The sequence below is a fragment of the Hyalella azteca genome, unplaced genomic scaffold (genome assembly GCF_000764305.2).
Source record: "Hyalella azteca isolate HAZT.00-mixed unplaced genomic scaffold, Hazt_2.0.2 contig3573, whole genome shotgun sequence".
Classification (NCBI taxonomy): Eukaryota; Metazoa; Arthropoda; class Malacostraca; order Amphipoda; family Hyalellidae; genus Hyalella; species Hyalella azteca.
This window is the reverse complement of record NW_025933818.1, coordinates 374,038-430,636: the sequence shown is the minus strand read 5'-3', so window position 1 is coordinate 430,636 and position 56,599 is coordinate 374,038. Positions and strand designations below refer to the sequence as shown.

At 36.4% G+C, this 56,599-nt stretch overlaps 1 protein-coding gene across 1 annotated transcript; it reads left to right on the top strand.

Annotated features, from left to right (window-relative positions):
- The first annotated feature begins 7,475 nt into the window (after window positions 1-7,475).
- On the top strand, window positions 7,476-39,727 carry LOC108667419 (lachesin). Its single transcript, XM_047879665.1, has 9 exons — window positions 7,476-7,521; window positions 34,687-34,860; window positions 34,993-35,172; window positions 35,480-35,667; window positions 36,006-36,146; window positions 36,436-36,682; window positions 37,489-37,631; window positions 38,952-39,153; window positions 39,579-39,727. Exons 1-9 carry the CDS (start codon window positions 7,476-7,478, stop codon window positions 39,725-39,727), a joined length of 1,470 nt encoding a protein of 489 aa, XP_047735621.1.
- Window positions 39,728-56,599: the final 16,872 nt, after the last annotated feature.

Here is a 56,599-nt window from a genome sequence, read left to right as displayed (position 1 = left end):
CGGTAAAAGGCTGTTTAGTACTTTATTGTTATCAGAGGAGCTGTTAGGTGATCTGTAAATGACCCCTATGAGAAGGCTATCTTTGCCTTTTAGAGTAAGTTCACACCACACTGATTCTCTAACTGATTGATGCTCTGCAGATAACTTTATAATGCGTATATTACTGAAGTTTGACGCATGTCTAATGATTTTTAGGTATTAACTTGCTGGGCCCCATAAGAGGTTCTAACCCACAGAGCTACACCTCTACTGCACTGCTCTTCATTTAAGTTATGAAAACAATCAAAACCTGGCAGCTGAAATTCAACAGGTACAATTTTCCCCCCGTGATTTTTAGGAAGTGTTTCTGTAATACAAATAATGTCTATACACTCGTTTGCGATCACAGATAACAGTTCACTTTTTTTGTTCAAAACGGAATCCGAGTTCGTGTAAAAACATTTTAAAACTTTTTGTGCACTTTCACTTTGAAGTATGCAGTTACTCCCTACATTATTTACAGGCCTTAATCTACGGTTGAGAACATAAATTCTAATATTGGTTGAGAACATAAAAAATTTTATGTACACAGGTATTTTAATTTATAAAAAGAGGTATGATAATTTTAAATAATTAAAGGCAGTTTTTTCAAACATTGAACGACATGATACGTCCCAGTTCGACTTGGAAAAGAGAGTAAAATAATGAATAAAAAATCAAATCACTGTCTGAATCCACTTATTCTTGACTGAGCATAAACTTCTGGTGCCGTCAAAGCAAATCTGGCCATTAGTTTAGAGTGGCCTTTAACTTTAACAAACCCGGATAAATAGAGAGATCACATGCACAGTGCATTTCTCATCTATAAAACGAATTTATTAGATAAGCTGTCATAGATACTTGCTTGGTTAAATTTAAACAAAAGAGTTAACTAACTACATGTACGAAAGAAAGCTATAAATATATATTTTTTCATGTTTCCATTTAGTTAAAGTGTGACCTCATTCAAACATAATCTTTACTATCAAGAAAGCATTGTAGAAGTAACATATTGTAACTATTAATAAATGTAAAAAAATAGAATTTATTCATATAAAGTTTATGTTGTGAACGCAACATTTGCTTTAGAATAGTAGTTTAATTCCGTGGTCTTGCAAAACATTTTCGCTCGTTCGTCATCTGTCGGCTGCGGAGTACAGACCGAACTTTAATCAGGAACGAATTTTGGTGAGCTTAGTTCTTGTTTGAATATTTATTTGCTGTTAAGAAAGCCTTTGTAATTTACTATAATGTCAAGGACTACTACACACAGGACATGCATAGCCTATGTCCAGCCTCTGCTAGCAGAGGCGATCGCCTACACTATGAAAATGCTGTTGTTTTAGTGGCATCAACAAATGATATGCCCATAATTGTTTCATACAATAGTATTACAATGTGTGTAGTAGTCCTTGGTCAGAACCATAGACTTTCAAAACTGGCAAAAAGTCTATGGTTCTGACCAAGGACTACTACACACATTGTAATACTATTGTATGAAACAATTATGGGCATATCATTTGTTGATGCCACTAAAACACCAGCATTTTCATAGTGTAGGCGATCGCCTCTGCTAGCAGAGGCTGGACATAGGCTATGCATGTCCTGTGTGTAGTAGTCCTTGTATAATGTTTAATATTTTCGAATATTGTTTATAAATTCAGTAATATTTTTTTAATAAATTTTGTATTTGTACCGGTTTCTTTGCAGAAACCGTGTCATCTAAGATTATGAAGGAAAAGAATGAAACCTGATGCACGCGTATTCAATTAATCCTGCCTTAGATAACAGTTGCGCTGAAAAGCAATAAATAGTCCGCAACAGTTTATCTGAAAAGACTAGATTCAGTATAAAATGTCACAAAATGAATCAGATACAGATAAAATCATATGGATTGAAACTTCATATGCAAGAGAAGTTAACGCGAGTTCTTCTGCCAAATCATACTTACGATTTTCTGTGTAGGCAAGTAATCCGGTAAACGAGACCTCTAAAGTCGAGTAGTTGTTATAATGATGTTCGTTCACATGTTACTTGATGCGCCGTAGCTGTTATCCATTCACACGTTTCTATGGATTCTGTTACTGTTACTGTTACTGTTACTGTTGTCCGCTTAAATGGCTATATGTGTTAATAGTTCAGAAAAAATAAAACTCAGTAACGGATACAGAATTCCAGGTCAATTGATTCATAGGATTTTCACAGCCGAGGAACATGCCCGAGAGAAAAAAAAAAGTTTCTATGTTGCTTGATGAACGAATTACTTGGCAAATATTGGCATGGAATGGGGTAGATATTAATAGATAATGGAATGGGATAGATATTAATAGTTAATGGAATGAGATAGATATAATGCACACCTGACCCGCAACTTTTTTTGCGAGACCAGTTTACACACGAAAGAAGGGATCGATTATTTTTTAATAGCACCACTATTGATTGGAGAGAGAAAATGAAATAATGGTTATTTTTTAACGATTATTCAAGTCCCAAAAAGAGAGATTATAATAAAAAATTTCGAGCGTCTGTACCCTGTAATCGCTATATTAACTGATGTTAAAAAAACTTTCCCGAAAAAGAAAAAGAACCGAGCTTTAGCGAATATTATTCGCAAGTTTCGCCCTTCAGTTTCCGTATCCCCAAAGTCCTAAGGAATTCAGCCGCCAGATTTGTAGAAATAAATTTCTATAAATAATAGAAATAATTTAACTATTCGAAAGTTGAGCATCAAAACATTACCGGACCTTTACCAGGTCGACAATGAAAAAAAAAAATGGTATCAATTCTGATCTCTTGATACGGAAGTAATTTTCAGAACTCGGCTATTTTCGAATCAATTTCTTTCATACTTTTGTCCATTTCGAATATTAAAAAATAATTTTTCGTTGGGATAGTTAAAAAAATAATTTAAGCCGCTTTGTTTTCTTTTTTATCCGGCAAGTTTCATTATGGACCTCATTGCTGCTCTGTATGACCTACAGCCACGACTCAATCTGAAAGCTTGGCTGAAAAAAATTGGATTCATGAACCTAAAGAGCTTATATGTCATTACGAAATGTTTAACAGCGCTCTAATTGTAAAGCCGGAAACTTCCTGTGTCATAGGTACTTGGCTATCCGCGTGTTTGTTCATGTTAAAAGACTTCAAAGAGCATCGCAGAAGAGTGTAAAAATCGCTGAATGAAACTCCAGCTTCGGTCAAAGATTCACACTGCTTGGCGACGGACATAGAGGCGGCATGTAATACAATCTGTAATTACTGAACTAGTAAATTATGTGATTATTTTTCAGAATTTTTAGGGATATTTATATCTCATAAGATAGATTAACTATTGAGACGACACTGATTTAGGTTTGATAAACGTGTCAAAGTCTTAGGCAAAAACTATCGAATTGTTAAACATTGGTATATACGGTAACTATTCTGATCTTTTTCAAAAGAGTTATCAAACCTAAATGAAAAATAAAGAAATTTAGCCGTTATTCATCCCTAGCCTTACATAGGAATTTAAAAATATTTGTCTACTTAAAATCGCTTCAAAAAATTATTTATTTGCCCAAAAATTCAAATTTAAATTCCCTTAATTAAAATCGTATTATTTTGTTGGCTTCATGATTCGTGGTCATTCCAATCATCCCAGAAGTCATCAGTGCTTCAATTGGTTTATTTTTACTTCCCATTTCACTGTCGTGAACAAGAATTTCCACTCAAATTTGTTTTTATACGGTGCACTAATTACACCGCGGAATATTGTACTGTATTGTTCCAAGATGTTATTTTAGGTCATATTTGTGAAGGCTTAATTGTTATGTTGACCGACTGTCAGCGTTCTGAATCTCCTTTTTATTTACAAGCACACAATTCTTGACTTTGGACTGGCAACATTAATTCGATTATCACCAGTTCTGACAGTATTTTCCCATTCTAATACGATCCTGCTCATACGATAAATTTAACTTCTTCAATGAATCGGTTTTCCACCAATTTTAAGTTCTGCAAAGTTCCTAATTTGTCCGCTGGTTCGAGTTCAGCAATGGTACCGAAGTCGACCAGAATCATTGATTCTATGAAGATTTTGTGGTCGACGATCGTTGCATGAGCAGCGAAATCGAAATATCTTCAGCACAATGCGGGCTTGTGACGTGTTGTTTGGTGCAGGCTTATTGCGTGTTGTTTGGTGACAGGCTTATTGCGTGTTATTGGTCACAGGCTTATTGCGTGTTGTTTGGTGGCAGGCTTATTAATTGCGTGTTGTTTGGTGCAGGCTTATTGCGTGTTGTTTGGTGCAGGCTTATTGCGTGTTGTTTGGTGCAGGCTTATTGCGTGTTGTTGGTCACAGGCTTATTGCGTGTTGTTGGTCGCAGGCTTATTGCGTGTTGTTGGTCACAGGCTTATTGCGTGTTGTTGGTCACAGGCTTATTGCGTGTTTTTGGGCACAGGCTTTTTTGAGTGTAGTTTCGCGAAGTGTTGAGTGTAGTTTTAAAGCGTTTTCTTTTTTGTGCAGGCTAATAGCATTGCGTTTGGTACAAGCGAATATCCAAATGGTAAAATTTTGACATGCAAATGATGGCAAAATTGCCCATATCAGTTGTGTTGTCTCTTACGAGGCTAGCAAGCTCATGATTTTATAAGAAATAGATGCTATTGCCAATACCTGGCATCAAACCGTATAGGATGAAACATTTTGTTCACGAAAAGTCTCAACTGCTTGGTGTACAGGTGTAGACCCTATGTGAACAGGTGAACAGTGCTACTTCTGTTTGAAATGTTTGGTGTAGCTTTGTTGTGAACAGTGCAGCCTCTGTTTAAAATGTTTGGTGTAGGCTTCTTGTGAAAAGTGCAGCCTTGATGTAAATCATCAGTCAAAATCATTCACACAAATGTTTTTTTAACCTGCTAATACGACAAAGAATGATCATGAAACCATATTTTTTATGCGGACTACCAGCTAATAACAGCTTCATAGTAGCATCATTGATACTGAATATGCTTGGAGAATTCCAGCATTCGACTGTTGATGCATTGACAGTCCAGTTGCGGCGTCACCGCCGTTTAGAGTGGTTGGCGTCGGTCTCTTTTTAAGCGATCCATTGAGAGGAGTTAGCGAGCAGTTTTAGCTAATAATTCTGGTTCGAATTCTGTTCTACATGAATGACCTCCAGTGTACTTGTGATTTTAGGAACCTAAAAATTTCGTTATTTGATCTTAAGAATACTGATCCTTATATGTGATATTTTCTTTCAAAATCAAATTTTATCTTACGGACACTCGGATCTAATATCATTAATATATACTTGATATAACTACCACCAATTACTCTTTTAACAATTCAGTGTCAAGCATTAAGTTTATCTTGCAATTATACTGCATTTAGGTTTATTATGAACTAGATATATTTTCACAGTGTATCAACACGGTTCATGTGTTATAGAAGAAAATGAAAATTTCTTTCAATCACCATGTCACCGGCACCATGGAAATAAGTGCTAGAAAATACGTTTCTATAGGTTCCCGTTTAAATGACTGCTAGAAAATAGGTTGCCCGTTAAAATATATTAGGGGAACCTTATTTCTAGCATTTATTTCCCAGGGAACCTTGGGGAACCCATTTCTTTCATCTGCACATTCAACGAATTTAAATACATTCACCAGCATATAACGTCTGTTGCAGAAGAAAGCAATCTTCGGAATTCGCAATAAAAACTCGTGCTTCTCATTAAAACGACGCATCACTCAGGAAAATTAATGAGTCATGTTGTCCAACTAGCACCAAGCTTTCTGCATATAGCACATGGTACTCGTACTTCCTTTTGCCGCGCAAAACTGGGTCAAGTTGACCCACACATCGATATTCAATAGGGTCTCTCGATTTTGCTGAGTGCTGTTGGAGTAAAGATGTTTAGAAATCCTGCTAGTGTTGCTTATGGCGGCTGGCACCATAGGTTTATGAAATTCATCAATATATGTAACTATAGGAAGCCATGGTCATGGTGCATTCAAAACGATCGTGTCAATGTAATTGGAAAGGATAAGGTAATATGCTATTTCAGGTTGCGTAAGAAATCTTCGTTACAAAATTCACTATTAAAAAGGAAAAAAAATACAACTAAAATACAAAGAGAGCAGAAAAAGGCAATGAAAATTAAAAAAAAATTAGTTTAATTATTTAAACGCAATTTTTTTTGCCCTTTTTCTCAGCAGTGATGTCGGCCAAAAAATACGCGTTCCACAACAGATCATGAAAGATAGGTTTACAAAATTTAGTAACCTTGTCGTCATGAACGTCGAAATTTAAGGGAACCTTTCTAAACTGCGGCCAGTTAAGCAGAAAATAAGGCAATGAAATATGAACTACTCTGGGGAGACAAGTGAATGACGAGGGGTCCTGCTACAAGATGTTGTATTCATAGTACTGGTTCTTAAAATTTCAATTCCAAAAGCTCGTTTGTTGATGTATTATCTGGATCTTGAATTTATTCTCAGTGGCCTATTTAAATTTACACGCAAGTATAGAAAACTAGTGACATTTTATTTCCCGAAGGGTACTTTTAAGTTTTATCGCTAGTGTGGTTTTGAACGGCTGTTTCATCCGCTTCAAATTTTTTTCACTTTATTCGGATTGACCAATTTTTAGAGTCCTGAGCAAAACTTATTTTACTGCTTTATTTCGTTTACTAAATAATATGGGCTTATTTTATACCTCATAAAAAATAACCAACATAACTAAGCGAACTCGTAAGTTGATGTAACGTGAGAATAAAGAAATCGTGTGCATTTACGATGGAAATTTCACGATTATTAGTACAGACATATGACAGAAGTCTATTCGGTACGCATTCAAAGCCCCGACATTTGTTAGAATGATAATTACCGAACTAGAAAACTCCACTTGTAAGTAAGAAAACACATCTTTTTAACAAGATTTGGTATTTTTAATCGATTGTTTTATCGTAAATTGATATCTTTATACTATGCATGGTCAGGCAGAATCAATAACAGTGTTGAACGACCGGTAGGGATTGCTTCTTCTTAGGGCCGTGGAAAGCCTTCCATCAGGCGATGTGTGGCCACCAATTATTTATTATTCTATTCCATCATGCATGCTTCTTTTTATGCACACAAATTTTATTTAGTCTCATGATGAAGTTCATACAGTAGGAACTAATGTGGAATTTCCTTTAGAAAATAATCTCAGTAAAGGGAATTCATATCAGGAAATTGAAATATCAGTAAATTGTTCACGAAAGTTTCAACTGCTTGGTGTATACCTTTTGTTAACAGTGCTGCTTCTGTTTGAAATGTTTGGTAGAAGTAACTTAAAAAATTGTTAAAATCAAATAAGATATGCTTTGATCGTTTGTATTTATCAATACTTTTTTGTCAGGTGAAACATATAAATCTTTAAAAAATACGATTTTTAATAATTTAATCTCAAAACGAGGAGGTGGAAGGTGGAGATGCCGTCCGTTTGTGCAGCAATCGTCGCATTTTCTTTGACTATTGGTGAGTTCTCGAGCAAAATTAAAAATCAATGAAATATCTTAGAGTTTGTATATTTTAAAGTGTCGACAAAATCCGTATTCGTTCCAAAATTTTTTAAAAAATAATTCATGAGCAGCTTGGCATTATTTCAGGGATCATTCAATGTTTTTTAAACAATGTTCCCCGATTCATTTATAAATTAAGAATCTGGAGGACGACTTTTCAGAGAATTTGTTAACCGGACACTTCCCATAGGTTGGTGACGCGTCAATTTTTTTTAGTCTCAATGAATAGACAGAAAATCAAGTTTTTTCATGATCTAGTGAACGGTATTCACGCAGCGAGCTCATATGCTTTAGTGCCAATTTTTTATTGATATTTCAACCGAAGTCGGGGATTTCTTTAAAATATGAGCATGACGGTCAGTTGCGCACGATCGTCATGCCATCCTTCCCATTTCAAGCTTCCCCTTCACGTGTGGATAAAAACCACGGATTTCTTTCACGATTTCTTGCTCGACCTCCGATCCAGGTGTTGCTTCCCAAGCAAACTTAATATTCCATTCTGGATCGCCCCGGGCTCTATTGACTCGACTTAGAGGTGAATCAGGTGCAAATCCGCCACCTAATTCGTTCGCGTGCTAATTAGGAATTTATTGCCGGAGTCCATTGCCATATGGGCCGAATCTGCGTTATGTAACTAAATAAGAGCAGCTGGTCACGCTGTCTCATGTCAGACGCTGGTATATGATCGAACCATGCTCATCTCCCGCTCATGGTATTGCATCGATTTATATGCACCGGTAAGTTTGTTAATTCTTACAATGAAACGAGGTGAGAATTGACATTACCGATTTTTGCGCTAACTTGGTAGTTAGATATTAATTTAATTAATTATGTTACAAAATATCTTAATTTATTTTGCTGTGTACATTAACCACAAGCTGTTTGATGGCTTGGAAACATCATTTAGGGGTGCAAGAGGAGAAAGATACTTAATAAGTGCGTGGCAGTAAACAAATTAATGCTTGAAGCTCGAAAGATCAATTCAATCCTCATCATGACATAAATAACTAACATGTAAGCTGTTAATTGGCAGACCCATCAACACATGATCGTTCGGTTATGCATTAAGGGGCTAAACGTATTTTATTGCCCTTTCAGGCCACAATGATTTGGGATTGCACTGTTTGATATTGTGGAGACAGTGCATTGCATGATGACAAACATTAAACAAAGTACCTTCGGTGATACAAACAAAATCCACAACATTTGAATATTATCAGGTGAGATTCACAAAATTGTGAACCGCATAATTGTATCATATTGTGGTGTGGTTCACAAAATTCCTTTAGCGAATTAAGATCGTTTTATTTAATGGAGCTTACTGGGCATTACTCATGATCGCCCCAAGCTCGCTCGGTGCATGAGCTGATTAAGCTTAACACAAAGTTGCTCTCTGTATCTCTCTTCCTCTTTCGGGGAATTTAATTAATTCATTAGTCAGGGTTCGGCCGTAGTGGTTTCAATGGCACTTGAGGTTCTATATTTGGTAATAATGAATTATTTCAGTAGGGAAATGACACATCGAAAGATTCAACGCTAGTTATATTATGAAAATCAAACGCAGACCTAAGTATAGAAATTGGACAGAGTTATTGTCAATAGCCAAGTATAACACCGAGACCGACTGGCCGCTCACTGCTATATTACCCGCCCTACGAAAATAAAAGAACTGTCTAACTCAAGTACCCCAACTGATACATCATCGGGTTTTGGACACAGACACCCGAACACTGAGTCTGTCGAAAAGTCGAACACGAACACTGGTCGACTCTTCCGGAACTTGATTCCTCCTTAGTTATTGTTAATGAACGGCCTCGCAGGATCTTCGTGACACCGTGGCTTGGCGCCTCCTAGCTCGATAGTTTCTCTTGTTAAGTTGTTAGTATCTATCTGTGCTGATCTCTCTGCGCTGGTATAGGCTCCCGACCTATAGCACATCAACACAGCAAATCAGTTGACTCGGGATTTCATCCTGACGCACTCCCAGCTACTTAAATACCCCGCAACCCGCAACGGAGCGTCGCTTTGATTTTACCCAAACAATCCCAGAGTTTTTCCCCCACGAACAAGAACAACCACATCACACTATATCTTGCTATTTGCATTCGCCCCCACCAAATTACGCCATATCAAAATTCGTAATTCCTACTCTTTAATCAGACCGGATTTTATTCGGACGCTTATCTCGCTCGTAAGAGCGTGAAGCGTTCATAGAGCCGCTAATTTATGCGCCGGGTGAGCTAAAAAGCGTTTTTAATTCAGAAGCTAACTACTCCCCAAAAGTTTCGATGGGATTCATGGCCGAGGAAACACTGCCATCACGCGGATATTTGGCCGCCGACTATTCGCCTATTACATCAATTAATTCTCCTCCATATGTTATTTATCACAGGGCACTTTTATTCTGAAACTTCCATTCCAATTAATTATAAGTGCGTAAAAGTGTCATTTTCAAATAACTTTTGCTTTGTTTTTTGGACCTTCCGAGGCGATTTAAATGAAAACGGATCTACTGTCGTGATGAGCAAACGAGGCTTTTAAAAAAGGGTCCTACGTAAATAATTCCAGTGGAGGATGACTATGCGAATCATTGTGTTTCTGTTTTAAAATAAAATCATCCCTTTTCGTGATTTGTTTATTTAAAATCCAAATTTTAAATTTTTTAATCTGAAATTCCAGGAATTTCTCGTTAAGATGAATCCCATGGATTGAAATCGATTAAGCTTCTTCTGAAGTAAATTTATGGTGTAAATTATGATTAAAGGAGTGTGTAATATTCATGTTTATACATTATAACGGCAAATTTCGCTGCAATTTATTCTCAGCTCTCGCCGACTGGAAACGCTACATAAAATTATGTCGTAATTTGTGTCATTAATCTTTTAGAATGTCACTTTGATGGCTTGAATATACTGTAATTTGCATTTTCTGGATTGGTTAGGCGATATTTTGTCAATACAGCGAAATCATTTTAAACGTTTGGTTATTTTCATTTATACTACTGTAAGTCTGACGAGTTAGCGGCTTGTAACAACAGGTCTCAATACTTTCTTTGGAACATTGTTAACTCATTTTAGATTTTGTATAAAATAAATCTATTTATGCAAGACTTTTCCAGGAGAGATGCAACATAACTTTCCAGGAGAGACTTTATATTTATGCGAGAATTTTCCAGGAGAGATGCAACATAACCTAACTCAACTTCTACTTCATAATCCACGAATACCATGTTATCGTTTCAGAAAATAATTCAATAGGAATGAAGCAAATCGGAATTCAATAATATTATTAATATTTATCTTCGTTGATTGTATGGAATGTCCTCTTGCTTCAGAGGAGGTGGGCGTTGAAGGCACAAGACAGCCTGTAGATCAAAGAAGCTCTGAGTTTTAAAATACAGTACAGTAGTTTAGCACAGTAGTTTCAGATTTGCAGTGTCGGCTACACACTCGTATATTATAGGATTGGGTAAAAGATGTCGCCTAAATACTTCAGTCATCGCCATTATTTCCATTCATACACTGCTACTAGATATTTGCTAATCTTGAGATACTAATTGCTGATTGGTAATTCATAGATTATATTACTGTTGCGCAAATTACTGTTTCTTTGTGCTGATAAGTTTCCTCTTCAAGCTGATACGTTTTCTCTTCTAACCGAGTAATACGGGCACATTGAAGAAGATATTCCGGAGAGCAGCCGAACAAAAACGATTTAATTAAAAGCTCGACAACCCATGAGCTTTATCCCGGACTCTGTCACAGGTCACTTGCCTTGAACAATCCGCGATTAACGATTGTGTTATAGGCAAGATTATCTATTTACAAATTTATGTGCACAAACAGCAACAGAAGAATAAATCATGAACGTCGAATTATTCAATAACATTTATAAGCCAACTCGATGTCAATCCTTCAATCTGACAATGGATGTCAAACCTTCTTCTATTTGCTACGCTTACGAGCTGGTTCCTTGTTGGCATCTAACACTGAAATAGCCGTGTTTCAACGGAATCAACTTACAATCAACGCTGTTTCAACGACATGCGCCTGGAGGGTTCATCCAACGATGGTTATGCCACTAAAATTTTCACTTAAATGTTTGCAGTCATGACTCGAGAAAAAATTAAAGTTTTGAGCAAATGATTGCTTCGATTATTCATGCATGAATACTGCGGCCAGAAAAGTCCATGCACCAATAATTATTGTTGATTGGCAATTCAATGTGTTTACTGTGGCTTGAAGGCCTAGAGAGACGATCAAAAGCGCTTCCAAAAAGAAGAAAAATTTTTATAAATGTTGAATTTGGGTGCAGCCAGGAGCAGAAGTTGCGCAAGTTAATTCTAAAAATAAAAAATCCACGTTTTTTACGATTCTTGTCAACGTGGTGTCCAGGATAACATTAACAAATATGCGAATAAAGAGATGTTATTAGGTGATTCGGATAACTTTTATCTCGGCTAAAAAAATAACTATTCCAACGTTAATGACACCTAACAATAAATTCGCAATTAAAATGCAGGTTTTTCTTGCCTGCCTCCAGTATGTAGAGAAAATTCCGCTAATGGCATCGCTGTGTAAGAATGCGTCATTATTGCATTTAAAAATCGCTTCCCCAATTGATCCGTATAACTGGCAGAAGCATTCGTCTCATTGAAAATGATGCCAAAGCTTGGATGTATTCGGGAAGGTAGCAGAGAAGGGCCATACTTTGGGGTGTTATTATCGACGGGTATTTGTGATAGTAGCGAGATAGGGTCATACATTGAGGTGCTATTATAGACGGGTATGTGTGATGGTAGCGAGATAGGGTCATACTTAGAGGTGCTATTATCGACGGGTATGTGTGATGGTAGCGAGATAGGGTCATACTTTGAGGTGCTATTATAGACGGGTATGTGTGATGGTAGCAGAGATGGGGCTTAACTCTGGGGCGCTAGGGTAGATGTGCTGGATGTGAAAGTGACGTTCATACATTTAGAATGATGGAAGGGGTGGCGATGAGTGTTTTGTGCACGATATTAAAGTGAAATTAAATTTTGAGCACTTGATGGTGGAATAAGAGGCGTATGAGAGAGAAAACTAGTAACGATGCAGGCTATTCATAACATGGTAAGTGGGTGAGAGTATATGGGTGAGCTTAAAGGAACAGGCGAAGAGTGGATAGCATTTGTCAGTAGAAGCGACTGTTGCTGTGATTGAGGAAATATGATCTTATGCGAGAATATTTAGGATCTTATGAGTACTTTCATATAAAAAATAGGGACTCGCCTAATCAAGTGCCTAATCTTTAGGTTTTTGTTTTAGGACAAGCATCAGTCTATTAAATTTTAATGCAGCATGATCAATTGAGCTGTTGAAAACACAACAAATCTTTCGACGATATACGATAATAAATAGCATTATATCTATAGTATTTATTGATGAACTAACGCATTATGCGAGGCGTGAGACTGTTTTATGTTATTACTCTTGCAGTATGTGGGGCGTGCTGATGCGGATGTATTTTCTTTAATTTATGACTGACTACTTGACTTTTTTTTAGTTTCGAGACTGGCCAATGCAATGGTTAGGCCTGCCTTTGCTTTGATCTGCTTTGCATCACTTCCAGTGACTGGCCGATACGAGGGCCTGAAGACTAAAGTATCGACGCTCTGAATTCGAGTTCAAGAAATAGGAATTGATGCACCTATCCTGTCCTAGCCCAATCTAACCTAGTCTAATCAAACCTGATATTCTCATGCATTATTCATGTGGGTGGCAAGACAGTGAAAATGGAAAGCGCTATCATCGTTTCCACTTATTCTATGATTTCTTCTATTACGGTGAATGATGAATTTTCCAGCATGATTTGAGGCGCATGCAGCAACGCTCTGCTCAAATATTTGCTTGAGCTCAGTTATCACAAAAGTTATCATCTTTTCAGAGTAAATGAAGCAGCATTATTTACATCCACCTATTTCCATATTGCTATTTCAAAACCGAGAATGCACAACTAATTTTAAGTCGTGTCACATACTTTTTTGGCTCAATTTAATTAATTTATGAATGATTAATTTCTGATTGGTGAATTTTATTCATACCCAGTGTCTGAAAATAGCGCTGTTGCGACAAAAAAAATCATTAACACTCTCGAAATGTAATTTTGAGCTGAGACCAAATAATCGTTCTTATTTTCTCCATCAAAAGTATTTTTTAATTTTTTTCTTTTATTCGAATACGAACAGGACTTTTTTACGTGCCTGAGCAGTGCTATAACTTTCAATGCTTGAGTTGTCAAGCGAGGCTCGCTGCAACTCAAGTTAAACCTTTGTTGACTTTACTGAGGTTAACGTAACACCGCTATTTTTATTTTTCCGAATATTAACATATTTAAATGTCCGGTCCAAACTCCGTAGACTTGTAAAAAATTTTCACGTGTAGCTACATTGGGAGCGCAGCAGTGCACCACCAATTTTGTGCACCAATAAGCCCTGAATCGACCGCCTTGGATCTCTCCGGACCTACACCAATCAGCCGTGCACCACTCGGCTTTGTCCTCTTCCGGCCTTGACCACCACCTGCCGTGCACCACCAGACCGCGGATCGAATATAACTTCCGGGCATCGTTTAATTACGTAATTTTACGTTCACCTCATCTAAGTTTACGTTTCAGATAGCATAGTTCTGTTCCAAAATTTATCGTCCTTCGACAAGTGGCTGTTCGACCGAGGGCTGGTTCGACCCACGGCCCAGATACGGACGGCTTGAAGTGTTGAAGGCTACGTTCCTGAAGGCAGGAATCATGATGGTCCATTACATCCAGGGCAGTGGTGGTCTTCGGCAGACGACCCGCTACATTTGTAACCGAGAGATTTAACTTCCTCAGCTACTAATTTATTGACTACCTAAAAATTATATTTTAAGATAGCAATAAGTGGGGAGGCTCATGATAGTTCATAAGCAAATTTTCTGCAATAGCTTGATCTCTCAGCTGAGAACGAGCATTATTTAATTCATACATTCTTACATCTCATTCATATTGGCTCATGTCAGAACGCTGGATATTATTCGATAAAATTCTCCTCAGAGAAATTTATATCGAATAATTAGTTATCTATATCTATTGCCTTCGTAAAATAAATACTATTTCATTGTCATCGATTTATTTCGTGGAGAAGACAAATTAATAAGAAGGTCTGCGGTTCTGCAAATGGCTTCTCTCTCAGGCAGAAAATACTGCACAAAATATATAGCCTACGTATTAAAACTGTAAAACTATAGGGTTGTTTATGATCACAAGCCTGATTTACAGACATTACTACATGAGTGCGAGTAGGAATCTATGTCGCTAGGACGAACCGAATCTTTAGCTTAATTGTTTGAATTAAATTAAATAAAATCAACCGAGATTTATTCGTTTAAAATTGGAAGCTACGCAGATGCATTGGTAAATTATATTTAGGAATAACTAGCGTCCATGTATTACGTCAGTGATTGAATGATTGTATAGATTAAATAGTGAGAGCAATCATTGAGAATTTATTAATAAGAGATTTTTTAATAATAATATGGATAATATCATTGCGGTCATATCGCAAACATTGGCAGCCAAAGTTTAAATGCTGTCTAACCGGAACAGATTATTAAAAGATCAATGCAATAACATATACGTAATTAATTCGGACTTTAAATAACCAAATTAAATTAATTCAATAATTTAAACAACTACCGTTGAATGACTAATAATAGTTTTGAACAATTGAGCTCACAGCAAATAATTCTTTCTTCCTCTAAATTTTCCTTCAAATATGATGGATCTTTATAAAAAGTAAGTCTCCAAAGAATCAGTAATCATCCTTGCAGGTTTTCAGCAACTAATAACCGGAACGTATGGAAAGTAATAGTATTGGTAGTGTTAGTTTATGAAAAATCCATACTTTGTTTATGCTTGCATCATTGAGTATGACAATAGTCTTATCACAAGGGGAATCAAAGCTACACAAAACTAATTAGGGTGGATGTAATGCGGTGCACAATCACAATAAGTCCAGCCGACTAATTAGTTTCTACTTGACAAGTTGCGCAATGCTAGCAGATGGTGCCCAAGCTCATTAACGAGTCCAGGTCGTGTAATGAGCCGGAGAACATCGTCCATCCAGAAAGCTCACAATCCGGTTAGTATACGAAATGCTATTAACCTGGAGATGTTTACCTGCAGGAAACAAACGATGCACTTCCTTGGGTTGCTTTCCCCCATGCTGCTTGCTGAATAATATGAAGATGACACTTTTTCACAAAACTACGACAAGGAATGGGTTGAATCAAGGGAAATTCTAGTAGGTTGCCGTTTGAAACAATTTCTACATAGTTTTATTAGTGATATATAGATATATATAAACCAATGACAGATGTATTGGGGCTTTGGAAAGGCGGTGTACTCTTTTCTCTCGGTGATAAATCACTATCCTGAAAGTCCTGCGCATAAAGTTAGCGGGCAGAATATTCTTTAGATTTCAGACTTTATTGACATTTCACTGATTACGCTTCTGCCCAATTTAGCCAAGCACAAGGTTATGCAAAACCGAAAGTAGACAAAAACTAAAAAAAAAAGGGTTGCTCAAACGTTTTCTATCTTCTCCGAGCTCAAGCCAAGCCACCCACTCTTCAGCCTAACCCCCCGCGACCCAAGACTCCTGCGCTCTGTCGCTTCTCCCAGATTCCTCAAGATATAAGGAATAATGAGCAAACCTCCTCGACAAGGGCTGCTTCAACGACACCATTAACACGAAGTAGTTTTAACACGCGTGGCTGGCACCAACGATTTTTTTTGCTCAATTGACGATGCACAATCGAGCAAAAAATCAACTGTGGAAAGTGGCGACTCTTATTGCTATTCCTGGGGTGTGGTGTGACGAGGGCAGCAGGGAAATTTGATTACTTGAAGTGATTTAAAGCGAGAGTGGTGTGGCTTTTTTTGTCACTGGGCACTTACATGTGTATACGAAAATAAGTGTATGTATTTTTGAGTACATTGCATGTAACTGGGCGCAGGTGCGCTATAGCGTACAAAACTGAGCACGTTAGTGCGTATATTGCACGCACGTAATTTTTGTATTGCGTATTTCGTAGTATAGCATACAATGCTGCACAGCGTTCTTAAATGTGTTGTCTTGCTATTTTGGAATATGTTCTAGACTTGTTCGTACATTTTTATGTTAATCAGCTGTCTCCAAACTCGTCTCCGGCATTCGTCTTAACATTCAGAACTACACGGAGCAGTAGGACGTAACTTATGTACACCTAAACTAACTTGGCAAGGATTTTGATTAAGGTCGAGAGCGAGGATAGAGTTTTGGGCTTGGGTACAGAATTAAAGGAGCATGGGGAGGGTGTGAGAAGCTCGGGTGCTACTTCGTAACTGCTCTTATAGTTAGCAAATAGTTAGCAAATGTATGTGTAATAAATAAATTGTTGCAGAATTTTTCATCGTAACAATCGAACACATTTTTCACTTTCGTCTGAGTGATCCAGAAAACATTAAGTAAATTCCTTTCTCAGCAAAGATATCAAATTTAAAAGGCTTCGTTGTATTAGTGTCTTAACCTTTCAAATTCCCCTAACTATTCGTAGTAATTCGTAAGTAGACTTCGTCACTCTGCATAATGACATTTGATTGGTGGCTTGTTTATATAGGAATTAATATAAGTTACACGTTAATAAAGTTTATATAAGTTAATTCAAGGACGCATGAGTGCATGAATTTCTTGTGTAAATGGCAGGTGTGTGCAAACTTCGGCCGGAGGAATATCTTGAGAAAATGTAATGTTACCTGTTGGCAAACACTGACAATGATTTAATTTAGATCCAAAAATATATTTGTATTTTTCTGGTTCGAGTTTTTATTTCATTCTCTATTTTTCCGACTACTTGATTAGAATGAAAGTAAATTTAAAGAGTAATTAAAAACGAAAAAATAGAATACTGGTTGATTTCAGTATCATTGCTGCTGATATGAAGATTTAGGGTAGATCGCGTGATTGAAATTCCTAATGTAAATTCAGCTTTAGGAGCGTTGAAAGAAATCAGTCTACTTCTTCTGCCGTTACTTATAAGAATTTAGAAACATTGAAGAATAAGTGAAAGTTAAGGAGCATAACGGCAACACAGATTTATTTTAAGCACCGGATGATGTACGAAAAATAATATAATTAAAATACAATTGATTATTGTAAGAAATAGAATCAATGTTTTCCCAACCATCTGTGATTCAAAATGCTGTCCAGAAGCCAGTACGGAGCTTTGATGCTATCTTATAATATTGTAACTCGGAGCAAGTCTGACGTAGTGATTGTCAGCTGCAGCAAGCAATACGTTTCCAGATGAGAAAAAATCTACCGGCATTTCTTCATCAAGAAAGACTGCTGTCAGGGGTATTAAAATATAAGTGATTACGTCATACCCAAACATCGAGCAAAATAAAATATTTTTCGCAGTGGTGACTTCCGACGTGTAACGGACTGTCCTAATGAACCGGAACAGAGCTACAGTAGATTTTTATTCATAAAATAAGCTCCAGTTAATCAAACTCCAATGTTAAAGAAATTTACAGACAAAGGTTTTCCAGTTAGGGATTTCAAGCAATTTCAGGTTCCAACAACATACTACGTTGGTCATTCTATTTTCATAACATTGAGGGTGGTCAAGTTAGAGAAGTTTCTTTTGGAGTTCAAAATAAAAAAGAAATATTATCCTCTGACAACAGCCATGCCTCCAATTTGGCCAGGTGTCATAAAAGTTTGCTCACTTCCAACGTGCGGTAAAATGTTTCTAGGATTTTTGGCTAGCAAAATATGAGTTTTATTCTTAGAATATGCGAAAGGAAAACTGTCTGTCTTAACTACCTGAAAAAAACAAAAAGAAAAAAAGTTCCAAGTTTCCTGCGGGTTCCATGCAATGAAATGAAATAAATATTACTGAGATAAACGATTTCAAATTTGTAACGGTTCTTTATCAATTCTTACATACCAAATTTGCTAATTCTGCGAGATGAACCAGAATGCATAAATTTGAGTTACTCTTGTTCACTAGTTTTCAAGTTTTACTATATCCAATTACACTATTTTACTAGTTATACAGCGATACCATTTATACATTTTCATTATTCATTATATAGTTAGGTATTTAGATCCACTACCTCACCTGCTCTCTGGTCACTTTAGCACAATACTTATCGATTTCGTTGGTTAAAAAATTTTCTTCAATATTCAATTTCAATTGTTATCCATGTACGCTAGTTCACTAATTCTCCATTTACACTAGTTATTCTAATGTATTAGTTTTCTACTTATTCGCGTAAATTATTTTCCCCGCTATCTTGTTTCCTGAGTTTCCCAGTTTCGCTGCTTCCAATTAAACTTTTCTAAGATTTAGCCTTTCTAGACAACGGGCAATATACAGGGTCCGCCATATTTATGGCAACGCATGTTTTTGTTATTTCTTAAAGAAACAAACAGGTGCACTGTTTTTTATTGGATGAGCTAGTAGCCAAGAATTACCTAAACAATTCTGAGACATATTTATTCAATATGAGCACCCTTATTTTTAATGACGGCCTCCAATCTACGCGGGAAAGCTTCACAGGAGACACGCAGCATTTCTTGAGGGATCAAGTCCCATTCTCGTGTCAATCTAGACTTCAAACTATCCAAGAATCATGAGATGTTCTGCAGACCCTACTCTCTAAAATAGCCCACACAGAAAAATCGAGAGGATTCAAATCAGGGCTTCTTGAGGGCCATTCGTTTTTGCTAATGAACGCTGGGGTGTGACCCTGAATCCAGTTTTGGGTCATGTTTGAGCAGTGTGATGAGGCAGAGTCTTGTTGAAAAGTTGAAGTGTTTACGGGCCCAAGGTAACAACACAGCTTCCAAAATGTCCGAAATGTATCACTGACTGTTCAATTTCACTCCTGAGGGGACAAAAACGAGTGGGGACCTCCCAGTGGCGTTTACCGCGGCCCAAACCAACACGGACATGGGATTTTGACGTCGTGTTGCTGTTCTGGTTGCCACAGATCCATCCCGACTCCAAACTCTGTCATTTTGACGTTTAGAGCTTTTTTCAATGTCAAATTTTTTATCGTCACTGAACACCAAGTTGGGCAGCGTGCCACCCTCAATCAGATCCAGAATGTGCTGGCATCTTTAGAGCCTCATTCGTTCATGACGGTCTGCTAGTTCATGCTTTATTTGCATCTTGTAAACGGAGGTTTTTATGTTATCTTTGAGGACTCTACGCACTGATGTCTGACTGACTCTTGCTTCTGCAGCCAATTTTGCAGCTGAGCGACGAGGGTTTCTCCTCAACTTCTCCCTCGTGTTTTTGACCAATTGTTTTGTTCGAACACTTCGTTTCCTTCCTTGACCAGGTCGATTGCATGTTTCAACAGTTTCATTGAATTTTTTCACTACCTTCCACACAGTTTCACGACGAATTTGGAGCCTTTTTGCAATGACTGAATTACTCTCGCTCTTTTAATGAAGGGTTACAATTGCATTTCTATCTACTGCCATAAGTAATAGTAAATTTAGACACCCTAGACTTCTGCAATATAAAATAGATGAATTAATAATAGATGATATTAGGCTTCATCATAAAAGAAATGTCTCCTAGAAACCAATTTTTTTTATATAGCATACATTCGTTGCCATAAATATGACGGACCCTGTAATAATATGCATCTGAACCTGAAATAATGCGATTAATTCTTTATTTGTGCATACAGCGAGCGCAAAAAAAGGTCAGTAATGCGTGTATCGTACGTAGTTGGGTGCCGGGGAGCCGTGTTGCACGCATCGTGCACATTGAGCCCAGTAATGCATGTAGCGAACGCTGCATATGGGTTCCGTGTTGCACGCAGCGTGCGCATTGAGCCCAGTAATGCATGTAGCGAACGCTGCATATGGGTTCCGTGTTGCACGCATCGTGCACATTGAGCCCAGTAATGCATGCAGCGAACGCTGCATGGGTTCCGTGTTGCACGCAGCGTGCACATTGAGCCCAGTAATGCATGTAGCGAACGCTGCATGGGTTCCGTGTTGCGCGCATCGTGCATAATTGAGCCCGGCATGAGGAATAATGCAGCAGTGAATCCCGTATGCAATTCCGCACTCATACCGCAAATAATTGAGCGTAAAGCGCGTGTAAGAAATGCAGCAAAACGCTCGCCACGTGTGAGGAATGCAGCGTTGAAAATCAAATTACTTTACTTGAATTTCGTGAAACTTGAGAATATTGATAAATGATCTCACTAAGTTGTATCCAATTGTACCTGTCTTTTAAGGCAATTTGTCTAATTATTCCATATATTCAAATAATTAGTATATTTACTCAGAATAATTACATTTTTCGGTGTATCCCGAAAAAGTTGAAATTGGTTGCAGTAACCACTTGTATGGAAAGAGTTTTTGAAATAAGTTTTTTTTTAGCTCTCCGATAAAATAGTTCTGCTGCTATCGAAGATGACGTGTGGGCAACCTTGTGAAATTGAATTTACTGTAATTTGAAGCCACATTAGTTATTGTCAACAGTACAGAGGAAATAAACGACATTTCAAGCAGAAGAAAGAAGATCACTTATCATTAATTCTAGGAAAGCATTGTAGATCAATCGAAAAGAAATAATTATTCGCTATTCCCCTAAGTTATAATATCTCCTTTCCGACTTCAATAGACTGTCATTGTTTAGCTTCCTATGTATATTCATGGGCAGTAATTGCCCAGTTATAAAAAGACTTCACAGTTGGGAACTAAATTTGCATGAATAATGGCGGATGCGTCGCGGGAAATAACTCATTAAACTTCAGAATCCTTTATTCTCGCGTCAGCTAAGAATCCTTGATTCTTGAAGTCGTCGGTTTATTTGATTATTTAATATGATGCAGAAAAAATAGCTCATGATCATTTCTTTTTTTGAAGTTCAATAAATTACATTATATAAGGTATTTATTAGGCAAGATCTTGACGCAAAATTCATTATTCTTTAACTGACTCGCATCACTGAACTGATCTTCCGTTGTAAAGGCTATCTTTGTTGCGAATTCAGAAGAAAAAGTTAAAATAAATCTTGAGATCCGTTTTTCCTTCATATCGCATAAAACTCGTATTCAATTTGTGCGTCAAAGAGATTGAGGTGTTAGATGACTTTGTTGAAAGGAATTGTGTTTGAAAAGTTACAGAATTTATATAAATCTCTCTAATCCATCACCGCCACGGTGGTCGCAGGAACCCTTCTCTTAATCCATTATCGCCCCCTCGTGTATTGTTATATGAAACCCTTTTTTACAACTCTTCTCTTTAACTTCACTTCTTGTTTGTCTGCTACAAATATTATAATCGATATTTAACACACTTCTGCCTGTCCAAGCAACCTGAAATTTTGCACACTTGCGTGAAGTCGGAGACAATGCATGAATCAATTGACAGAATAAATAATTTTGGAAATTAAAAAAATTATATATATATTAAATATAAAAGAGAAATTCAGTGAGCATAATTACCATCGGAGTCACTGGCACTCTTTAGAAGTGTCGTCTTTACAAAGTAATTAAGACGCATATTATTTAACTTATCCTCGCCAGGCTAGCGTTGAAACCTAAACCCATTTTTTACTTTACACAAACTTTTTTATGTGACCGCGTGGTCACACAAACTTTTTTTTATTAGCGCATTTTCTCTTATACGGAAAAAATGCACTATTGTGCTCGCCATGTCCGTCCGTCCGTGACTTCACGTTTTCGTCGACGAAAAAATGCGCTCTCTATCACTCACTGCAGTGAGTACTGAGTTATATTTTTTACTTATCCTCGCCCCGCTGCTGATCGTAGGAACCCTTCTGTAAATCCCACATAGTCCCACACAATGCATCAACTCATATGCAATTAGCACCGCTGTAAATCCTGTCTTCCCCGGGGTATTGAGATATCCACTTTAGAACCGCCTACCAGGAGATTCACTTACAGTATACGATAATTTTCGTCGTAAAAAATTAGTGAATTAATATAACCACCGAAGGTACTCCAGGTACTTACTTATATTACGTACACGCTCAATTGATGATTAAAATTTTGTGCTTAGACAAATTTATATGTATTCATTCTTATATGAATTTTAGCCCCAATGATTAATTAATATAATTTTTTATTGAAGTTTAAAATTGATTAACGTCTAATTGTAATATTCAATATCGAGAATACTAACCATCTTTACTCGTTTTATCAGTACAGGAACAACTTACCCCAAAGAAAATAATTACCTCTTATAATTATCAATCAAGTCATTAATTCATGTTATTCATGAGTGGTCAATGCCTGCAATCTATCATTGGTAAAAATCATTATCCCTCAAATAATGATTTTTCACTGTCTGTATCGCTCAACGATATTGCCTCGATGCCAAGCCCAATTAACTTCTCTACTATCACGTCCAATTGCACGCTTCAAAGAACGGACTGAACAATCAACAACTCAATTTGCCATATGACTTCAAAGTTTTATTCGTTCGAAGCCTGGGGCCATACTTTCAAAACTCGCTAAGTGAACGTAAGTACTTACGCACTATTCCCTTGTCTATTATGATTGGTGGATTTGGCTTGAAAGGCCCTCAATGATTGGCTGATGAACTTACGATCTCTTAACTTTTTTTGAAAGTATAGGTTCTGATACTGAAACTAAATTGGAGTTTTTCACGCGCACATGCACAATCCCTACCATGCCAGGATATTCGTTGGATCTGATGTTTGTTTATAGGTGCGAGTTAGTGAAGCATTGCACAATCCAACCAAATAAGCATGGGTGTGGCATCGGTGGACGTATCATGTAAAATATCCATAATTTAATTTAGTAGCTTGACTTTTTCTCTAAACATACAAGAATAGAAATCCATATAAACATCGAAAAGTACTTTAAATGGATATACTATTTCCAATATGAGTTTAAAACGTTCTTTCTCTCATCGATGTTACCTTACTGCGGGAATCAGCAATTAGACGCAGTATACAGTGCAGTCTCATAGTAAATTTTTCGAAAGATTTTTACTTTCCGCGACCTGAACAGTGCGTGAAGTGCCTATGCATTGTAGTTTGCGAATTTTGCTCTGCACACATTTAAAGGAACAGGATAGGATTTGCGCGTACAGCCGCCAAAATGAGCTGTCTGTGTGTTGTATCGATGCATGTATGACACAGATTGGACAATCTGAATATCTGAGCCAACCCACAAAGTCATTACCGATGTCGGGAGTTTGGCATAAAAACCTTTGTCCAGCTGATGTAAGGTCTGCAGCTTCCCGAAAGTAGGTTGTCTGATCTTCTTCCGCATTTCAAATTTAGGAAATGCAAGGGAAATTCCTGCAAGTTGGTACAAGCGAAATAATTGATAGTAAAATGAGTAGGCAACGACTCTTGGAAACAAAATGCTTGGGGGCAAAATGAGCGACTCCTTTACTAGTAAGGAAAATATTAATTGAGAACAAAACCGAGAACAGGTAAAATATTCGAAGACGTAATGATTTCAGGCAAAGGGGTTGAAGAAAAAAAAAGAGAAAATGTTAAATAATAGAGAGGAAAATTAATGAGCGCAGGCAAAACATGAGCAGGCAACTCGTCAACAAAGACAGCAAATATACTAGCACAAAAGGATTCCAACGACCCCAACCTTTGACGGGGAAAACGAACGGCTCCGATTATAAAAAAAAATCAAGTCTATGCTGTAAAAGACGCATGGCTTCCAAAGAAAAAGCAAAAGAGTCGTTGCTAAAAGAAAAAAAGAGGCTTCACCGAAGAAAACTAAATGGTCGGATGGATAGGATATAAAAACAACTCTAACGGAAAAAATAGAGGCTTTTCTGATTCGTACCTCAGACCGCCCCGTGAAGCTCTCACTACAAATAGCATGCGCTTCAAGGCGAACGCGCCTCAGAAGAATCATTGTCTAAGTCTCAAATGGATAATGGCACGAGTCTCCCAGGTATAACGGCATAATGAAAACATGAAAAACGGCAGTAGCTTGACAAGAATTACGGCATTACAACAAGATGAAAAACGGCATTAACTTTACATGACTAATGACATTAGCAATACATGATAAACGGCAGGAGTTTCACAAGAATTACGGCATTACAACAAGATGAAAAACGGCATTAACTTTACAGGACTAATCATCTAATGATCTAATGACATTAGCAATACATGATAAACGGCAGGAGCTTCACAAGAATTACGGCATGAGACTGAGAAAAAAACGCATGAGCCAGGCAATCAATGGTTATTAGCCTCACATAAATTACAAAATTTATGACTCTAGAAAAAAGAACATAAGCCCCGTATCACTGACATAAATAACAACATCAGGTTAATAAGAAAATCAAAATCAGCCTCGCATGAAGAATGGATGAGCCTACAGAAAAGGCAGTATAGGAAAAACAACTTGTCCTCTAGAAAAAAATGACAGATTGAGCACAACAATAATAGCTGCAGTAACCTGAAACGTATTTTAACACAATTTAGTGCTACTTGAAAATTTAAGTGAACGGAAGCACCTCAATACTAATACCTATGTACATCAGTAAGCCAAAACGTGGGTGCATTCGATGCTAAAAGACTAGCATCTGAAGCAAAATTTGCAGCCTCGCTTTACATAGGTCATTTTCAAGTAAAGCAGCACTTGAAGCTTTCCCGCAATATTCAATGATTAAATCAGAGAAACTAAATATTTCTCCCGCTAAATTTGTAGTTTGTTTTATTTGTTTAAGATTCAGTGTTGGTATTGGAACTCTGTAGTTCATTATTTAAATTATGCTCCTTGTTTGCCTCAAGTGAAGGTAACGCAAATTCCAGGAGTAGACATCAAATTATTTACGTTGGGTCAGCATCATTCATTATTATACACCGCTTCTCACCCAACCACCGGTCAAACAATTTTATTTTATCTTAATTATATTTTCTTAATTATAATTATTAAAAAAATTATTATTATTAATTATATATTTTTCTCTATCCGTGTGGGAATGAACTTACCGCTTACATTTTGTTTTGTTTATTTCTTTAATGCTGAAATTTCCCACAATAAAAATTCAAAAGTTTCAACTTCTGTATTATAAAATTCACCATTATTTACTTGTAATATTGCGGATTCCAATACTACAACTGGCGTTATAATATATTCAGTTACTGAATCAAATATTCGCGTGAATAAATTACTCTACCACAAAATTTAAGCAGGAATTTTAATCATTTTTTTATACTGTAACTGGTTGAATGGCAGTTTAGAAAAATCAAATTTTATTATGAATATATTTTTTCTCAGCAGGTGCAACTTTAAAGGATGTGTTGCATAATTTTATCCTTGATTGATATTGATATGAACTCATTTTCTGAACAAACGATAAACACATGCATTCAACATTTTTGAATGCATACGAAAAACATGTAAATAATTATTTGATAATTTCCCGCGTAGTAACTTGAAAAGTTGAAAAATATTCCATTTCATTTGAAGTATACAAGCACTTATTTTATCGATGTGCTTGAATTGCAAATTCACGTTGAATTTAAATAATTTAAAATAAAGTTCACAAGCAAATTTAAATTTAAGTTAATTACTTTTCGTGAATTTTGAAATTCTTTAACACCGTCATCCTGTGTCATGTCATGGTTCCATATCGTCCAACCTGATATATTAATTTTTAGATAAATAACTTCGTCTTGCATATATTTTGGTCAGCGTTCATTTTCACGAACTGTATGGCAGTTGATGGTCTAGCTGTACGTTACACTGATAATAGAAGAAATTGAACCCTTGATCAATTTTTTTCAGTAATCTTCGATACTTCGAAAATAAATTGTACATAAATTTTACCTCTCGTAAACCTATTGTAAATTGAGATTGAAAATGAGTTAATCAACTAAAATTTTACTCATTCCAGTGCGGGCCAAAATTCGGGCTCATCATATTACTCAAGATTCTGATATCAATTACTTTACCGTTATTAGAGCGTTAATTAGTGTTACCTTACCACGAAAAGCCGTGCACTCGATAGTTTGATTCAGTAAAAGCTGAATTGCAGTAGAAATTGTTTTATTTGATCCTGCAAACAAGCTACGTCTGCCTTTTGTAACTGGGAGCAAACTATTGATTTAAACAATACGGTCGAGTCTCGGATGTCCAATCAAGCCTATGAACGCAATGAATACGTGATATTGCAAAGCTTTTAACATCGGTAATTTTACATCAATATATACCGTGATTAGCTTGTACATGTACGTGAATGTCATAAAAGCAATTCTGAAAAATAAGGAAATTAGAACACAAATTTTAATCTAACACAAACTATATAGACGTTTTCCCCCGAAAAACAACCCAAATTCCTAATTCTTCAACATTCCCTTGGGTTGCAATTAGAAACTATACATTATATCTGAAAGACGTCAGATGCATCACTCGCTCTCAAGACATTATCGATTGTAAAGTGAAACTGACAAAAAGCCCGCGTACAGAAGTGAAAACCCCTGCACGAGAAGTTCGCTTCGATGTCATCATACGATCTGTTTGATTTTTGACGGACTTGGACTTCGAATACGGACTTCGAACTCAAATAATTGTATATTCGCCTTTTTTGAAATTGCAGGATTTAAATTCATTCTTGCCCGTGACTTTAAATCAGAACAAAGTGTTCTTCATACAGGATTGCAGCATACAGGATTGAGAAGTCTTGCGTAGAAAAAGATCTTGGAGTTTGTGTCGACAGGGAGCTAAAATTTTATAGGCATATTGAAACGCAAGTTAATACATCCAATAAACTGCTTGGGCTGATCAGACGCTCCTACGAGTACCTAGATATAGAAATGATGAAGCTGTTGTTCACCTCTGTCGTGCGCCCAAACCTAGAGTTTGGAAACGTTGTGTGGTCACCGAGACTTGAAAAGGACAAAAATTTAGTTGAGAGTGTTCAAAGACGTGCAACAAGGATAATACCAGGATTAAAGGGCAAGTCTTATGAAGAAAGATTGAAGATTATGAAGCTTCCCAGTCTCCGTTATCGTCGCCTGCGTGGTGACCTCATTGAAGTATACAAGTATACTCATGGTTTGTAAAAGGTCCCAGAAGGATTACTAGAATTTGAAACAAGAACCAACACCAGGGGCCACAGCTATAAACTAAAAAAACTGCGGTTCAACTTATCCACGCGACAACATTTCTTCTCGCTTCGAGTCACTGACATGTGGAACAGCCTCCCTGAAGATATTGTTGACGCTCCGAGTATGAACGCGTTCAAGAACAGACTAGACAAGGCCATGCATGAGCATATGTTCAGTCTTAAAATGCGTCGTACCCTACGGAACAACTGATATCTAGAAGCGATTTTAAATCTACCGTCCGTAAGGCCAGTCTAGTCAAGAAAAGTACAAGAATCGGCGACAGGCCTATCCAGGCCTATTTATTTAATGCCGAAGATACTATACTATACAATGCGTGAAAAAAGCAGTGACTTCTAGAATAGAGACATTTTGATTGATACGAGTTAATTATCACATTTGAATTTATATTTCAATTTCGAAGCATTTACCTACAGCACTATGTAGGAAAAGTTAGTTGGAGAGATCCAGCCCTCCGGCTAGATCACTCGATCCTAGCCTATCGTCATTCGAGCTCTAGCCCTCCGGCTTCGCGGTTGCATGTTTATATAATATTTCCAAATCAAATTTAAAAAACCTTTTCAAGCTTTTGGCCAATAGCTGGCCAGGTCAGTGGCTGCGCTTCGAATACTGATTACACACTGTCTCTAATATTCGTATTCAAAAAGTACAGCGGAAATGTTCTGTATAAATTTTGGAAAAAATATTCAACATGCTGTGAAATATTGCTGTACATATTTTCATCGAAAGAGTATTTGTTATTATTTTTGAACTCGGAAAATTACAATATCAAACTATGCATACAGTAATTTTGGTTGCACACTATATACTGCTCTATATGAAGCCGGAGCTGTAGAGCTGTTTAGGGCACGTTGTGGTGAACGTTTAACGGAATTGTGCTGGACAAGAAACTGTTTACATTCAATATTGTTGACTTTCTCTAGCTGAAACTTCATGAGTTGAATTCTCGTCAGTTCATGTGATGTATTTTGAAAAATAACATGGCTTAGTTTTGAGGGTTAAGTGCTCATAGCATAATTTCGAAGATGTATGTATACACAAAATTAACTTCACTCTCCAATTAATTAGCCCTTTCATATATTTATGCAGCTGGTCTTGCAGCGTGTAATCGAATTTGCTGTAGCCGGAAATTTCGTACATTAACACTCTCAAATTTTCAACTCTTGTATGTGCACTCGTGAAACCTTTCGCCTGTATTGAAGTTGACTTTGTCAATAGTTGTTCCAAATTCAATTTATTTGTATAATTATATCGTTGCACTTTTAATTATAGTTTAATCTAAAATGAACTCATGAAGCAGAACCAGCTGAAGAGTTCTCCATTCTTTAATCCGTGGTTAGTCCCAAAGTTCCAAGCACGAGCGGAAGGTCTCCACTAGTTCGTGTGCGAAGTTTAATCAAAGTCTCTACAGAAGTTTTCGCAACATTTACTGATCGCTGCAAATTGCAAAACCGGTCTCGAAATACCAGCCGGCAGACCGGTCTCAGAAATGGCCGTTGGGTCTGAGGCATGAGATTGGTTGAATCGATAGCTTCAGTGCAGCAGTGATGCAAACTAGAGAGATTGTTTGGAAAAATTAATAGAGATAAAGCGGTCCGTTGAACTGACTCAAAAATTGTGTTAATTGGAGCGTAGGCAATATAATTTTATGGAGAATTTTTGTTTTCGTGTTTATTTAAGTGTTATTAAAATTATTCAAGTGTCTGGTCAAATTGTACTAAAAACCGTTCCAAGAAAAATCATATTTTAATCTTGGCTTAGCATTAATTGAGGCAAAATATAATCGAGGTTATTAGTTAGTTTTTTTTTAAACGGACTAATATGCAGAAAACGTAGGCAGGATTTTCTGATTTCGTTGTATTACTGCCTACATGTACACAGAGTTCTCAAAATGTCGTGAAAATCAACAAAATCAATAAAATATTATACCTAATTTGTAGTTAATGGAAATGAGATATGTAAATATAGAATAAAATTATACGTGCTGCTAATTTTACAAACACGACCATAAAAGAAATGAAGGTCGTTTAAAGTCGAGGTCGTCGCGAGAAAGACTATAAAATATATTTAACGTCTTGCCATTTTGTGTGGGACCTAAATCGTTCAATAGTAAGACAATTTTTCACTCACAACGTGGACGACATTAGAGCTCTCAAGCCTGCGTCATTTATCGTCTTTTATTACCAATTTGGATCTTATTAAGCAAATAAATTGCACTGCTAATGTTGTGCACTGCACGATACTTACCATTTTATAATTTTGTGCATCTAATCTTCCAATTTGTTCGATCATTTTTAGCGCATTTTCTCATTTATGGAAAAAATGCACTATTGTGCTCGCCATGTCCGTCTGTCTGTCTGTCTGTCTGTCTGTCCGTCTGTCCGTCTGTCCGTCCGTCCGTGACCTCAAGTTTTCGTCGACGAGAAAATGCGCTCTCTGTCACTCGCTGCAGTGAGTACTGAGTTATATTTTTTTAGCAATGAAGCGTCGTTTCACTTGTACAAGTTAAGCAAAATAATTAATTTTTTTTACAAACTGAAGACTTAACTGATTTTAGAAATTGAAGAATTGATTGATTTCATCAGTTGAAAAATCATTTGATTATATAAATGGAAGAATTTGTTAATTTAATTATTATAAATCTCGCTTCAACATGATTAAGCTTGGTACATGATAAAACACCGAATTTCACCTGAATCGAAGAAGTTATTCACAGTCGAGCTGCGCCGCGGCTATAGATCTCAGTTCAGGCGTTTTCGCGGTGGGTTTTCCGGTTGGAACAACCACGGTTCAACACCAGGTATCACTCAACTCGAGGATTTCAATCACCTGAATATTAACTAATGTGCGAGGAAAAACCTACAAAGAGGGAATTAAATAATTTGTGGAACGGAAAAGAAGATTTGCGTTTTTGCCTCAGCCATGCTGCACTGCGGCTGTCAGAATTTTATGGATGTTAGAACAGCCGTTCAAGAATCGGGTTCAGAATCGGGTTCCGGAGGTTCACCAAGCATCACCTAACTCAAGAAGTTTATCAATTTTATACAACAGCTTGAGGAGTCTATATGGGAGCTTCGTAAGAAACAGTCGAAATGTTTCGAAACTAGTTTTTTCGGTAATAACGTTGCATAAATCAAGATATTCATTCATTTTTTAAGTGCGCAGTGGCTGTTTGAATTGTATGGATGTTTGTTTCACTATCAACTGCGCAGTTGCTGCATTAATTGTAAAGATGTTACACCGGCTGAAAAATGCATATTCGATGGCACTTTTCATGAAGCAACACTAAGAAAAAATGAGGAACTAAAATCCCAAATTCTAAAATGCGCTCATGCATCTGATTTCGGCCTCTTTGATTAGCTTCACCGCAACACTAATAAAACTTAGCGAGTTGCACATGACAAGCAACATGTAGCGTTCCTATCCAGGTGACCGACCCTATCCTCCTCTTTTGCTCTCTGGGGAAGTAGAGGAAAATCTTTCATTCTTCAACCGAATTCTTCCGTATTTACTCAGAGGCTGGTTCACGTCCAACTCGCAATGCCCTGAGGCTGCCCAAACATGATGGCTGCTGAGAGCGGTCGGATTTCCGTCCGCAAAATGTTTTATAAAGTGTGCATGGATCCGCAAAATATGGCGTTTGATGTTCATTTGCACTTTTTTGTTATAGGTCATTATAACTGCAGTAATTGAAAGGTCAACGATACGAATTAAACTTATATAGTGTAACAAAAAGTTCAATCTCTGCCAGCCGAGGCTAGTCAAAAATACTCCATGAATAAAAATAATTTTCTGGCTGTGATTCTGCTGCATTGCCCAGTCAAAATTCTAATGCGCGACCGGCGATGTTATTGGCCGTATTAAGAAGGACAGAGTCGTGAAACTATAACCGGCCATCTAAAACAAAAACAGCGCTGCGCTAAGGCTAATATAGAGAATAACAATGATACCTCGGCAGGAATGGAACCCAGCATGGTTGAACTATATGAGGTTGACCCACGAGAAGTTCCGTCTTTCAGTTTAACTTTCTTGTTACGTCACGTAGATCAAGAAACGTAAACAAACCCGTCATTCCCATGACTGATTGGTTGACTTGTTTGAGCGCATTTCGGTGATTGGTTAATGCCCGTGACGTTACTGAGATCAGTGACGCCACATGCGAACAAAAAGCTTCATCCGCGAAAATGAGCTACTATAATGGGACAACCTTATACTAGTTCAACCATGGGAAAGCAGCGCTGACACAAGGATTGCGCGGCAGAGAGCTGAGCAGATCCATCGCTGCAGGCCGTACATTACGAGCGGGTTATGACAGAGGGAGGAGGGGTAAGAGTTGGAGGCAGGGGAGGGATTCCATCCTTTATCTATTTCATGTGACATAATACCACGTTATTATTTATATACCACGTTATTATTTTATTTAATATCTTTTATTGAACCACAAGAATTTTATTTCTTTCCCCGTTCGAAGACTATCGCGAACAGAAACTTTTGCTCTCAACGGTGCGTGGATTGGAAGTCAAATCAATCAGTTTGTTCTGAAAATTTTTAGCACCTTAATGTACAAATAGCAGAGTATTTTTATATCAATCTATTAAACGATATAAATATAGTATTATCTCCTGAAAGTTAAATGGCTCAGAAACTGCTGCATAAATTAGTAATTTTTTTAAACCAATAAATCGCAAAATTCATTAAACGGTTGATATTCTGATTTTCAAAACTTATCCATACTGATGCGTTAGTATTTTTTTAAATGAAAAATCTACCTCATTTGCCAATGAGGCTTTTATAGTGATGGAAAATAATTACAATTAAATTTATATGTAAATTGAGCTCTACGGTATCATATGAAATCTAAAAAGTCAAAAAAATTATTATTGTGTTTAAATTAAGGATTTATGTAACGAACAAAAATGGTGCTCTGTTGTTCGAAAATTTTATATTTTGCCTCTAGAAGTTGTATAAGAAAGGCAGTAAGGGCACTGCATGTCCGCATCCATTAATTAACGATATCAATAACAAAATTTACCCCATATTTATATTATCCTTATTTCGATTTAATGGTAACTGTTTTCCTATATTTGCAAGTAATTTAAATGAATAATATCTACCCAGTTCAACCACACATATAAGCTATTCCTCGACATGCTGAACGATAACATGTCACTTGCACTATGGCTAAGTAATCGATTGAGGGTAGTCAATCTGATAGTAATTTTTCACTTGCACTATGGCTAAGCAATCGATTGAGGGTAGTCAATCTGATAGTCATTTTTCACTTGCACTATGGCTAAGTAATCGATTGAGGAGAGTCAATCTGATAGTCATTTTTTCACTTGCACTATGGCTAAGTAATCGATGGAGGAGAGTCAATCTGGATAGTCATTTATTTTGTCGAGGTGCTTCAGCCATTGACTTATGACGCTGATGTTTAGCGCTCGACCTTATTAAGGTCCAGCTCATAGAGGCATGTTATTTTAAAGGTGTTGTTTGATTGATAATAAAAGTAGATAATTATGACTTGACTTTACTCGTGTTACTACGGTGCGAATGTTCGCCAACCAATGACCATGTAACCTTTCATTGCATGAGTAAGATATCGGTGATCTAGACGAGAGGAGAAGGAAACAAAACCTTTTTAAATCAAAAGAAAAATTTTCGAGCAACATTAATCTCAACTGCAGGAGGCGCTGCCAGAGCCGCCCTATTGCAGGCGTTTTGGAGCTGTTCGAGCCAGAGGAGCTCGGTAAGAGCTACGTGTTAGCAGGACAGAGTCTCCCAGAGCAGGTACTCAGAGGTTAATTAGCGCTGCTCCGCGGCTTGCGATATCGTCTCCACTGCGAACATTTCTGCTCTATCGCGGCATGTTGCGTCTCTACGTAGACTCTACAGCCGGCGACGGCCTGTTCTTTTCTCTGCTCGAAATTTCAACTGGAATATTATGAGACTTGCAGCAGCATAAAATTTATCCCGGCGGCAATGAGAATTGATCGAATTAGCCTAGACTGGCTTAGAGAAAAATTTTTCACTTGTTCGGGAAAAATCTCATTTCCTATCTTTACTCTAAGAATAAATTATTATAAGGCAAAGGAAGATAATTAGCCGGTAGTTCATTTAAAAGACCAGCAGAGATTATAAGCACTAAAATGTTTGCCAACACAACAATTGGACAGCAACAATAATTTTGGTCGGTAATAAAAGAACTAAAAATTTTGTTTTTAAAACAGGTCCTGATAGTTTCGAGGAAAGATCTTGTGAAACTTGAGACAGAAGGATCGAATGTTGAAAGAATTTATTTCGTACGGTAGTAATTAGTGCTGGACGATTATAGAAAAATGTTTTTTTAATACTGTAGTAATTTTCAAAACGGTTTAGAAAACACTTCCAATCAGTTATATTTTTATAGAAAATTTAATAGTAGTATAGATAATAGGCCTACCGTCACACTTTCCATAAACAGCTTAAATCATAGGTCACCACAACCATTTACTCCGAATCTTGTCCAACAAAATTACTCAATTACTCCCGAATAAAACCTCCTTCAATATTATTACGAATCTTGTCCAACAAATGATCAGGGGTAATTGGTAATTTTGTTGGGTAAGATTTGGGGTAAATGGTTGTGGTGGCCTATGATTTAAGCTGTTTATGCAAAGTGTGACGGTACACCTATTATCTATACTACTTTTAATCTAACCTTGAAAAGATCTTTAAAGATAAGATCTTTTTGTAGTTTCTGGAGTAGAAATTCTTTTTGTGGTCTTTTATATCAAATTATTGTTACCAAAGTTCATTTTCATCTCCCGCGCTGAATGATTCTGGACCAATAACAGTAAAGTTTTTCTCTCCCCTTGAACTGATTTGGAACAAGAACTTGCATTGTCCCTCAATAATTCTTGATTGAGATTATGTCTTATATACGGCAGGGTTAACCGGCAGCACGGTTGAACGCTTCGATGGAGAAGAGGGAGGAAGTTCGTCCCAGTCCGTGTACAGTGAATACGACGACGAAGATCCGCCCACCTTCGCTTTAGGTTCGCAGGCCTTCACCGTCGCGGTCGGTGATACCTTCACAATCCCATGTGACATCATTAACCAGGGTGAGATATGTATCTATAAAAATTTAACCTTACCTGTACTACTTACCTACTTACCTGTAATTATCGCACGCCTGTGAGGTGGGTCTCCCAGAAACATATTGGTTTTGAATCCTTCTGCATTTCTGCCCGCAGGCCGCCACCTGCTCGTGATCCACCACATCAACACCAAAGGCAAGAAGCTCCTGCTGAGCGCGGGTGAAATGAAGCTCGTACGTACAGAGCGCGTACAAATTGACCCTACGGGCGTGACCATTTACGACGCCCAGCGCCAGGACGCCGGCTTCTATAACTGCTCCTTGCCCACTGCAGGAAGTCAGTTGCAAGACTAAAAGTTAAACAAAAATTTATAACCTAAAGATATTGCCGAGATTATAACTTTTAAAATAATGTTATGAGTCTGAAATCATAGAGGCTGATGACTCAATCGAAAATAGTTGAAAATTATTTTTATTCATTATCTGATAAAATGTTGGACGAAATTTATTCGAAAGTTAATCGCTGACAATACTCTTACTTTCATGGGTTCCTTGAATACCTTCTAAAAACACTTCTTTTAGCAAAATTTACCTATATCAGCAATCTTAAGAAGAGATGATAGAAGTGCAAAACTATGTACCAGAATTTATACTACAACACAAGCTGGACGTGCTGTACCCTCCCTCGGTGAACTCGTCGAGCCCCCCGGTGCAGCAAGCGGTCCTTGGACAGCGACTGGAACTTTTCTGCAACGCGGATGGAAACCCGCGACCCGAAATTGATTGGACCTTCGAAGGGGGCGCTCTTCCCGCAGGGGCAGCCGTGAACCAAGTAAGCGATGGGGCTGTTGATGACATCTTCAGCTGTAGCAAAGAAGACCAAAAGAGACGGAGATAAATTACGCCAGTAGAGATAACATCATTTCTTGTTCACTCTATTCTTTATTTCTTAGACAAATATTGTATGAATCTCGTTAAATTATACTGTGAATTTTTTTCGGATTTAATGCATTATGAAGAAACAATTAACTTCTTTCTTTTTCAACTTTAGCGGCATTAAAAATGAGAACTTGTATATATTTAACATTTTTATATTTTTGAATCCGAGGTTGAATAATCAAATCACTGCGGAAAATATTACTTCAACTGATTATTTAACTTTATTCCCAGGCAGGACATCTGGTTATAGAGCGAGTGGATCGTCGTGTGGAAGGCAAGTACGTTTGCACGGCCGACAACGGCATAGGCAACGACTCATACGTCACCCTGGAGGTGGTCGTCGAATTCCCTCCAGAGATCATCACAGAGAAGGCAAGTATTATGTTCCTCCTAGAATGTATGCACAAAGTTTTAATATCATCAAATAGATGAAAAAGTAGCGTTGTTAAATTTCCAATTTTGGCTAAATTGCAGGTAATAAACACTTAATCTTGATAATTTTACAGGTCATTCATAAAGACATCATCAACTACGATTATAACATTTTTCATTTCTTATTTGTCATCTAAGTGGCTGATGAACATGGCTTGTAACCTATCTTCACAGATTTAACAATACATTGTCAGTTCTGACATAATAAACTTTATATACAAAAATTCAGTCGGTGGTGCGCACTGGTGCCGGGGACCAGCTGGAGTTGGTGTGTCTGGCGCGCGGCCGCCCGAGCCCCCGAGTTTCTTGGACAAGGAAAGGCCAGTCAGTGGACCACGCGACACACTCGACCGTCGCAGACGATGTCTACCGCAGCACGCTTGTCATCCGCCCCATGACGGAGCAAGACTTTGGCAACTACGTCTGCACTGCACAGAACATCCACGGGCAGAAGAGCGTGGTTGTACAAATGACAGGTAATGGCCTGTTGCGGTGAACAGCCGGGAGCGGAAGAGCGTGGTCGTGCAGATGACAGGTTAGTGCGCAGTGCAGAGAACAGCCAAGGCCAGAAGAGCGCAGTCGTGCAGATGACAGGTTAGGCATTTTGTATTGAACAGCTTCCCAATGAACGCAGAGCCTCTTTTCCGTTCCTCAAATTATTCAATTCGCTCTTTGTAGTTTGTCCCTAGCGCATTGTAGTTAACAGACAAGGTTTCATGTACTAGTGCAGTGGAGGAAACAAACAGTTGCAGAGCAGAAAAGATATTCTTCAAAAGGAATTGAAGTAAACTGCCTTAAGCACAGAAGTCGTCTTGCAGATCACCCTAGTGGATGAATTCGTTTTATAATTTTAGAGAAGAAAGTGCAAATATGAGCATTTGATCGTCATCATAAGAGATTTTACGCTCACTGGTGAGCATTGTAAACTTGTCTCCATGAAAGTTCCTCGTCATAGCAGCCTTTTTTCGTCCTACATATACAAAATTCTTCCAAATGTCGTCATCTCTCCGAAATTTTGTCTCTACTGGAGGTATTATTCTGCATCCGAGATCATTGTTTCCTTCTGAGATTGTAGATTGAAGTGCAGTGTCTTTCTGTAGATGTCTTTACTAGCCAACAAAAAATATTCTCTTGTTCGACAAAATATCGACATAAGCAAGGAAATAAACTTCGAATGCAAATAAATTTCATAACCTCTAAATGAAAAACTGAATCTAAAAAATGTATAAACAAGCACGAAAAGAATTTCAAGTTTGATGGTGGAATGCACGTGTTCCAACAGGCCTTCCACAGCAGCCTAATTTGACGGGCGTTGCCGGAGGTGGGAAAGAAAATTCTTACACTCTCACCTGGGAAACGGAGAGCTACTGTCCTATCGTCGCCTATAAAATCGTCTTCGGACGAGTGCAGCAGAAATCGGCAGAGGTGATACGGCATGTTTCTTTATCGCGCTGCTCTCAATGGGACATTGAATTATAAAGTTAGGAAAATTCTTGCGTAAAGATCGTGAGAAATATAGATTTTATTGCCAATGGGAAATTTTCATTGTTAGGGGACGCAGTGCAATAGTGTTTAATAATGAGATGTTAGTTATTCTGCTGTTCGGCTTTAAGTCACTTCGGACAGATCTCGTTCAGATATGCTCTGCACTTATTCATTGCTGTGTGATCCACCACGGAGGTATGTGTTACTGTATTATTTAGTCTGTGTTTTTAGATAATTTTCTGTTTAAATTCAGTGGCAGTGTTTAGAGGTGTTCATGACTATTATTTCATTTATCATTCTATTATTTATTTTTCTGGTTTTCATTATATTCTGCCTTTGTTGTTGCTAGTTTTAAATTCTCATTTATTTGTTAATTTCAGAGAGGCTCCGAATCTTGAGTCCAAAGTAAGAACCAGAGCAAAGAGAACACACGGTAATATTTTTTATTAATTTGTACGGTAAGTTTGGTTAATATCATATTTTTATTTTTATTCATCCTTCAATTCATCATCCTTCAATATTCATCCTTTACGATCATAGAGGCTGAGTTAGGGCGTCCCGGTGACTCCAACATCATGAACGTAAGACATTAACACTAATTACTACTAACTCAATCATATAGTTCTATCATATGATGTTATCTGAAATTTATTTAATATTTATGTTATCTGAATTTATCAGAATATTTGGTCATGTATAAACTTTCAGCAGAAATTCAAGCTTGAAGAAGATTTTTACTGGTTTGAACGTTAAAGGATTAATCTCTCTCATGTATTCAATTATAGATTTGTGACATTGCTTAATAAATTCAATGTTTATCATTCAAATTGGCAATCTCAAATGATGCCAATGATGAAAAATTTAATTAAAAAGATATCTAATAATTTTTTCACTACATGTAATCATAACGTTATCTTTGGGATGGCGATTTCCAAAGGGGCGATGGGAAATTTCCAAAGGGGCGAAAGGATTTGGGATGGCGATGCTTGACGAATTAACTTTATTGAAAGTTCTAAGAACCTAGATGGCTTATTTCGAACTCAACCAAGTACTGCTCTGTTTATGTTTAGGTCTTTGGTAGAGGAAGAAATTGAAAACAAAATTATTAAAGATAGACATCTGGGCAATTGGGCACATTACCTATCACTGCATTGCATCGCTCACTCACGTGGATGGTGACCATAATCAAATGAACACAAAATTTAACTGCCTGGAACGCTAATAGAGCATCCGCTTTATCCCAATTTATCCATGAATCAGGTGAACGGCTCTACAGAGAAGAATGTACACGAAATAACTGTTGAAATGGACGTGGGGACTGAGAATGGGAACACACACCCCGCCATGTCGCACATTCTCAACGACCTCGACGCTTCCACTGAATACGAGGCCATCGTCAAAGTCAAGAACCGCTACGGCTGGTCAGCTGAATCGGACAAGTTCTGCTTTGCAACTTCAAGTGGTAAGTCAAATGATGGCGACGGGATCATCAACGCTCAGCCGGGCGAGGATCAGCTGATATCATTTGCGATTAAAAGAATATATACAATAATCTTAGGAAAATTTTCTCCGCGTTGTGTTCAACCTCAAACTCACGATTTTTTCCGGGACATTCTTTGATCTACAGTGAGCCATAACATGGCAATTAGACCTTTCTTTGTATTTTATGTCTCACACATTATAAGTACCTAAATAAAGATGAAAACTTATTTTATTTTCGATTTTTTAAAATTCTTTTCTATTTGCTTAGTTACGTATGTTCACAATCAGCTGATAAATTATTTTTTAATATCATATTTTTTTACACATGAACTTAACCCTTAAGTTGACATTGAATAATCTCTATTAAAAATAATTTATTCGCTCATATTTTGTGCCACCACACAGCCTCGCCCGTCCACCGCTCAACAAGTCGCTCGGTCGGGGGCGCAGGCGAGCGCTCCTCGGCCGCCGTCTCGCTGCTGCTGCCGCTCCTCGCTGCCGCCTCAGCCTGTCAACGATGTCGCGGCTTCTGCGGCCGCATTACGTCGCCGTGATTTGCCTGCTGAGATACCGCACTATTTATCTGCCTCTATTTATCTCACTTGGCCATCGGCACTGTTTCGGTGAAATTCTCTATTAATGTTTGCAAACTTTTTTGCTAAAAATCTACAATATATGCGGAAAATGGTTGGAACTGCCTCTTGTATGCAGTGAGATATGGTTATGACTACTGATATGCGTGATTTATATGAATTATATTTTGGAATCTAATACTAGTGGAAATTACGGTAGACCAATTCAAGGCCCCGAGCTTCCAAATCCATTACATTTTCCCGTTCCAGTGCATGTAAGTTCCAGTGAATGTTACATGTACGCAATTTTATCTTTCAACTCATGCGTAAGACTGAAAATATATAGGGTAACATGGGGCAACGAGCCCACTGCGGGTCATGGGCCCATAACGGATTTCCCGCTAAGTATGGCAGATATTGGTCCGTGCGCTCTACCGCCGGTCGACAGTTTCACTGGAATGAAGTGTGTGGCTCTACGTTTTGCTAAAAGTTTGCGTTGCTAAGCTACTCGCAAATAACTGTTTTAGCCCAGATAAAAGTTTTTTGCTGCTACATAAAACTGTTCTCGATTATGGTATATGCATCTTCTGAAATTACTGTGAATTATATTTTGAAAGTATAATTTATAATGATAATTTTGAGTTAAAGTTTAGACTATTATAGCTTTTAAAATGAAATGTTGACACAATATAAATTGAAATGATACCTAGTGGGGCAACGGGCCCATGCGTGTCACGGGGCAAAGCGCCCATGGTGGGCTCAATATCTTTCTGAGAAGTCTTGTGTTATACATCATTAGATATATCTCAATGAGCTTTTCAAAACTATGACTAGCTTTTTGAATTACAAATTACACTTCATATTGAATGAATTTTTAGATTTTACCCTTCAAGGCAGCAGGTTCTACTTTCTAGTTATGCGTATTTTTGACCCCGTTTCGAATTATTGACTCATGTCTTTGCCCAAAAATTTTATTTCAGCCAACACCAATAAGCCAAAAGTTGATGAGTTTTTTTGGTGTTGACTGGAATCACGATTAAGTACGAATTCCCTGCACATAATATCTGGATTATGGACGAAACTGGAAATAAGTTTTTCTGATCAAGTAAATATATTTTTTTTCTAGTCAAGGATACATTTTTTTATGCCATGGAGGAATTTTTTATGGCAAGGATATATTTAAAGTCCAGGATATATATTTATATGTCATGGAAATATTTTTTTCAGGTCAGTGATAGATTTATTAAGCCAAGAATATATTTTTTTCAAGTTAAGGATACGATTTTTAAGTTATTAATAAATGAATGAATGTAATATTTCTATTAAATTTTCTTATTTTGTACTGTAAAGTGTTGTTTTAGCATTTTTAAACAAAAAATATTCAATTGTGGTAATGGGACCAGGGGTGGGCTCTTTGCCCCAAGCCCATGGGCCCATTGCCCCAGGGGTGGGACAATGGGCTCATTTTGACACTTTTTACAAAATAGTGTTTCATAAAAAATTGAATAACTCCATAGGCGTCTAACTCACATAATACATTTCTCATTAGTTTTAGCTTTAAACAAAACAAAGAACTACCTCGTATCAATTAAAACTTCATCAAAAATTTAGCTTAAAAAAGGGAGGGGCGCGCTGCCCCCATATTACCCTATGATCGCTGTTTTTTTTTATTTCTTTGTAGGAAAACTGAAAATCATTTAACATTTTCTAGCTACAATACAATCAAGAAAATTAACATTTTCTAGGCATATACAATCTATATTATAAGATATTCCATGCTGTTTCGTGCGGATCGAATTTACTTCCACTGATTTTTATGCATATTATACGAGAGCGAACAAGCAATTAGGAAGGAGTTTGAATTGTATCGCAATAGAAATTTTTTATATTTTGTGAGCCCACTTTTTCCCTGAAAACTTATTTATTTTCCTTTAATCTAAAGATAATTATCATTGTTATTTCGCAGTTTCTAATGATCAAAATATTGTTCGTTATTCCAACTTATTTCGCATAAAATAACTAAAATCTTAGGAACCGGATTTTAGAAAGTTTTCTAATTGAGAAATTCAATATTATGTCATTTCGCTTGCCTCTATTTGTAGTAGCTAATATTGGGCTAATTTTATTGCTTTATAAATGGTGGTAAAACATTTTTATAAAGCGATGCAAAACGTAGGTATTAGGCAACCCCCGCATGCGTCCACTAAGTATTGCATCATTTATTTGTACGGGCAACGTTGATAAAGGTGTAAGTTAAAATTTTCATCACTATTACCGATATTATCATTGTATTTCCAAATGTCTGTATATTTGTTCTCTGATAATAATTGATGCGTTAAATTTTGTGCATCGATGTGTAGAGTCCTTTTGATAAGCTGGAGGCATTCCTGTACTCTGGCTACCATCAATAGTTTTCGCCATCTTACGACGAACGTTTATGTACCACAATTCTATTAATTAAATTGTGGAAATTAATTTGTCTTTTTTTGGGATATTTTTGTTATATCGTTCGTAATAAATGATAAATTTAATGCGACTGGGCCAGCTACCTACAGATTCTCTTAGAAATTAAGAGCTCTAGCTGTCTTTGGGGAACAGTATCATGTACAGATAAATATTCAAAGTGCGACACTACACAATATTTTAGACTATAGCGACAAGTGGAATGAATATGAATAGATAATTTGCCCGAATAAAATATGATTTGCTGAACCTTTTAATGGTTCGAAACATACTGGTTTCGAGGCTAATATTTAATAGTAACATCGGGCTATCGGACGGAGTAGTCACCCGAGTATCCATAATCATGACTTGATCACTGTTCTGTGTATGCAATCATATTCATTCTCGAATAAAGGGAGTGATGCTATGACCTTGGCTGTACTCGAGATCCTTTGATGATCACAAGGCATTGAAAAATATCCACAAGCTAATAAAAATTATAAATAAAATATCAAGGTGCTTATGAAATGGAACCTCGGCATTCACGCTGATGAACATTTTCGAGCTCTTATTCATGCATGTCAATACACCATGGCTGGTTTCAGCGCAATTTTTCCACATCATAAATCAAACACAGGAAACGTTCTTCAACAGACAGAGAAACAAGTCGAAATAATCTATCTTTGCTTTTTATCCAAAGATTCATCTTGGCATTTCGCTCTCTATCGAATGGCTATGATTTTTAATGGTTTCAGGGAGTATAGCGATGCTTGACCATTATCATTCGTGGCGCGTGTGACTGATGTGTTGTATTGATATTTGGTACTTGAAGCTTCAATAACTGATGATATATGAGAAATAAATTTTTGGAGAGTAGGACAAAACTAGGAAATCTATAAACAAAATATTCTGCCTTTATTTCAAAACTCATATATGTATAAAGAATAATAAACTTTCTCTCAGCGTCACAACGATAACGAAACCAGTTTACGTTCACTTGCTGCACCTAACAAGGAGGAAAATAATTTCTCTGTTCCGGAATTACTTTCGTTTTAGATGAGACCATAACGATGCTGATTTATTGAAACAAACTTTTGTATTCTTCACAATGTATCGCAGAGCGAATGTTTGAATGAAATGCAGGGAGAAAAATTCGGTTGAGCCGTCTAAGTCAGTAGAATGGTTAATAAGTAATCTCGTTCCACAAATGGTGTAGACAAAAATGAATGGAGGTTTATTGAACTGTCACGATTTTTATATAAATTGCGCAAAAATTGTTAAACCTTTCAACGAAAACTGTTACCCGGAAATGGTTTAATCTCGCAGATAAATCTCAATTGTGAAAGTAGATCCACTTGCCCTAAAAAATAATGCAAGGAAAGAATTGGAACCATAAATAATAATATACTTTTAAAAATTACTTTTTAAAGACAACACTTCCAAAGAATCCAGTATCTCCAATCTTACAGATGTACAATGAATTTCTCATCTAATTTTCGAAAATTAAAAAAACGTATTTTTCAATTTTTTTAATATATATAAATTTTTTTAATATATAATTTTTTCAAAATTATTTATTCTGTTAATTGATTCATGCATTGCCTGTGACTTCACACAAGTGTGCAAAATTTCAGATCAATTAGACAGGTAAAAGTGTGTCAAATATCAGTTATAAGATTTGTAGCTGACAAAATTATTTTTTCAATTCTTTTAATATTAAAAAAAATTTAAATTTTAAAAATCATTTATTTTGACATTTGATTCATGCATTGTCTCCAACTTTAAACAAGTGTGCAAAATTTCAGATCGATAGGATAAGTAGAAGTGTATTCAATTTCGATTACAAGATTTGTAGCAGACAGACAGACAGACAAACAGACAGACAGACAGACAAACAAGAAGTGAAGTTAAAGAGAAGTGTTGTAATAAAATTACTATTTTATTTCAACTAATAAGCTCATTGCAATGTAAATTTTCACTCGGCAAAATTCAATTCATTTCGCAGAAAACTTTAATTGGTTCATTTGTTAACACTAATATCGGCCAGCAAATGCCACGAAATATTCGTGGAATGACAAACATCAGAAAAAAGTCACGGAATAAAATATGACTGGAAAAGTTTTGTAATGATGTGGGCATCTATAGTAAAATTACGATTTATTGATTATTTTTTAGCTGAAATTTGCGAATAGTTTTGCAGAACGTTGTATCAAACATGATAGGAGTTTTATTAATTGGAATTATAATTGGAGCAGGATCGGTGAAGGTTTTACAGTGAAATATTCAATATTCATGCTAGAAATGAAATGCCCTACACAATTGTTCATGCAGGACAAATTTACTGGCCATGAATATCATTAAGTTAAGGATCGATGTCATGCAGTAAAAACTATTTTCCTGTATTGCATAAGTAATAATTGGCCACACTTTAGTTTCCATCTTTCTATCTTTCAGTATATGCGTTAATTTTACAAGTGAATATCCGTCACAAAAAAATTATTAAATATTAGTCAAAATTATAGGGAGCGGGTGCCAAAATAAGAGGTCAAGCCTCTTCACATGATATATCTGAGATCTCATGATCAAGAAGATCTCCTGTTGAACAATGGCGATGTGATAGGGGATAGGTTGTAAACCCAAAACACCACTACAAGAGAAAACAAATATTTGCTGTTAAATACGAGCAAGATTACGACTCAGCGACCGGTTTAGAAATTATTTATTACATGGGTCCCAATTGCGACAATTAGCCTGAACATGAATATACAATTTACCGGAAAATTTGAATTAAATTTTCAGGAACTGATCGGTAGTAACATGAGAACTCAAAATACCGTAGGTTGTATCGCTTCACAGGTAATTCGTCAACACTAAAATGTATGTAAACTGAATCTCCATGTCGGCTGTTCTATCATGAATATCTTAATGCCACGGAAAGAGAGGATTTAGCGGTGCTAATTGACCCATCGGTCGGTGCATTGCGAGGGACTTGAGTAGGGCTAAGAGAAGGTTTCCTGCGATCAAGCGGGGCTGTCTGGGTTACGAGAAGGGTTCTTGCGACAACGCAGGAGTGATATGGGTTAAGAGAATGGTTCCTACAAACATGTTGGGCTGTCTGGGTTAAGAGAAGGGTTCTTGCGACAACGCAGGAGTGATATATGGGTTAAGAGCAGAATTCCTGCGACCCCGCAGGCCCGTCTGGGTTAAGAGAAGGGTTCTTGCGACAACGCGGGCATGATAGGATTTAAGAGAACGGTTCCAGCGACTACTCGAGGACGATAATGGGTTAAAAGAAGGGTTCGTGCGACCTAGCGGGGACGATGATGGGTTAAGAGATGGGTTCCTGCAGACACAGAGGTCGATCATGGGTTAAGATAAGAGGTTTATTATCAACGATAACTTTCAATGTCATAGTCAAGTAGTAGGGTCCAGACAGTTTCGTGACAACAAGTAAACATTTGCCTTCGCAGGCACTCCTTTCCGATTATTAATTAAGTAGCTACGCCAGAATGCAGGCATTCACACTTTAAACTATATTGAGTCAATTTCAGAGACGTGTGGTGGATTAAAGCTAACAAGCAAAGCATCTGAAGTTCGGCAATAATAAAGCTTTAATTGACCATCGTCCGATAATGAAGCGTGGAGATCCAGTAAGCATCAGCTTATAGGTGAATAACAGAGTTATTTTCAAATAACTTTATATTTCTTGATAATTTTACAAAATTTAACATTTCCGTAAATTTTCGTTAAAATCCCAGTTTTTAATTTTAACATTCCTTGAGAAAAATTTAATAATTATTATGATTCTAAAACCTTTGAATTGAATCCAAATGGAACATGACCACTCACAAAAATCACAACTAAGGAACGAATTTCTGAAAAAGTGCTTGAATTCTTCAACGTTATCATATTGAATCTCATGAAAGTTGTGTTCAGAATACAGTTTTTTGTATTGAGAATGCCAACACTGTACGCTTTAAATTGAAAAAATGCAATATATTTTTTGAAAAAACATTTTGAGTGGATAATGAGGTGACTGAGGTGCTCAAACTGGGCAAGGTCCCTTCCTTAAAACATAATGCGAGATGAAAAATAGACGTTATAATGCAAATTTATGAGTTCATTGATTTTTTTAAACAGGCACAATTACCGGTACACCCCAAACTCAATCCACTGTCAGGCTTTCGAACTGGCAGTTACTGATGATCGTGTACTGTACGCTGTATAAAATAATACAAACCAGCTGCGTACAGTACTGTTGGCTGTGGTATGAACAGATGCTGGAGCATTACCAGCTATATCACTGCCTATGATACTCGGCAATTTAATTAAATTCACTTCTAACATTCAAGTCTAATAACTTCCTTGTGCATGTGTTTTCTTTTCACAAATTTTCTCAATGCTGCCTGAACTTATTATTCTTCGGTTTTCATGAAAACATTACTTCAAGAACGCAAAATTCATTCATTCAAAAGACATTCAGAACAGTCCAGGTTTCACTCCCCTGCAACATTAGCCGCGATAAAATCTATTATGTAGAGTTTATTGCATAAATGCTCGCATATGCTGGCGGTCAATCGGGGATTAGTTTCTGGGATTAGGACAGCACATTCCTATACCACTACAACTCTCAAGCTTTAATATACCAATCATTCTATTCCTTATACATCATACCAGTGTATGCTGATGCACATTGTGCACAATAGTATGTATGAACTAGTGTATAACTTGTAAATAATACACAGCATGATTGAATGCGTAATTTTTTATTTCCGGCATAGGATGAATTCCGGTGATGAATATCCATCTTATGATGGATATTCACTTATGTCGACTTATAAAGTTCACATCCATGTCCAGCTTTTTCTTCACGCTTAAGAATATTGAGTATTTTCATGGTTTTCGATTGCCGCTCTCCGGTCAGCTGCCGCACTCATGATCTGTATTTTGAAATCAGCTTCAGGCTTAGTCGAAAATTATCGACAACGGCGTTCAACCATAACCAAGTTCACGTATTAAGGTATAATATTTAATTGACATGAGTACATGGTTTTGTCCCGTTTTTAAAATGTTCTGATTGGGAGGAGTGTAAGCGTTTATGTACTACTTTGAAAAAAATAATATATTCCATTCTATATATTCTAATAATATATTCTTCGGGTAGTTTGTCAGCGGTTTGGTTCTAAATGAAAAATAAAATGAATTAAATGCGAGCCCATTTTTCTCACAAATGTGCGCGGGAGTGTTAGATCTTCTTCGAGAGTGCGACTGTGGTAGATGGATTTTTCATTTAAGCGTTATTTGGAAGAGATTTTCAGCTTTCAAATAGTCTCATAAGTTCCGATGCGGATCGACCTCGTCACACGCCTTCTTGGTTTTCATGCATGGATGTGAACTTACCTCTGACGATCTTACACCTGCATTAAATTTCAAGGAGATTCCATTCTGTATAAAGACCTAAATTCACTTTTAGATGAATATGACGCGTTGTGTAAGGAAAACGCGAGAATGGCTGCTTTAAATCTGCGACTGCAGTAAACATGAAGAACTAAATTTGGCACATTTCAACTGTTTTTGGCAGTTTTTTGTACGCATGTGCGAAAATTCGGAAAGAAAAATGACACAGAAAAATTCAATTTTACCAAGATATACTGCAGGAATGAAGCTAATATAGCAATTTAAACTTTAATCACATTATTCTGGTGACAAATTAACCACGCACTCATTGAAACCACGAACGGAGCTCTAACGTCAGAAAATTAAAACATTCACTTCAAATATTAGAAACAAATTCACAAACAAAATTTCTCTTGCTTTCAGCGAAGGTTAGAACGAAAATCTTCCTATCAGAATACACGTATAAACGTAACGGTCTTTGCGAGATGCAGTGCAAACGGCAAAAAGTATGCGAACGAAAATTATTAATACCAAATGGTCGCGCAAAGCCAGCTTCAAAGCTGCACTCCCCAACCTTGACTTAGCGTCATTGTGCGTCATTTTCATTTAGACTTAGCGTCATTGTGCGTCATTGTCATTTAGACTTAGCGTCATTGTGCATCATTGTCATTTAGACTTAGCGTCACTGTGCGATGCAGTGCATTCTGGATGACCGTCCCTTACATGCATCTGGACACATCGCAATAAATAATGCATGTTGTAGCTGAATATGAGACGGAGATAAATAATTCTGTTTTATAATACAGAACTATAATACAGAATTTCTGCATTGCAATGCAATAAGAAGACTATAGCTTGGTTGATATTTCTCTAACTGTATGGTTCCTAGAGAAATGGAGGTTAGTTTCCTAACCAATTCTCTTATGGTTTCCTAACTAATTCTCCTGCATGGAGAATTAGTTAGGGAATACTATTACTTAAGAAATGATTTTATAATCATAATATTCATCTGAGAAAATGGACTGTGTTGTTAATGGTAAATGTAGCTGAAATAAATAATAAGTACGAAGTGAGGAGCTTCTAATGGTAAAAGCTTAAGTTATACATGTAAATTGGGTTGAATTTGTTTTGAAAATTTTGAGAACTATTTGCGGAACAAAAAACTTCTTTTACAAAGGTTCATTACGTTAGCAGTAAACGCCTTAATTCCTGTTAGCGTTCTAATTTAAAAAGAAACAAGAAGTCATGTCAAACATAGCGCATATCAGTGGTCGTTATTGAGACACAGCCATTCTGCGAATGATACACTGTATGACCTTAATATTATATTCATTACTCACCATAAACAATTACAAGTTGCTTTTAAATTAATGTAATTTAATAATATTTCCATAATAGAAATTAATGTTCAAGCATGTTTAGTGAATGCTAGTGAAGAGAGACATGAACTGTAGGGCTTGCAGCGCCTAGTTTTGTTGGAGTTGCTATTAGTTTAGTAACATTTTCATGAGCAAACGAACGATTAGCGTGAACTAAATTTTCACTCGACAAGTTACTCTGCCATAATTTTCCCTTATCCCAATTCGGGCTAACCAACAGGAAAGCCAAAAACTCGTGAGCCTAAAAAAATATAACATAATAATTATTTTCAGTAGAAATACTTCATGAAGTAGAAATACTTCACGGAACTTGGATTAAAAAAATATTAGACATGAACATGTTTAAATCAGCGAGTCAGTTTTTAAGCGCTTTTTTGTCTAAGGATTTCCAAGAGAATCATATTTCAAGGATTGCATTTGCGAAATATTCCAAGCTTTGGGCACGGCCCTTATCTTCACAGAAAATTTAAATTAAGTTCTACAAATTTAATACGAACAATACTTTAAACTTTGGCTCAAAATTACTTTAAAATGTAAATGCAACATGGACGTTTATCAGTTGCCATTGAGCCATTCGTTTTGGAGTACGCAAAATGACCACAATGATTCACATTTCCAGTGGTTTGCAACATCATCTCCATCCAAACACTTGGTAAACATTGCTGTTGAAATTGATCAAATTTCTATTTCAGAGATTCATTCAGATTATTTCAATTGCTCAAACTTTACTCATATTATGTGAAGATTCTTTTACACCGCAACCCGGTAGAGCCCAATTTAGAGATGTGGCTATTTTATACAGTCAACGACTTTGGATATAAATGCAAGAGGGCAAAAGTTAATTCATCTAAATTTTCCCACCTATACTCCAACCTCGAGTCTATGAAAAATCGAACGATTCGGATGAAGCGTCGAACCACAGTCATTTCAAATTCCAGATATTTGCTTCACATGTACTATAGTAAAATTTTCAAAATATAATTCAATTATTAATTCTGAATTAAACATCTTGTGAAAAATATCAAAATATTTTAATGAAGACGTATTCTTAAAACCAGACTCAAAAACACTAACGACTGGGACGACATTGATGAAGTCTCACAGTCATGGCTCTGGACTAGAAACTCAATATCGACTGCAACTTTGAACACGTTTCTTTAAATTTAAAAAATATAAAAAAATCGCCTAATAAACAATAAATTAATTATTGCCTTCCTAAAAATCATAAGGATAATAATTGAACTAATGAATTCATCTTTAGATGTCTGCTGCAAAAATATTTGTTTATTGAGACAATTTGTGTTGGTTTAATGTTTTTAATCATTTCATTGGCCTCAAAGACTCTAATCTTTAAAAAAAGTTTCTTTCTTAAAAAGTCTAATGTATCTTAAAAGACTCAATGCAAGCTAAAAATATATTATTATTCATGAAATTTTTTTAAATGTTTCAACTAAGACATTATTTGGCCAATATTTACATGAATAAATAAAATTATAAGAATGCCTAAAAGAGATGCGCCTAAAATGAAATAATGCCTAGAAGATTAGGTATAAAAATTCCAACAGAAGACTAAAAAGATTTTAATTTTCGCCATTAAATAATTCAGGAAAGCATCCGCATACTGCGCAGAGACGCTGTGATCCGCAATCTCGCTGGGACGTCCTTGCTTACTGCCAACTTTGTAAGGCCGAGGCGTTCTTGGAGCGGAAAAATCCAATTAATGCGGTCATATGCCCGCGTTATACGCATGAATTTCTGCTAATTTGTTCTCCGACTCGCTCGGCATTGTGAGATGAAATTAGCAGAATCAGATTTTGGAATGCAAAAATCCAGTGAAACTTTTATGTGAAAAAATTAATAAAAAAATCAAATTCAAACTTGAAATTTCACTTCCATTTTAAAGTTTAATTTTTAATCCCACTCTGCTTAAATTATATTCAATTTATCACAAATAAAGGAATATCAATTTTAATTGCGCTGAATTTTGATCCCTCTCGCCATTGAGTCGATCTTAAACCCACAAGAAAATTAACTCTTCCTTCAGCGAAATTTATTTCATTGCAGACCAAATTCAATAATGAATTGGTAGTCTTCAATTTAAATAAAAAATAAATAGACTTTCATCAGTGCTTACATTATTTAAATTGAATTCAATTAATAAATTCTAAAATGTACATAATTGAGTATCCATGAATTGAAATAATAATGAATGTATTTCTTTATATTAATTTACAGTCAATCATACTGTGTACTATGCGAGTTATAAGGAATAGAGTGATCTGCATATTGATTGAGTGTTGTGCTGTCCTAATCTCAGAAACTACATAATCTTTGACTAACGGTCATCAAACACGAGCATTAATGCAGTAAACTCTAGAAAATAGATCTTATTGCAGCTAATGTGTTTAATTTTTTGACGGAAAATTACACGGTTCATATCTTATAATATATCTTATTATTATACAATATTCCTTGGTCAGTTATCAATTTTACGTTTTAGAAATCCTGTTCACTGTTTACTGCTGTAAGTTATCATGCAGCTCCTGCATAAAATTCCACCCAGACAACTGACGTCCGAACCAAAATCATTCATACCCCGACGATACCTAATGTCAATTTTTTGTTATAATTATCATGGCTTGACAGAGTACTCCGACTGCTATAATATTTGCGAGACACTGCACACAGTGACAGAGATAAAATAAACACATATACTGGCAGTCGCGGCAACCTGTTGTATTTTGAGTCTCGGCAGGTCAGGATCTTCTCCGGATGACTCTGGGATGTTAAACACGAGTTAGCTTCAATATGCAAGAATGCAGTACGAATTCCAAGAACTGAATTTCCGCGCTATGATCTTCTGCTGGAAATCAGATAATATCTTATATCTCTCAATAATATAATTATATTATCTTATATCTCCTAGTAATATAATTCCTTTATTTTATATCTACTAATAATATAATTTCATTTGCTTATATCTCTTAATATACAATTCCATCATCTTAAATCTCTTACTAATAAAATTCTTTGATGTCAGAAAAATGTGAATGAACATACGACATTATTTCCTTCTTCTATCAAATAGAATAAATGGATAAAAATTAAAAATGAATAAATTATTTAATATAAAGAAGAAATAAATAATTCTAACAAAATTATATATTTAACGATTATGCAGCTGCGCCCACAAATTCCTCACGTCTACTGCTGGTTATATGACTGGCCGATTACGCTTCGAAAATAAGGATGAAAAGACAAAAAACGAAATTATTCGAGTTCACCTATCATGGAGAGAGACGTTAACGGATTTGTTTACAATAGGCAAATAGGTCAACCATTGAAATTATTTGATGTAGTTAATCAGTACGGGATCGGAGTAAATAATAGGTTCGTATTTGACCTTATTTGAAAAAAAATCACATCAACAGGTCAGTTCCAATTTCAATGCAGATTCACCCTATAGGCAGAAGCCGCTTTGAAGTGAACATGGTTTCATGAATGTTGTCATCCCTCGTATAAGTTGCAGGTGTACACTAGCAGAAACAAAATTTTTAATCCCTGCTATATAATCACGTTGAAAGAAATGAATGAACCGAATGCTTTACATTCACGGGCGTCAAAAGTGTTGGCAACACTCAGCCGGCTACCTTTTGTCCTCTGGCTCATGCAATTATTGAGCGAAACTCGACCTTTTACGGTCAAGTGTGAGCAATTGAAGTCTTGTTTTTCGGCACTCGACTTTAAGGGGGGAAACAAGCGAGAACAATAATTCTGCGTTCCAGATTTTAACAACACGTGTCTATATCTGGATGAACAATTCCACGGAAATTTACTGAAAAACAAAATAATTATTCATCGATTTTTGCTAAGCTCCTAGAGCGGACAGTGTTGGCTGGAATAAAACAGTTTGGAGAGAATTCTATCGAACGAAACATAGACAAAATAACTTTCGAGCGCGTTTCCATCAATTATTTAACTGGCCTCAAATGGCTCACATCAATTGGTGACATTGGCTTTGGAAGTGAAAATCTCAATTTTAATGCACATCAGAAGTTATGTATGGCCTATAAGTTATTTATAATGTTCTTAATCACCAGACACCGACATAACATATCTGGATTAAAATAAAAATCCGTCTTTGTTGCACAAAATTTTTCTAAACGCCAAATTTAAATTTCTGAGAATTTCTGAGTCGAAATTCAAGACTGTTGAATTTGATTTTTGCATGTATGTAGTTAACGTAGCCCAGCTGTATAGAATTAAAAAAAGTACATACAGTTTTTAAGCAACCATAACAACCATATATGTCAATATTTACAAAAGTCTCGTATCTTGGTTATGCTATGAACTTACCAGGCACTTATTGGACTGCTGGGATATTATCAGACAAAAACCTCGCGTGTCAGACAAAAAGCTCGCGTGTCCTAAATCAGTTGGTCATTTGCCCTAAAGAGGACGTTAGTGCTAACGATATCATAAATATTATTATTTACGATAATGTTATAACAATATTATTTCATATATTTTAAACGGATGCGGATTCTACGGCCCATTCTGAACGTTGCTATGAGTATGCCTCGTTGCTATCCGCAATTAACTCTCGAGGGCTTTTGCTGAATGCTAAATCTCATTTACGAGAGCAATCAATTGCGTGAGCGATCGGAGCTAAATATAATTGAATATTTGTGCCGTTGCTTCATTAACTTTATTAGGATTGAGCTCTGTACACTATCATTTCGAAGTTAAAAGTTTATTTATGACAAATTGAATTCATTCGTTGTGTTAAACGCTGTATAATATAAAACAAATTAAATTTATGAGAGAAATATTCGAATACCCCTCGACACAGCTAGAGCATACACGCGATTCCTAAAATTATTAAATTTTAAACCTTAGATTAAAAATGAAATCTTGAACGATTTCATTCATGCTCCAGAGGAATTAATTATATTCCAGGATGGTTTAAGGTAGCTTCAATGTTAAGGGATGCTCAAGCATGATCACCTCAGCGATATGTTCATGACTTGAGATAGTTGATAACATATTTGTTGTAATAACGCAATAACTGCAGCCTGAAGCTATAAATTTTCAGCAAAATATAACAATGAGCTTAGAAACATTGACACAATTTATTTCACTACCATTAACCGAGACAAACTTATCCATAAAAGACACATGTGCATTTTATTCGTTGGGAAATCCTTTTCGTTTAGAAATTATTGAGCTACTCTATTATCAAGTAAATTAAATGGAAGGTTAAAAAGGAGAAAGGAAAGCATTTCTCCAATTAGCGTAGCTTTGTTCAGGCATACGGAAAATAGGCTCCAGAGAGTTAAAAATATATTTTCACTTTGTCACTACGATTTTTTATCGCAGTGAGTCATTGCTAAACACTATCCTTATACCAAACAGAAGGAAATAACCAATAATTCTTTCAGGCAGGTTTATGAGTCTTACTAGCTAGTTGTTCGCAATAGAAATAGTAAAGATTCTCTTGATTTTTCGCTTGTTTGAGCTTTGTAATTACGTTGCAACAACTTTTTCCCATCATGTGAACACAATTATATACTTTTGAGACTATTCAAATAATCAGAAAGCTTTCAACAGAAACCATTTTTACCATTAATTAATAAAAACCAGAAAAACTCTGAGGTAAAAATCTTATGTCCCTCGGATTTTTCGGAAGTTTTATTTCAAAATACATCCATCTGAATCACTCTTAAGTATTAAAATTATTATTAAAACTTCTTCAGATTTATAAACTAGGTTTTCAATTAATTTCAAACCAATCAGCATTCCCATTCACAGAGCAACTGCTTTCTTTTACTCCACTTCGTAACGCCATTCGGCACGTTTTTATTCAAGAAAACCGTTTTGGATAAAAAAATCTTGTTTCGCTCGTTGGTCTTGAATTTAAAAAATTATACAGACGAAAAAACTAAATGAACGTCAAGCAATGTCTGCTAATTGAAGCAGGATTTAAATCCATCTTTTCTATCATTTTCTACCATCGCCGGTTTAGTTATGGTGTTAAATAATGGATGTGAGGGTGAAATTTACTTCGTTTCACAAAACAACTTCAATCTTTTGTCATCCCATTTTCGGACTAATATTTTGCATACCCTTTTTCATGGCTTCAGCATTTATATCTGAGCAAAACATGGAGTTCTTAAAACATCGTGAATATAAATCCCTAACGAGATAAGTGTCCCGGGAGCAAAATGAAGTCATTCCTAAACCGGAATTTATTATTGCATAGTATATATGCAATATTTTCTTTTGCCAAAAATATTCAGCTCACACCGACTATAATTTCCTGTATATAACGAAGCGGCGCTTGAACTTGAGCTCATTTCTTCTTGTATTCATGGGAAGTTACAGATAAGCTGGATTTCTTATCATTTATTTCCAGATTATCCTCAATTTTTATTTGCTAATGCTTTCACTTAATATATGTTTATGTTTTCATTTACTCATTTAGTCAAAATATATCGAGAATCGATAGTTGTAACGATGGAACATGCAATTTTGTTTATGTTATAATGTGTTATTTGACCTGTATGAGGTCATCGTAACAACTACACCGCAACGACACTATAGAAAAGATATGCTAACTGCATGCCATACATTCATGGTTGACGCGTGAGCAAAGCTGGATGAATACGGCCTTAATTCAATTAATTAGTTCTACTTCCGATGTCGAAAAATTGTGAAAATGATTGAGAGAATAAGTATACATGCATTATAAATTAGCTCGAGCAGCCAAATGTTTTCATATAATTGTTGCTTATTGTAAATATTCTTATCCCATCTCGGAGAGCCCGTTATTAATAATAACTTTAGTTCTATTATCCGTCTCACTTCAGCCATCATCTTCAATTATCTAATTTCTTTAGTGTTTTAAGTTTAGTGTTCTTAGCGATATTTAATAGTGTATAGAACAAGTTTAAAATTGCACAAGTTTATTCACATGCGATCATTTATCCAAGGCGATTGTTTAACCAGGGTACAAACTTATAAACACTCTTTCATGTTTTATTCTCCGTCCCATGTATATCGTGACCGCGATCTCTGCAACCTGTATAGCTTGGAATATTATCTCAATTTACGACGTCGATATTTCTCGCAGTCCGAGGCGAAGTTTTTAAACTTATAAATTCACTCGTGAGCTCGTCGCTTCCGTCTTCCAGAGAGAGAAACTTTTTGTAGCAGGCCTATAATGTTTCAGTTCGCAGCCCTGAACAGAAGAATTTACCTTCCAGAATAATACTGAATCATCATAATATTACCCTCACTGACCTTGAATAGTTATATTACCTGGTATAGTTTATTTAAATCTATCCCTCGAATACGCTCGAATATTAAGACTAAACATATGCTCCTGCATGGCCTTGTCTAGTCTGTTCTTGTACGCATTCATACTCGGAGCGTCAACATTCAACAATATCTTCAGGGAGGCTGTTAAACATGTCGGTGACTCGAAGCGAGGAGAAATGTTGTCGCGTGGATAAGTTGCACCGCAGTTTTTGGGTAATAGCTGTGGCCCCTGGTGTTGGTTCTTGTTTCAAATTCTAGTAATCCTTCTGGGACCTTGTACAAATCATTAGTATACTTGTATACTTTAATGAGGTCA

Excerpts from the sequence above, each read along its gene's own strand:
- LOC108667419 (XM_047879665.1), top strand. The coding sequence starts at position 7,476 with ATGCCGTCCGTTTGTGCAGCAATCGTCGCATTTTCTTTGACTATTG. Across the intron at positions 34,861-34,992 it reads ATGTGACATCATTAACCAGG|GCCGCCACCTGCTCGTGATC; the intron begins GTGAGATATGTA and ends TTCTGCCCGCAG. Across the intron at positions 36,683-37,488 it reads CGTGGTTGTACAAATGACAG|GCCTTCCACAGCAGCCTAAT; the intron begins GTAATGGCCTGT and ends GTGTTCCAACAG.